We start from the raw sequence: 72,089 nt of genomic DNA on the forward strand, positions 1-72,089 counted from the left end.
TCAATACTAAATGCATATTGCCATAAGACATTCTTTAGAAATAAGGCTACATGAATTTCTTATATTTTGCATCTTTTTTCTGATTCATTTTTGTTCTGAATGGAAAAAGGAAATACAGGTATGGAAGGACTTATCTAAACACAGGTTAGATACTTGGATCTAACTCCTGTTTTCCCACCATGGAGGGAGGGGGGAGCAAAATGCAGGAAGAGAGCTCTTGTTTACTATAAAGCATGATAAAAACTAGCAGACACACAGGAAACAGAACTTTTCTTCCTTTTTCTTTTCCTTCTTTCCTTCCTTTTCTCCCTGCCTTCTTACTGCCTACCAACCTCCACACTCACTCTGTATCTCAATACTACTTATGATTATATTAGATTTTCCTTCTTCTCCAAAAAATGCAATTAAACACAGGAAGGCTGGGCTTTATTTTATATAAATATTTGTGACAATCCAACGAACATTTTCCAACTATTCACATTGACCTGAATTTACTTTTTTTAAAAATAGTTTTATACTTTTGCAGAATCCCTGTTCACTTACTAGACTCTCAAATGTCACTCTTATTTTTTTCATTCATTTTTTTCTGAAATCAAAGAATTTTGTTTTGTGTTTAGCTCCAACTTAAACAGAATCATCATCTTTTATAAGTGCAAAGACAAGATTGAGGAGGTTAGGAGACTGAAATGAGACATTTAGGGAAAGAAGTTTTATCCCTAAATCTGAAACTTCAGGCCAGTAGTAACTAATGGCATTTTGCCCAAGAAGGAAGAAAATTCAGGTCAATGTGAATAGTTAGGAAGTGTTCATTGAATTGTCACAAATATTTATATAAAATATAGTACAGTCTTCCTGTATTTAATTGCATTTTTTGGAGAAAAAGAAAAAGCTAACAGAAGTCATAAGCAGTTGTTGAAATGTTCCACAGTAGAGTGTATGCCCTGGTGGGGGAATGAAAGTTATATTATGTGCTACCTTTTCATCTGCTGCATGTCTCTGCCAGCTGCAGAGACATGTCAGATGCCATTATTCTGTAACTTTTACCCTCTTTCTCAATGGCTAACCTCTTGTTGACAGTAATCAGAACTTGATGGAGGGGCCCATGCAGGTGTTATGTGATAGTTGGCGCTAGTGTGATATAGTATGTGACAGTTTTAGTATTACATCCTGTAGGATGATACATCATCAAATAATATTTCAGATAATCCTCAGTCTTTCAGCAGAAACGTAATTGTTACTCATCTAATAAGATTTCCAGATGGCACCGTGGGTGAGGTATGAGCTAAAAATACAAGACTAGGTTAAGACAATGAGTTCAGAGCAAAATGTGAGCATAGCAAATGAGCAGGGATGGTAAGACAGTACAAAACTCTGTCAGAACCAGACGTCCTTAAAAATCGGCCACTGTGGAGGAAGAGCGAGCAAGAAGAAACTGATTTAATGTCATGGAATAACTATTGGATCAGGTGAAGTACTAGGAAATGCTAGTCCCGTAAGATTTGTTCCTAAAGGGCCAGAGTTGTAGGGAAAGTAAATATATTTTTTCCTTTGTGGATTTCAGGATGGGATATCCCATTATTAGAAATAGCCAGCCTGTAGACAACAGCTGATGATTGACATCTGCATATTACAATATACTCTTCTACTGTTTTCCACAAGTTTTGATTTGTCCAAGACTAAAACTCAATGGATTTGTTATCCAAACTCACCTGTTTGTCATAGAAATACCTAATTCCACTAACGGGCACTTTTTTTTTCCCCTCCACTAGATGATACTAAGAATTCTTTATGTGTTAACAAATTTTCTAACTCTTTCCAAAGTTTCAGTGTATTAACTAATGTGCTAGAGGGCACAGCTTTTTAAAAGATCAAGCTTCTCAGTAATTATAGTGCTTTCTAGGATGGTTAAGAATAATGACTCCTAGAAGATTCATTTTCCAAACTTACAAGCAGATATTTAATTATTTAAATTTCAAGACCTTGATATGCTGAAATTTTAATCAATGAATAAAAGTTTTTTGTATTTTGGAATGAGAAAGCTAAGGAATATCCTAAATATTTTGTAATCTCCAGAAACAAAGTTTATATAATTGCTCTCATGAAGTATTCCTAATTTTTTGATATATGCCCCCCCAAATCATTTGCTCCTTTTTAAATGGCAGAATACATATGATTTTACATGTTATACACATTACACTTACTTTTTCTTCTAGTTTGTTTATTTCTCAGTTGAATGAAAGAGGAGAACCAAACATCTCAGACTTGGACTTTTGGTAATCTTTCATAAAATCAAATAGGGATGAATATTATGTTTGGTGAAGTTTTCCATTCAAATATTTTTATTTACAGATTAAATCTACAGTATGCTGCACTGCATATTGAAATATATTGTTTTTTTCCTACTACTTAAAAATAATAATGGGTTTCAATAGATTTTCCAGTGTGAATATCTGAGTATAACATATATGTCTCCTGGAGCTTCTAAGAACCTCTTTGAGTTAGAAATTGGGGTACTTTCCTTTTAAGAAGCATATAGAAAGTCACAACTTCTTGAACAAGGTACAAAAGTGACTTGAATGGATCCACTATGTCTCAATGTGGGTACCCAATCTGAGTTAGAGGTTAGAATTCTCGCACTCTACAGAACAATGAGCAGATCATAGTCTATGAGCACCTATTACATATTTGATAAATAACCCAGAAGAAAGGAATTTAAAGACTCCAAACACAAAGTAAAAAAAAGAAATGAAAATTTTACTTATCTGGATTTGGTCAGTTCATATTGTATGCATGCATTGAAATATTACACTATACCCCATAAATATATAGAATTACTATATAGTAATCGAGTTTTATAAGAAGCTTAAGAAGACAGAAATGTTAACTTCCCTGCTTTGATTTTTACACATTGTCCATAGGGATCAAATTATCAAATTGTATCACACAAATTTTTATAATTAAAATAATATATAATAAAAAGCTAAAATATCACATTTATCAGATATTTCTACTCTTGAAGCTTCTGTGTGAATCATACTATTTTTATGTTTTTCAAAATCAGTGGTTTTAATTGATTTGATCATAAACCAATATAATTTAATAATAAATGCCAGTACAAATGTTATATTTAAGTCATTGAAAACATTGAAATCTCTCAATACACAAAAGTAAGATTGCTGGATCATATGATTGGTTTTTGTTTGTTTGTTTTTTAAGGAGTCTCAACATTATTTCATAAAACACCTGTAATCATCTACATTCCTCCCAGTGGTGTGCAAGGGCTCCCTCTTGTCCACTTCTTCATCAACACTTCTCAGCCCTGTGTTTTGGTAAAAGTCGTTCTAAAAGAGAGGAGGGGATATTGTATTGTGATCTTCATTTGCAATTCCCCAATTATTAGAGTTGTTGATAATTTTTCATATATTAAGTTGCTCATTCATTTCTATTCTTTTCGGAAATGTTTCTTCAAATTGTTCATCCATTTTTAAATTGAGTTATTTGTGTTTATATATTTTGGCTATTATGCCCTAATCAGATGTATGGTTTATAAATATTTACTCCCAATGCATGGGCTGTTTCTTCATGTCTTAAGTTGTTTCTTCCCTTTGCAAATGGAATGAAGTCTCCCTTGCCTGTAATGTGGATTTGGGTTTTGTCCTTTTTTCTGCATGTACTTTGTTTCTGTTGCCTATTCTATTAAAAGTCCTATCTAATAAATCAATGCCTACACAAACATGAAGGAGTATTCCAAGTCCTCTGCTAGTAGCGTTGCCATTTCAGGTTTTGCATTTGATTAGTTTGTCCAGGTTGAACTTATTTTGTATGTGATATGGAACACAGATTCAGTTTTAGTCTTCTGGATATATGGGTATCCAGTTTTTTAAATTTTATTTACTGAAGGGACTGTTCTTTCCTCATTGTATGTTCTTGGAACTTTGTTGAAAATCAATTGGTCATAAATAGTTGGGGATTCTAAAGGTCAATTTACCCTTATAATTATTTTCTAAAAGATTTTTCAATTTTAATTTTTCCTAGAGTAATAATATTCATAGAGGAGTTGGCTTAGTCTGGTTGAGTTAGCAATATATTTTATTCAGAATGTGAAATTGCAGAGTAGTGCACTTACCCCAAACTAAATCCCAGGCTGTTCCAAAAACTGAAAAGGAAAAAAGAAGGAGGAAAGAAGTAAAAGTGGAAGGGAGGATAAAAGGTGAAGAGAGGGAAAGAAACAGGAAAAGGAAGAAAGAAATTAATTTAGAATATCATTAGAAGTCAAATATTGAAGTCTGAATGTTTTATGAGTGGATCAAGTGAGAGCCTCTCTTTGGATATTTCAGAATTCCACGCCAGGTGTGAATAACCTCAGAACAGGGAGACTTTCTGCAAAGTACATTAGCTCCAAATAACTAATAAAAACCAGATTTTATTTAGCACAGAGTTGGTATGGGAATTGAAATTCCAAGACCCCACATTATTGTCCACTTAGGGATACTGTATTAGGTAACAGTAAAGAAGAAAGGAACAGTGGAAAGGCCCGTGGTCTTAACATGTGGCAGCAGAGCACCTCTAAGTGTGAACTGTAAATCTTTTGGGGACTGGTATCTGGGTGTCCGCTTGCTTGATCTAATCCCACATGTAGGAAGGAAAAGTGGTGGATAATAGGAAGCGGATGAATGTCAGGTCCCCATCCCCACCCTGCCCAATTGCCCACTGCTGCTCCTTCAGAGATACACAAAGGCCATCTTTATTACTTGGATCTGTGTGTTGGTATCCTCTCCCTGAAACAAAGCAAAACAGGCTTTCCATCTCCTTCCCTTCAAACTGCATTGTGGCTCCTACACATCCTGCTATATTGTAACCATGAAGCAGAGAGAAAGCAATGCAGGATTTTGACTTGGTGCACATCAGGAATGTGTTTTGGAATCAGAACCAGTCACTTTTTGGAACACCAGCACCTGCCCAAGGACACTCTTCATCTACCAAAAGCTGGTATCTATATCCGTGGTTATGTACCATGTCTTCTGACCTCTTCACTAGAATTTTTTTTCTTTGAGCTATGTAAAATCCTGAAGCACTCATTAAACTCATCCTGTTTTTCTTCTAATGTGTTTCAAGTTTTTCAAAACACAGAATTTTTTGTTATTGTAGAATTATACAGAGCTCATGAAACAGAAGAATGCTGGAGTCCAAGGTGACCTGGATTATAGACAAGGAGCCCCTGAGAAGCCAACTCAGAAATAGCTGCTCACCATGCTGTGAGGGATGAGGCAGACCCACAGGGCTGTGTTCAGGGGCTGGGTTTGTTCCATAGGGTGGAGAAGGAAACTGAAAAGGAGTCTATTTTCTCCCAACAAAGAGTCCCTGCATGGACTTTAGAGTCTCCACATTGCCAAGAAACAGGAGAGAGAAAATTAGTGTGAAGAAATGTAACTTGGAACAGTGGAGATAATTTCTAAGGAACTAGATCATATTTCAGTTCTTGGATATGAAAACAAACACAAAAACTAATAGAAATCATCTTCAGGAAAGCATCATAGTGGATGCTATTCTTTTGGTGGATGTCCCTCAATTCTGAGTGTGACTTGAATATGACAACAGAACAGAGCAAGGTGGCCACACAAGCCCTACATTGCTGTCTCCATATGCAGTCTGGCAGGGTTGTGTACCCCCAGGTGTGAGGTGGGCTATGAGTAAGACTGCAGTGTGTACTCGGGTCTTGTTTCTCAATTTACCTACAAATCTGTCCTCATGATTCTTCAGGGTAACAGTTCTCAAAAGTTTGGAACAAGAGATATTAGTGTTTCTATTGTGTAAACATTCCTAAAACTTTAAAAGTGCTTAGAATAAAACATTCTATCTCCATTACAGGTGTTTTTTGGGGGGGAGAGTATTGGGGATTGAACTCAGAGGCCCTTGACCACTGAGCAACATGTTCAGCTCTATTTTTTTTTTTTAAGAGACAGGGTCTCATGCAATTTCCCTTCTCTCTCTCTTTCCCTCCCAAGGAAGGAGACCCTCATTGTTATACAAAATTACATATAAGAGAAAGTGAGGGGAAAGGGGAAAAAAACAAGAGAGAGAAATGAATTACAGTAGATGGGGTAGAGAGAGAAGATGGGAGGACAGGGGAGGGGGGATAGTAGAGGATAGGATAGGAAAGGCAGCAGAATACAACAGACACTAGTATGGCAGTATGTAAAAAAGTGGATGTGGAACCGATGTGAATCTGCAATATGTATACGGGGTAAAAATGGGAGATCATAATCTGCTTGAATCAAATGTATAAAATATGATATGTCAAGAGCTTTGTAATGTTTTGAACAACTAATAATAAAAAAATGATAAAAGCAAAAAAAAGAGAGAGAGAGACAGGGTCTCACTGATTTTTTTTTTACTGCCTCAATTTTGCTGAGGCTGGCTTTGAACTTGTGATTCTCCTGCCTTCAGCTTCCTGAGTTGCTGGGATTACTGCTGTTGGCCATCATATCTGGCCATTACAGGTATTTTAAACCTATCATTATTATAGTCTCAGGACTATAAAGAGCTTCAAGCTACAAACCACACAATTTAATAAATCAAGAGCTTTGTAGGTTATATTCAATCTAGTGGCACATTTTACACAGCATTCAGTTGTGAGCATTAGGGTGGCAGAACTCTGGGTATGCTCATGGAAATAAATTGTTTTTGTAAACATTATTCAACAGATTGAGTTTTTCAACATTTCAAAACCATGAATATTTCAAAATGTCACATTAAAAAAATTAAATATGGTCGGAGATGTAACCAAGCAGCAGAGCATTCAAATAGCATGTGTGAGTCCCTGGGTTCAATCTCCAGCAATACACAAATGAAATGTAAATAGTTTCTATTTTGTGGTGCTGGGTTCCAACCCTGGGCGTCCCATAGGATGAGGAAACACTTTACCACTGAACTTCATCCCAGCCCCACGACTCAGAATCTTTGAAAAATATTATTCTGGATAAGAGAAGAGAAAATAGTTTTTCAGAAGCACACAGACTACTTTTTATAAAAACTTGTAAGAAAATAATCATTAAACTCCAACAGCTTGTATGCAACAGATACACAAGAGCATCTCCGAAATCCAAGTGAGCACTGCCTTACAGATCCATTATACTGTGTGAGATTAACAGAGAGATGGACCTTTCCTCAGTTTCTTCATGGAAGAGAAAGGAAGAAAGACAAGTCACTTGAACAAATAGGGTGCATCTCAGGATCCCAGGTCACATGGCAAAGCAAGACCCAGGCAACCTGTGGAAAGAAAGCTGTCCGCAATAAACTCAAAGTCCAGAGTGATTCAAAATCAGTTGTCATTCACAATTCAGAATAATACATAAAGACGTGCATAGAAATAAGATGGGCAAAAAGAAAGTAAGCTGCCAAAATAATATTTGATTCATAAGCCTTTGCTTTCTTTCTGGTTAAAAAATAATCTAATAGCTTGAGAATTGGTTCCAATTTTATTTTATTTTATTTTTTTATTGTTGGTTGTTCAAAACGTTACATAGTTCTTGATATATCATATTTCACACTTTGATTCAAGTGGGTTATGAACTCTCATTTTTACCCCATATACAGATTGCAGAATCACATCAGTTACACATCCATTGATTTACATATTGCCATACCAGTGTCTGTTGTGTTCTGCTGCCTTTCCTATCCTCTACTATACTTTCAGGGATCATTTCTATAGTATGGTTCCAATTTTAGTGGCAATTGGTCTGACTCAAGAGGAGACTTTCTTCCTTGCATTTGGAGGATCGACTGAATTGTTTCCAGGAAAAACTGCAAATCTGATCAGGATTAACACGTCTACCAAAAAGACTGCATGGGTTTCCCCATCAGGATAAGGAAAGGAAAATTTAGAATAGAAATTTTGAGCCACATAATATCATTAGCTCTTGAATATGAACACAGAATACTTAAGTTACAAAAGAACTTCAGTGTTTCCTTACCTGTATTTATAGCTTTACATGATGTTTCCAAGAACCTGACTGGACAATAGAACCTGAAGCAACTAACCAGAATTTCATATATTGTCCGAGTTGTGCCAGAAACTAGTTTCCGATTGTCTTAGGACTCGATTTGACACGCTCAGTTCTCATATTTCTAATGCTGTTCCAGTCATTTCTTAAATTAGTTAATACTTTGAAAAGTGCTAGAACATTGGCTTATATCTCATGAGCTTTAAATAAGCTTAAAAGAAATCACAAGTGTGGACCTAGTCCAATGGAACTGATGAGATTTCAAGAAGTGATACCTGGGGCTTTCGAGTGCAGAAGGGAGATCAAGAGACGAAACAACATCATCTGCAAGCCAACGAGCATCCTCAGGAAACATCAGACCTGCTGACTCTTTAGTTTTGGATTTAGAGCTCCCAATTTGACAGGAGATAGATTTCTGTTGTTTAAAGAACTCACTATGTAGGTTTTTTTTTTTTTTTTTATCGTGCCCCTAGCAGATGAATGCAATCATCTTTATATTTCTTAAACATTACATTTCGGGGTGCTCTATTTAAAGCCATTTCTTTTCAATGTCTGCGTTTTCTCCATAGTTTCTTGCATCCACTCTCAAACATTAAGCCTTTGTCTCTGTGTGGGTTACTTACAAATTCATACCTTCATTCCAACATTTTTCTTTGTCCTAACCATCCAGCAGCCTCTAGACAGCTTCATCTACTGGTCTTGCAAGTCCTCTAAATCAAAAATGTCTTAACACTTAGGGCTTCATCACAACTCCTCCATCCTTTCTCCAAATTACCACCCCTCCTTCCTGATGTTCAGAGCTTATACAGTGCACAAGCCAGAAACCTGTATGGTACTCCTGTCACTACATCTTCACCATGGCCCTGTGACTGACAACCAAGTATCAAGGATTTCTTAAAGGTGACCCAAACATCTCCTACACATTGAGTGAGACCAATTGCCACTAGAATTGGAACTTTGACCTCTCACAGTTCACACCACTAACTCTGTGAGCACCTCAGCCACCATCACCTCACCTCTGGAACAGAGGAACTGATTCCTCTCCTTCCTCTTTCCACCCTGACTTCCTCCTAATACCAATGGGGAATATAAATCTGATCAATCCCATTTTCAAAATCTTTGAATCCTTTCTAAGATCTCTGGACTTAAATGCCTTGTATGCTCCATATTATACAATTCTTGACTTGCCAGACATTTTCTTATTAACTATATCCAATCCATTCTGAATTCCTTTCCATTCATGTTAGTTTCAAAAGGATTCTTTTGAGATTGAAAGAAATAAAATGTAGACATTTAAGGAGTTTATTTAGATAATATTTTTAGCACTTTGGGTGATACAAATTTCAAATATAATAAAGTTTACAAAAATGTGAATATTCAGAACAACCTAACACCTACAGATACAAACAGTGACTCGAAATAATGATAGAACTATGTACTAATTTGTGTTTTATGACTGAATGCAACGGAAATCAACTCTCGCTAATATTTTAGGGTAAGAGACTCTGCAGTAACTCATGGGATTAGAACAAAAGCTTAGCAAAAGCAGAAAGCTATGGGAGAAAACAAGATGACAGTAGAAAACCAGCAATGATAATGAATGAATTTTGCCTTGGAAATTCAGCCTTTTATGAGACTGTAAATAAATGATGCCAGACTTTGTGTCTTTTCATTTCAAATTTTGGTGTCTGAGAATGAGAACCTTAACTGTAATAGCTAGAACCAAATGTCTGTGTCTGGATCTAATCACTAAGCCCATCTGGCTAGTAGGCACAGCACAGTCAGAGCATGGGTGTGGACTTACCCATTAGGGCCAGTCATTTCCAGAGGGCTCACCTCCTCCTAGGGATGCAAGGCATGAGTCTGCCACGTCTGTCAGTGTGTGCTATCCATTTTTGTTTGAAACAAACACTGTACCGTCTAAGTCATATATATTTGGGGGTTGGAAGAAAAATGAACTTTTTAGAGGATGTTTTAGCAACAATTGATGTTGGGAGTGGTATCGTATTAAAAGAGTTTAATTAATTATTCTAATTACCTACCGTGAAAGGAGAAAAGAGTGAAAGCTTTCTTTTGCAGCACCAAAGGTTTCTTTCTTCACTTATGCAAGATGGTTTATAAGATGCCCTGAATGGATCAGAAGAGTTCAGTGTTTCTATATTTGGAATCGTAGTGAACACTTAAGTTTTGATACATATTCTAGAGGGGTGTTTGAACAGGGTCTGTAGATTGTTTTGTCTTCCTAGATATGGATTTTGGCCCAAGGCAAGCCCACCTGCTAGGGCGGTTTTCATCTGCAGGCCTTAGAAAATGCAGGCCTGCTGAGCAACACTAGGATCCCCACTTGCCTGCTCTCCAGCCCACACTCGGCCGGCCCCTTTACCTGGGAGCTGCCTGGGAGCTTTTTATGATGGAAAGCACTCTGAGAATACGAAACAGCTGGTCATGTCTAATGTCTTAAAGATGCACACATGCTCACTTTTTAGCTATGCCCTCTTGATAATCTGAGCAGATGCTTGGGCCGTCCACATGAGTCATCTGAGAAGTAGGTACCTCAGTAAGACTCAAAATATCATAGGAAATCCACATCTTTCTCATAAACCAAACTAAATATGTGAGCTTGGTTATAGAAAAGGAAGCCATCTACCTCACAGGAAATGCTTTGCAAGGTCTTAGCTGCATGGGCCTGATGTCCTTCTTACTAAAACGTGTCACTTTTTGCTGAAATAGGAAAAATTTATTTTGATGATGCTCATAGACTGTCCTCAATTCTAATCAGTTCTCAGTGTGATAATATAATCCATTACTTTGCCAAATCACCAAGGTCTTTCCATCATTTGGGAAACATCATTATCATAAAAATCATTTAAATTATGATCATTTAAATTGTAGTAGAAGCAATGTGATTCAAAGGTTCAAATATAAGGAGAAAGCATACTGCGGCACACATTAAGACAAGAGTGTTCACTGCTCAGCACCAATCACACTAGTCTTCATGTCTTTACAGAGGTGACGCAAACCATCGCTTCCTGCGCTTGCTTCTCACCTTTTCTCACAGGGGCATGTCAGCTGGACTTCAGATCCTCTCTCTCGTTTTGACACTGCCTTTCTTCCACTCACAACATCAGCACTGGGGAGGGGGAAAAAATCAAAGTCCATGAATAAAGCAATGATAACAAGATTAAAAAATGTGTTACTGCTTATGGCTTCTAGGGTTACAGGGATACTTACCAACTATTTTAAAAGAAAACATATCAGAAGCCAAAGCAAGAATATAGACTGATTTTTCCCTTAATAGCTATGTCCTCATAAATAAAGCATCTGAATAGTACTGGATTTAAAAGAAATAATCATATAGCATCTGAATTAAAGAATGGATAATTTATGTCTAGAGGTGGCTGTAAGCAGTGTAAAAATCAGCAGGGTTTTAAGCAACATAAAAGCACTCTGTCATAAAACTGGGTCCTGAGACATCCATCCCAGAGTGGCTGAAGTGATGCCCCGTGACAGGGACTGTGGCTTCTAACATCCATTCCCAAGTTCATTTCATGGTTAGAGCCCATGCTTAGAGCTTGAGTCCCTGACTTACACGGTAGCCAGCAGAACACTGGTGAGAACCCTCCCTCCCAAGACAACAGAAGCCATGTTTATACATGTGGGCTAGGCTCCTCATGCCACTCACAGTGACCACTCAGGTCAATGAGCTGGGACAGCTTCTCACACAGAAGGTGCCAAGAGCTCCTGAGCAGAACCTGCCCTGCTGTCCACTTCACAATCATTCTCCATGTGATGTTCACTGAGACTTTCTGATATTGCGCTCACTGCACAGAATCAAACAAATTTAAAATGTAGAAACAATGAATGAGCGAATAGGGCATGGTGGGTTTCTGACTTTGCCCAGCAGCTTCGGCTGTGGAGCCTGGTTGGCAGACAGCACCTCCTCGTGTTCTAAAGCATCAGCTCTTAAATGCTGAGCAAAGATCTTTGTCTCTGGTTACAAGAGGGAGGCATAAGCAAAGCCCCCCCTGTCTGGAGAGGCACACACAGCCGGCTCGTGCTAAGGGGCGTTCCAGATCAATATCCAGGGAATGGGACCAGGGGAAGGGGCCACCTCATCGGGAAGGAGACAAAAGCATATCAGAAGGAAGCTGTTGAACAGAAGAATGTGACATTCAGAGAAGCAATCTGAAAGCCTGCTTGGGAATTTCTCTCAGTTGCTGTCTCACCCCTAAACTGCACGTGTGCAAGGCAAGACCCCACAGACCACAGCACACAGGGGATTAACCTCAGTAGTCGCCCTCCATGTCAAAGCCAGCCAAGGGGAAGTGCCTGGGTGAATACTGCAGTCTTCAACTGAAGCCCTAGGAGGGTCAGGACCTAGAGGTAAAATGCCATCTAAAGCAGGAACAAAGCATAAGCAGATTAGACCTAACACATCCTAAAATCCTCCTTATACTGTTTCAAAAAAATTTTAATTCATAGTAGAAGGTCACCATACACTTGAAAAAACAAGCCAAGGTGACAACAGTTAGAAAGATCAGTGAAAAACAATTTACATCATGAGACTTCAAAGTGCAGTGTTGGAATCATTAGCTTCAAAGAGAAAATCTGTTGTTATCAGCCCGGATGGGGCAGATTACATGATGTGGACACATAATTCTAAAGCCAAATCTGGACAAGACCAAGAGACCCATTGGTAATCCAGCTTCTGGAAAAATATTCAAATAATAAAAAGAAAGTTCATAATCACCATTTTCCAATATACTCCATTATTTTCTGTAATTTCATATTATCCTTTTGAATTATTTTCATTCTGTGCAGAAGACTTTTATTTACATTTCTCATAGTGCAGGTCCAAAAATATAAATTTTTCAAGTAGATGAGCCTTAAAATTTTTGTTTCAGCTTGTTTTAAAAGATATTTTGCAGCTCGTTTTGAAAGATATTTTGCAGCTTGTTTTGAGAGAGATTTTGTCTGGGAATGCAATTCCAGGTTTGCCAGTGTCTGCCGGTTCCTCGTCAGCCCACTTGCATGAGTTGGAGGTACTCACATCTTATCTTTGTTCCACTGTATAGATGATTCCTTTTTGCCCTACGGCTGCTTTTCAGCTTCTCTATTTATTGTTGGTTTTCAATAATTTGATTATGACATGTTGTTTTCTCCTTATTTCCTCTTGTTGGGTTTTTTGAGCCTATTGTATCTTTGAATTTATACATTTTTATCAAATTGGAAACTTTTTTGCCATCATTTTTCAAATATTTCTCCAATCCTCCTTGTGGAATCCAATTGTATACATAGTTCTCTGCTTAAAATCCATTCACAACTCATTTATGCTTTTTTAAATTTTAAGTTATTTTCTCTATGTCATTGTGTTTTTCTGTAGATTTCATTGTTATTTCTGAAAGTGCACTTTTCTTTCATAATAACCAATCAGATGTTAATCTCATCCAACAATCTTTCTGTTTCAGACATCGAAATTTTCACCGTTAGAAATTTAATTTTAGTCTTCATTGTATCTTCCAGTCTCTACACAAGATTTCAAATGTACAAGCTGCAATTTGAATAACTGTTTTAGTGATTTTAACATCCACATTACTTATAAATCCATTCAGTTGGTTGATTTCTCCTCTCGTTTTGTTTTCTTGCTTCTTTACATACCTGATAGTCTTTGATTCGATTCCAGACATCTTGGCGTTTATTATGTTGAAGACTAAACAGTTTTGTTTACCAGTGCCCAAAGAACTTCTGTTCAAGATGCAATTAAATCACATGGAAAAAGTGTGACCTTTTTGGTTTTTGATTTATCATTTATTAGGCGTCTTAGGCAGTGATCATTCAAGAGTTAATTTTGCACACTGAGATGAGAAGAACTTTCTGGGAAGTCTTCCCCACACCTGTGGACAGGGGTTGTGCTTGTGGCACATTGAAGAGGCACCACGCCTGGCCCCTGTGAACACTGGATCATGTTCCATTTCATCTGTTTAAACACGTCTTTCTCCACCAACATTTACTTTCCTCACATGGATACAATCGATAATTTGATGATTATTTTAAAGGTGGACCTTATGCAAATTTCTGGGTTTCTCTCTTTCCCTGCTGTGTCCTGTGAGCTCTGCCTACCTTGGACTTTTGAGATCCCAGTTTCAATTTCTTCTTCAGAGAGTCCCCTGTGCTGCACATAGATTCCCCTTCCACATCCACCACCTGAAAATTCTCTTGAGAATAATGGCTGGGTAAGTTAGCAGGACTCACATTATTCCACCCCTGTTTCCCAGGAAATGTCTGTCTTTCATTGCCTGATACTGAGTGTCTCCAAAGCAGTCATTCATATATTTTTGTCAGATTTTTAATTCTTTAATTTTTGTTGTTGTTGTTATTGTTATTGCTTTTGTTGTTTGGGACATGGATCTAGTCCTCTTTATTCCAACTTGGCAGGAAGTAGAAATCTTATACAAGAAAATTGAACAGGGGAAATCTAATAGAAAGAAATATTAACAAGTAATAATGGTAAATACCAAGAAGGAACGTGGAGGACTCTAAGGGTTTTGTTATTATAGCAGCAGACAGCAGCAAGCCTATGTGGAGCTGAAGGAGGATGAATAAGCCAAGACCATTGAACATTAGAAAGCAGGCACCCTCCCCACACTGAGTGAATTTTAAAGATTCGGCATGAACATGGTGGTCCCAGGAACTAGCAGTTGGTGGTGGATAAAGTAGTGTAGAGCGCTGGCAGAGACTGAGCCGTCACAGCCACTGAGGGGAGAGCTACTGGAATCCCTGACTCCTACCTCCTGTCACCTGCATGGTGAGCAGTGTCCTGGAGGCAGAGAGGGCAGCCCTGTCCCCTTAACCCTTGCCATGCATTGGGGCCCTCTCAGCTTAACATTAGATAAGTTGGCAAAACAGAAGTATATCTGCAGGGCCAAGAAGCACTAGCATCACAAAGCAGAGTAAAGAAGGGTCAATTTGGAGCTGAAAGAGGAGGGACTGGCACTAGGGTGACTTAATGCACTTCATGGTAGTGGCAGTGGGAGAAGGGTTACTGTGGAGTTGCTAGGCCCATGTCACGGATTCTGCCATGACATGTAGGAGAGTCTATACTTCATGATTTAATTTACATAAACATCAAAAAGAGGAAAAGCTAGTCTAGAGTATAATGTAAACCATGGCTACCCACAAGAGAAGCCCTATGAGGAGGACTTGCAGAGTATGCCTTTCTTTAATACTTTTTTCCTACTTCTTGGTCTGTTGGTGTGATTTTAATGAAGAAAGTACACAGCAATTATTATATAATACTCAAAAGGCACATCAAAAGAGAACAATATAGTGTTCAAACCTGCACACTTATGATCAAGCTTTGTTTTGTGTAAGTTCTGGAATGATTAATGCTTTTGTATCAGTCAGCACCCAGGGTCAACAGAGGCCCAGAGGCACAGAGCACTACTGATAGGGTTCCAGTCTCTGGGTTATGGGATTACTGAATCTATGCTTCACAACGTACACATGACATGCACATGTACAGCTTAGTTGAATTGTGTGAAAAGTAAAGAAAACCAAAAACTGAAAAGATTTGCAGTTGTATGTGAAATAATGTCTTCTCTTTAATTTTTATTTCTTACAAAGAAATATTAGAGCTGTTTATACCCATATTTTCCATTTTCCAATCCCCCAATATACTATACAAACAATTGAGTTTTGGCCTATATAAAAACAAAATTTTGAAAAAAAAAATATTAGAAAGTAAAGTTGTCGATATCAACATATATGTGATTTGTTTAGTATTGTTTACATTTTTAAATTCTATTATTAAAATACTAGTTAACTTTTATGTAGTTTAAAATTAAAGTTTGTGAAGACTCATTTAATTCTACATTTGTTGTCTCACTAAACCCTCTGTCACTTTGATTGTGCGTGGAAGACATACCCACTCCATGAGGACCAGAAGTGAGGTAACACTAATAACTGCTGACTAACCTGTCCACCAAAGGAAGAAACACCAGTGAACTTGTGGAGCCAGGCTAGTGTAAGGACAATATCTTTGAAAACATTGCTAAAACTATGCATTTGAAGTAAAATTACATAGAGTTCACTATGAAGGATTTTAACCAAATACTAATGTTCCATGTTTGTTAAGGATAATTATGAAAAAACACAAAGTTTAGATACATAGGGTAAATGTTAATTACTTTGATTAAATGGCCAGACTTCCAACTACATTATACTGCCAATAACAACAACAAGAACAACAACAACAACCAAAAAAAAAAAAAAACCTAGGAAACTAGTTTCTACTTTCAATACTTCTATACCCAAATAGCCTTCTAATAGAATGGGCATGGTTCTTTAATATATCACTACTTAGAAAATTGTTTATTCATAAAAACGAATGTGGTTCTAGGTTAAAAGTAATGACTTGATCTATCATGTTTTTGTGGGTCAATCAATTGGATTCAAAATTTAGTCAGTGAGAAAACTCTTTGTGAGAAATTTACATTTTATTGTCCAGAAATACTTCAGCTGGAATTTCTCTTTCTCCATCTATGTTCCAAATTTTTGGACTTAATTCTGATTGTGAAATATAAGCAACTTTTCATGCACTGCAAAGCAGAAACTTGGCAAATACTCAATAAATTTGATTAATGAAAACCTCAAACTGGTCATTCAATTATAAAATGAACCTAGTCTTGAATCATAGCTTTTAATGATTTTATTGTCCACGTGGGTCAAAGCCATCTTCTACCACACACAGTATGTATCTTCTGACTTCAGCCCTATGAAAAGAGGAACCTGTTATTTTCTGGGTATAACAAAGGCTAGGAACAAATCAGTTGGTAATATTTGTCAATACTTGTATAAATGAACCTCATGCAATTAGGTAGAAGGCAATTTTAATAGTAATTTATAAAATGTGTATCATGTGTCATAAGTAAAAGTAACCATTAGAAATACATACGTGGATAATACACACTGAGAAGGTGCTCCCAGATCAGTGAGTTTTAAGATGCGTTTAAATATGGTTGTGGATAGACCCAGCTCCACCTAACTGTACACAATTGGGAAAATAAACTTATCACATTAGATCTGTATTTTCAGTGTCACGTAATAATTTAAATATATCAGATTTCTAACACACTATTTTGCATGGATTAGATAAATTATGAAACATTTCCACTTCACTTTCTGTTCATAAGTGGCTTCAAAGGCTCCATGAGCTTGTGTTATCATTGAGTTTCAAGTTGAATAGTTCTGGCAAGAACAGAACAGTGCCTGTGTACATTTGTCATATAACAAATGTGTTCTGCAAATCAAAATAAGAAATGCATGATATAAAATTAATAGGACAACATGTTTCCATATCTCTTTAAAATCTTCCCATGTATTTATTCAGTAAAGTTTATTTAGTGCTACAATGTGCCAGGTGCAGTACTTACTCATCACTGATGAATACAGACAAGAATTCTTCCTGTCACAAGAGAAAAATAATGAGCAAAGTAACAAAGAAAATTACATTTAAGTTCATAAATTGGTAAATACAATGTGGAAAATGAATCAGGACAGGGGTTGGGATGACCAGGCTGTGGGGTCAATTTTCAGCAGTACCTTGAGCGGCTTGTGAAGACTGGCCTAGATGGTGTATTAAAAAAGACCTAATAATGGAGGTAAAGCTGTGAGCTACCAATGACCCAGGAAGGAAGAATAACCTGAAAAGCAGGTGGATACAAAGGCCCTGAGGTGGGAGCTCCTGTCATTTCAGAAGGTATGTGGAGCTCAGTGTACCTAGGCTAGACAGTGGACCTAGTCTAGTGTCTGACTCTGTAGACAAATGAGAACTGAAGCCACAGCAGCCAAGGAGAGGCGGTGGCAAAAGTTCTCTAGGTTTTACCCTTGAGGAGAGAAACCACAGAAAATTGCAGGCCAGGTGTGGGCCCTCACCACTGGGCCATCCGACTGTATGTCCGTAGTTCTTCATTCCCCTAATTTCCAAGACAAGTGTTTCACTCTTCCTTTTGTACTCTTACAGCTTTCTTGGCCCTCCCTCGAGATCCCCTGACCATCTTCATTCTCAGTTGACAACTTGGTTCCCCAGAAAAGCCACAGTCAGCCAGAAATTTGCAAGGTTCCCACAGTGGCTGTCTTTTCTCCACCTGGTGCAGGCCCCGCCTCCCCCTCCTTTCTAGATCACCTGTGCTCCCTCTTACCTGGCCTCTCCATGGCAACTGGTGCAGGAAGGGGGTTTTCAGAGGCAAATGGCAAGTGTGGATGAGCTGAGCGATCTGAGAGCCTCGGGCTCCTCCGTAACTTACACAGTGAGCTTCATGCTGATTACCTGAAGGAAATTAGGTGTTCTGAGGAAGCTCTGAGGGTTGGAAGGGAGAATTGGGGTTTCTCTCCTTACTCCTTCAAGTGTAGGCCAAGACCACCATCCAGAAAGCCGAGCGCTTCAGCAGTGGCTGCACCACCTGTGCACCTGAGCTCTTCCTCTGGTTTACAGGACTCCTTCTCTTCAGCTCTGTTTCTTCCACAGACTGAAAAGCACTTATCTGCCCCGTGGAGCGGCCTGCTCAGGAACAGAGGGCGCTTGCTCCACATGCGGCACCTGTGGCAGCTGAAACACCGCCCAGAAGCCCAGGATCGGATGGAGGAGGCACAAGACCCTGAGGAAGCCCAGCCGGCCTTCAGGAGCTCCTTGCTGTCCCTACTTCTGAGGGGCTGGAGGTGCCAGGGACGCTCAGAAACTGCTTAGGAACCTCTTCAGTAGATGAGCTGACAACAGGCATGATAGGTATGAATTTATAAGACATAATTTTAATATTTACATAACAATAGTTTATAATATTATTCAAGTATATATTATATACATTATGTATGCAATATATATATAATATTATTCAAGTATATATGTGTGTGAATAGATAGATAGATAGATAGATAGATAATATATATATAATCCCCAAAATGGAAATATTCATGGAGTCTTCTCTTATTTTAAGGGCTATTGAAAATGGCCTCTGGGAAAAGTAGGTGAGGCAGAAACACTGAAAAATCAAGCTGACATTTTCTTTTTCTTTTTTTCTTGGTTGCACTTTATATTTTTATTAGTTTTTTTTTTAAATTTGTTTTAATTAGTTACACGTGACAGTACAATGACCTTGACATATCATACTTTTGAATCAGATAAATGAGAACTTCAGTGTAGAAGTTTGAACTAGGGACATGATCTAAAACTCAGAAGATTGTGCTCCCCTGTCCACTGTCCTCTGAGAGCACAGGTATGACATAGGAACACTGGTCTAGGAGAGTTAGCAAAATGCTTTGAGAGACCCCTGCTCCAGGGATACACTGTTATTCAGTCTGAAAATCAAGTGGAGAAATGCCCTGGTCTCACAGTGTAGATTAGAGGGGAAAACCCTCCTTTTCTCAAATGTGGTGGAAATCATAGATGATGGATCTCATTTAATATCAGAGCAAACAAAAGTTCCAGGTGTTGCCATATAACTATGAGCAAAGTGAAAAATAATCAAAACGATGATCCATACAGAGCACTGTATAATTAAGAAAGCAACAATATAAGCAACATGGCAGCTTGACCCCACCACTGGCAGGACATTCTTGTGTTCAGTGACAGCGCACATATTCTGTGTCTGGCAAGATAAAACTTCTGCCTGTCCTGAAGAACTGTACACTTTCTTTTTGGTGGAATAACCTATCCAGTATTGAAAATCAAATGCTTCTTTAGTGACCAGTTCAATTTTTTAACAGCTAAAGGTGACCCTGAAATGATCCAACATTTAACTCCACAGACAACATGACTTGCATGTTGTACTTTTGGATAAAATAAAGTCCTTCCTTTGCATTTAAAACAAACAACTAAAAAACAATCCTCCTGGAATGCAGTCTACTTTATAAATCATCTTCCTGCAGCTCCAGTTTGTTTAGTGTTGATAAACCCAGAGATGACTGACAGGTGCATCTGTTAATTATCCTTATAAGATGTCTTCTTATAGCTCCAGTTTGCATGGTGATAATATGCCCAGAGGTGACTGAAGGCATGTCTCCTAATTATTCTGATAGAACATGTTTTAAGAATCTTACAAACTGGATTTATGCTTGGTACTTCTCCTATTCCTAGGAAATATCTATTCCTACCCTTTCAAGTGCTAAATTGAAAATAATCCACTTTAACAGTGTTACTGAAAACCAGCTTTGCTTTTCTAGAGACATATTGCTTTTTACTTAAGAAATGGTGTTAATGGACAAAGTAGAACATATAGATGGCTTTGTATAGGACTGAATAATGGATGTGTACGTATGTGTATGTGATTCATACATCTGTATCTATGTATTTAATTTTGTACATTAAATGTGACAAACTTTTGGGTAGGAAAACCTTTTTGTTGTTTGTTAGATTAAAATCATAAGAAATACCATCATAAAAAAGAAAGTAACAATATATGTTAAATGATAATTACCTAAGGACTTAAAAGTCATGATATGAGAAAACCTAGAGAAGCAGAACTAGAGGCTCTAGGCTGAATGTAACCTACTGAGGCCTGAAATACTGGAGAGCAGTGATAGTATATAGATTTGCCTTACAACTGAATTGATGGCATTCTTCAGAATCACTGGGAGGTGTACTAAAAACTAGAATGCTGGGTCCCATTTGGGGCAGTCTGAGGAATCATCTGCAGTTTGAATAGGTTCCCAGGTGCTGCTGATTGACATGGTGTGTGGATCACATTTAGAAAACCACTTACACAGGGGCGAGAGAAAATGACAGGAAATGCTGCTGGAGAAGGGGGAAATGTAAACACTTAGCAACCGATATAAGAATAGACAAGGTTGACACAAGTGAAATTAGAGGGAGAAAGTTATTTAAGGCTTCCATGCAAATGAAGATGCATCCCTTATAAAAAGGCAAGGCTTTAATCTGAACTTTAAAAAACACACTTACAGAGTTCATTCAAATTGACTTTGATCCATTGCCAGACTAAAAAAGAAAACTGCACCACAAATATAACTAGTTAGGCTGGTTGGATATGATTTAAAAACCAAAGTGTGGACACGTGCTTAGTGTTTTGCCATCACTCTTCAGGCACTGTAGGCAGGAGCACTAAGCCTATGAAATGGCAGAAAAACCAAGCCAGACCCAGATGGAGCTGGAAGATGATATAAAATGATATGGTCTACCCAGAACTTTGAGAAACTATTGAGAAACTATTAATGGATCAGGCTCTCCATGTTCTTCCAGGTTCACCATGCAGAGACAGACATGGGCTGACATTCCCAAATATTATCAAACTTGGCAAGAAGGAAAAGGAATATTTCTCATCAATAAAATATGGTCCAAGAACAGTTACATAAAAACAATTGAATAATTGATGGACCCTGATGTCATGAATTCTATTAAATATGGAGTCAATTTAAATATAAAAACAGTACTAAATATTACTAGGAACTCTAATTACAGAATCAAATAACAATGACACAGACCTTGAAAATGCAGATTATTCTATAAATGACAGAATTGGAATGTAAAGAGAATGTAATGTGTAAAGGTATTAATTAAGACTTCTTTTCCATAGCAGAGTCTAATATTGAGAAGTGATTATAAATGACAAAATAATGACCCTAACTTTCAATGCCTTTAAGAAATTATTTTTCAATACCAAAACATCACATCTTGTTTGAAAAATATTATTCAGTACTTTATTCTTTCAGTTTTCAAGCAAAATTTATTTAATACTTTAAGATAACACAAATCATTATTTTAAAAGCCATAAGTTGTATGAAAATAATTTGAACATACTTTTATCTACCTTCTTGTCTGCTCTCCACATCCATTCATCTGTGCATATTTATATGAACATCTGAATATTCCTGGAATGAGTTGCACCTTACCTTAGTTTGTATGTTTGTGAAGGAGAGAAGGAGTGAGGGTTGTATGTCCCCCTTTATCTTCTTATACTCTTCACAGTATATGAATTCTTTACATTGTTTCTATTGGATATGCACAAAATATTACTTTTCATTGGAAATGTAAATAAAATTAACAAGCAATTCCTTGTGGGAAAAACCTAATTGAACTTTTTTTGATAAACTACTTAAGCGTATTATCTTTCTGAGAACAAATATCAATGTAAATTATTTAATTATGCAAACCATTAGAAATATCTCTGGAGTGGGTCATATCTGCAATTAAGCCAGGCAGAACTCAACAGTGTAATCATACAAAGTTAAGGGCTTAAATGTGGAATGTGGTAGGGCCTGTGTGTGGGTTATGATGTGGTATGTACTTTTGTGTGTGTGTGTGTGTGTGTGTGGTGTGAATTTGTATTGGCTATGTCAATGAAGCTCTTAAGAAAGCTAAAAAGAATTTTTAAAAATAATCTTTGCTGTCTAAATGATGTTGTCTGGAGAACCTAAATAAAGTCTGATGTGTTTAATTACTTTTTAGATAAAGGGATTCCCACTGTTAGCTATAATCTTATAATACACAAAGTGTACATAAAAATGATTAAACATCTGAGCTTCTCTGTTTCTGGATATTGTAATAAAGAGTCTCTTATACTTAATTTTTTCCTGCCCCTATAATTGGGGCCTGTCTGTGTCCCATGGGTTCCCTGATCTTCAGTGGGAGCTTCTGGGTCACAGAATGATCAGAAAAAAGGACAGCTCAGGAACATAATCTCTGCTCAGCTCCTAAGAAGACATCTGAGTATTCTCACACATATTCCAGGCCTAATTCACTCATTCATACTTCAACTTAGATAATTACATAATTTTAAAAATTTAATGAATGTCCTAACAGTGCATGAAAACATATGAGCAACAGAACAACAAATATAGGAGAAAATAAATACATAGTAATTGAATAGTTTCAAATATTTCAATATAAATCATTACATTCATAATATATGATTATGTATATAACTATATACATATGCATTTCTTTTAATTAGTGATTCCAATCAATATTTATTTGTTGTAATTTTCCTAACAGATATTAAATCGATAAATTCTGTCATTTTAACTCATCTCAATAATTCCATTATATCATTTAGACATAAGCATCAATTATGAAAATGAATTAACAGACACATGGTTCTATGCTAACTACCTTTTGAATACTGGAACATTATGTGATCTCACGTTATAGAATACTTTGCAAAGAGGATAAGATTCCCGGTTGGGGTTGGGAAGGGGTGGGCACTTAGATTTAAAGAATATACTTATTATTGGAAGTCATCTAAATGTCATATTTTTTCTCATAAAGAAATTTATACCAGGTCAAGAACATGAAAATGTAAATCCATCATGAATGATAAGCATAGAAAAACTCTGATTTTAAAACCTGTAAGAGTTTCATATAACTTCAGCAATAAACAAAATTTTGTGAGTTTCCATAAATCTTCTCCGAGAAAATTTAATAGATATACAATTATTGCTTTTTCTAACTAGATAAACATTTATTAGTGAAGCCCAAATATTGTTCCCTCAATTTTACTGTGAATCATATGCATTTTTCTACTTTAAGCATGTATTAAGAAACAGTAGTGGTAGGTCATTCAACAATTTGATTTTGGGAAAATACTAATAAAAGGAGAAATACAAATAACATAAATTGGAGTTAGGTGCAAACTGTGATATATTTTATAGGAATGTGTAGGCCATAACTAAGTTTGTTGTGTAGAAATCACATAGCTAGGATTATACCACACGGAGACTCTAGAGTTTGCTAAGACTGTCCAACAATTATACCAATCTGGATAGATGTTTAAGTCAGCTTTATCATTGCCATGACCAAAAGACCTGACAAGAACAATCTGAAGAGATCAAGTTTCTTTGGCGCTCTCAGTTTTAAAGGTCTTAGTCCATAGATGGCCAATTCCATCCCTTGGGGTCTGAGATGAGGCAGAACATCATGGCGGAAGAGTGTAACTGATGAGTCACATACATGGTAACAGGAAGCAGAGAGAGAGAGAAAGTTCCCCTCAGGGACAAAAAATAATCCTAAGAGTATGCACCCAGGGACCAACCCAGCTCCTCCAGCTACATCCTACCTGCCTAGAGGCACCACTCAGTTAATCCATATCAGGGGATTAATACACTGATTAGGTCAAGGTTCTCATAACCCAATCATTTTTCCTCTAAGTTTTCCTCTAAGTTGTCTCACACAGGAGCTTTGGTGAGATAACATATATCTAAATTATGACAGTAACTAAAATAATAGAACATGAATATTGGGGTTCCAGAGACTGGAAGTCCAATATTAGGGTGTCAATAGAGATGATTTCTTCTGAGAGAAAGTTTATTCCATGCCTCTCTCCCAGCTCCTGGTGATCTGATGGCAGTCTTTGCTGTTCCTTAATTATAGACTAATCACCCTTGACTTTTCTGTTATCTTCACATTGTGTCCTTCCTATCTGTAAGTCTGTGTTTGAATTTCCACTTTTCATAAAAACAATAGTCATATCAGGTTAGGGGACAGTCCTACTTTTGTACGTCCACGTTTTTCCCATTTATGTCCCCAATAGGTACCAAAGGTTGGTACTTGAGCATAGAGATTTTGATGGGACACAATTCAACCTATAACAAGAATCCTCTGTTAATTGTAAGAGCTCTGAATTCTAAAATGCAACCAGAGATATGATTCCTGGAAGCCAGATATTAATCCTGGTTCATATGTCAGTCACAGAACAGCTACATTTATTTCTAGAGTAAGGGTTGGGGAAGAATGTTAGTGATGTGCGTAGGCATTTGCAGGAGACAAAACCTGAACACAAGGAGAATTCCAGTTCCTTTGATCTGCTATAGTACTAATCCTATTCTGGCTGGAAAAACCCAATGACCCTGGACCCAAATTTTTCAAGTGTAAAGAGGGTGCCAGGGACCCAGGTCTAGTAGATAGGTGATCTAACACTTATAACAATATAAGAATAGGGGCAGAACACAACCTAGATACACAGCAGATTAAGTGAGCACTCCAATAGATCCTATCATTTGAGGCTTTGACTTCTGGTTCCAATCATTTTAGGAGTTTGAACTGATGAAACCTGGTCACATGGAGTCCATGTTAGTCCTCTATGGAGAGAAATGGTCCATCCATGGCCTTTAACGTTTAGAGTATTTGTCTATTTGAAAAGCAGTTTCCTGGCATTTTAAGCTGTGTTCAATCAAATTTTGTAACATGGGATGACCTTAAAATAAAATTGGATGAGCTTAGGAGTAATTAGTGCTCAGGTGGTACAACAAGACTTAAGGCTAGTCCTTTCCCACACAGGTTAAGTAATGAAAGAGAAAGAAAGAGAGAAAGAGAGAAAGAGAAAGAAAGAAAGAAAGAAAGAAAGAAAGAAAGAAAGAAAGAAAGAAAGAAAGAAAGAAAGAAAGAAAGAAAGAAAGAAAGAAAGAAAGAAAGAAAGAAAGAAAGAAAGAAAGAAAGAAAGAAAGAAAGAAAGAAAGAAAGAAAGAAAGAAAGAAATATTTAGTTATCTGGTCTTTGAGAGCAACTTTATCAACCTGAGCTCGAATTCAGAGCCAAAATGAAGAGGAAAAACAGAACCTCTAGTTCACCAAAAGAGCAGTCTGCAACCCATGTCGGTAGTGGCATTAACAGATGGCAGTCACATTCTCTTGAGAGGTGGGATGTTGACATATTCTGCACTAGGCAGAGTCTGAGCAGTTATTGGTACTGGGATAAAGGACCCAAGAAGATGAGACCTGATCTTTTACTGCTCCCTGGAAACAATGGTGGCACTTACTGACTTGCCTGAATTTAGAAGATATGGGCTAGGATGTCAAGAGATGTGTTTTTATATATCTGATCAAGTAAGTTGTGCTATGCTTTACATATATACAAAAATACATGAAGTCTCACAGAAATGGCTTTCCATTGGCTAAAATCAAATTTTCTGGCCCAGGGCATGAAACACCCCACAGATTTAACTAAGTGTGCCTATAAATAAGCATGCCGCAAAGCCGTGCTCCTTCACACAAACTATAACGATTGTTTAAAAGAGAACAAGAGTCTAACTGTCATTACCATTTGCCATTCTCTGACAGATATATGAGCAGATTCATGCAGACATCTAGGCAGACTTGTTATTAATTCTTAATCAGAACTAAGTGGCAGTCACTCACTGGTGGATATTGGCAGTCAGCATGAGGAGTTTATCCTTATTTGCTACCATAACTTCTGACCAGAAATCGTATTCTCTGCCCATGACATTTAGAATTGAGAAAATTTAATCTCACTGTGTAGCATTTCCACCTGCCTTATTAGTCCTAAGCAGTAAGAAGGACATAGAAGTGATATGGCTTCAGGACTCTTAGCCCTAGTGTTTAGGCAAGCAGAGTTTCACATCCAACTTGGTCTTCAACAGGGCAGTCAGGAAAGGAAAGATGTCAAGATGGACCACCCTCCTGCAACTGTCCTTACACTACTGCTGCTGGAGTGAAGTGTGGTCAAACCACTCTGTACCATGCTTCTTTCGCATATGTTGAAACTTTTTTCCCGTGACAATAGTAATGACCATAATTTTAATTTGCCCCAAAGACTTAGAAAATGTTGGCCTAGATCCTCACAGTATTTCTCCCAAGAAGGTTTGCGCTCCATTTCAGCTCAAGGTCAGTGAAGCAAGGGTAGAAGGAGGTGATGGCAGTGGATGGTGTCTCCATTCAGAATATCAGGCAGTGATGGATCATGGTGATTACATAATGTGATAGGGAAATTAGATTTCTTGTGGAAGCGCCTGAGCTATTTAGCAAAGGTCGATTTGCCACCAAGTCTGTGGATTATAGAACTGGTATGATTCATGGCTACTGCCACTGACTACAGGAGGAAGGTGGGAGGAAATCTGATCCCCTGACTGAAGAGAGGCCATAGGCGGCCAGTTTGGGGACAAGGATGGGTAGCAAGTGGGTATGGGAAGAACTGGGATAAATACTCCAGCTGCTCACGGGTATTGCTCACAAGTACCCACACCTGGGTGAGACAAGAGGAGATGGAGCTGGTTCAGCAAAGTGCCCTTCTAGTCCTCTCCTTACTCTTCCAGTCACTGAACTTCCTGTGGCACCCAAGATCAGACAACACTGTTTAGTTCTACCTCTCCAGAATGAAGCCTTATGGGGGAACCAAATAACAACTAAGGAGAATAGAAGGACATCCCCCTTCCCTCAAGAGCACTGGTGGTATTTATTAGGGAACACGACTGACCCATTGAAGGATGGACTTTGAGTGTTCTTACTTCTAGATTTGTTCCTAGTATGGGCAGAAAGGCTGAAAAGAACCATCTCTCTGGGATCTCTGAGGGCCCAGTTCCTTATTAGTTATTCCTCAACATTTCAAGAACACAAGAAGGGATAGCAGACCTCTCAAGTTAGTCTTTTTTGATAACTTGGGGATAGAAACACTTTATAGAAGATTCAAGCTTTCCACTGGTTGCATACACCTATAGCTCCAGTACTAGAATTTTACAGTGGAGATCTGCAGAACATAGCAACGTATGGGGTGAACAAAAGGATATGCTCTCCAAGTGTGATAGTTAGAGAAGATAATTTAATTAATTGGTTATTACCCTGCAACAGGAACTTAGTAATATAGAAAACCAACCTTAATCATTTTAACCAAAGTAATAATAATCACCAAAACTACAGTAGTTAGGAGAGTGGCACTTCCAGGGAATTCAACGAAACCTATAAAGCAGATTATTTACACCAACAACAAAAAAATCGACATAGATTATTGGTCACTGTGACTGATCAAGCTTGATGCTCTTTATGTGGAATAATATTGTCATCTACAGGAGGAAGGTGGGAGGAAAGTTGGATGCGAACTTTTCATTCTATTACTCTGTACTAAATTGCACAAATGCCATACCCTAGATGAGCAGGTGTGGAAATAACCCTACAGCTAAGTCTCAGAGACAGGACGTTCATTAATGGGGGGCTTGCACACTAAAGGAGACAACTTGCATGATGGTGATTGTTTTAGGACAACAGGACACCGTGGTGGCCTCAACAGCTCACCATCTTACAGGGAATTTTCAGAAAGTGTATGGTTTATTCTCAAACCCAAAGACCCTTCATTGACCCTCATCCTTCCAGGAGAACACCTTCATTTCTCTGTCTTACAGGTTTCCATGAGTCTGCAACCAAGGGAATAAGCACCAATACTTCTCACAAATCTGTCATACCTATTAGATCTTGTACTTGCCCCTTACGGTTGGTACCAGAAATTGTGTGTTAGGTGTGATGGACATTTGCAACTACTAAATGTGCAAATCATATACAGAAACCTCGATGGGTGGGTCACAAGTTGTTCCTAGGGGTAATCTTACAAAGGGATACTTAAAATACATTTTGGGACCAAGGTAGAGAATCCTAAGAAAAAGAGTTATTTAACTTAGAATTTCCACTCGAGTGTCACCGAGGATCATGCAATAAATCTGGAAACCTAGGACAACCATATGGCAAATGACAAGGACTGAAGAAAAAGAAATTAAGTGAAATATCATGTCTCCAACAGAGGAGCCTTGGGTGCTGCTGTTACTGAGGGGAATTGGCATGTGCTAAGTGAAAGGGAGTGATCTAAAGCACGTCACAGACAACTCTCGAGAAACTTTAGGTTTGGAAAAAACGTATGTTAGGAAGTGGCTGAAGTTACAGATTAGTCCTCGGAAATGTGTTCCTGGTTTTGTTTTGTTTTTTTTTTTCTTTTTTTCTATTTGGGGAACATGAATGCTTACAAGATAAAAATATTTGCCTGTTAGTTTCTTATAGGATAGTTTTCTTAGAATTCTTATTTGATAAATGTTGTCACTATTCTGAGACATTTCTACGTATTTCAGGAAAACAAAATTTTCTGTGGTTTCAGGAGAAGTTTTATAAGCTGCACTTTTTTCTATGGGAAGCTATTACATAAGCGGAAGAGCTTGGTACCCTGTAATTCACCTAGAAATCCAATCCTCAAAATTTCAATTTTAGGTGACACTCGGGGAGTGAAAGTCTGAGTGTCTTTTCTGCTACCTCACTCTAGTGACCATGCCTCATTGGTGTTTGATGGGCTGTACTTGGTGGCCAGGACTCCATGTTACAAGTAATGTAAACACGACGTTCAGAAGACAAAAGGGTCATTTAGTCTCTCCAGTTTTCAATCTGTTTCTGGAGCCTGAGGATTCTCCCAAATGCCCTGGAGCCTGGTCAAGTGTCGGCAGGCAGCCAATCTCAGACTTATTTTCTTCTATAGTCCTTCCACTAACAATGACCAAACACACACATGTGCTTTCACACGCATCTTGAATTCCATGAATCTTGAAGTCCCACGTTGGGTCACTTTACTACATCAGATCCTCTGAGGTGGACATCCCGCCAGGAATGAACTTTGTAATGTGAGTTTAAATCCAGGGATGTCATAACAACTTGAGTTTCAAAATCCATCTTTTTTTTTTTACTGTGGCTATATATACATAAGTACATTCACATTGTTGTGCAGTTCTTACTACCATCCATTTCCAGAAATTTCTCATCTTCCCCTCTAATATTCTGCTGCCACTGAATTTCAGTTGCTCTCCATCCCTCCCTCCCAGCCTCTTGCGGTGACCACTCTACTTTCCATCCATGAGTATGAGTCCTCTGGATACCTCATACAATATTTGAACATTGGGGCCTGTCCCATTGCATGTTGCTTAATGTCTTCAACCATGTTGGCACATGTGTTAGTATTTTCTTCCCTTTTTATGTCTAAATCATATTTTTTGTTTTGTGTGCCACATTTCATTGATTCAGCTACTGGTGTACACTTGGGTTGTTTTGCCTTTTGGCTATTGTGCATAATGCCACAGTGAACATGGTGTGCCCATATCTGTCTGGGCCTCTGCTTTCACTTACTTGGGGCAAGACGGAGCAATTCCACTTTCTTAGAGGTCAAACGTGCAGTTCTGGACTATATAATAATTCCATGGTAATATTTTTGTGAAACTGCAGTGCCATTTTCCATAACAGTTACACTATTTCACATCCCTACTCATAGTTTATGGATAAAACATTTTTATGGACACCTATTACTAACACACACACATGCACACATGCATGCACGCACACACTCACACACAGATATTCACACATTCACATCAACAATTCTATCTTTAGTTTATCGTTGTTAGGAAAGGACATGTGGGAATTTTTCTTGCATGAGGAAAGAATGGGCAAGAGCTTCTCTTCAACAAGGCAGCCTGTTTGTTTTTCCCCTGTTGGACACTGTGAGTCATGTATTTATGTTTTCTTCTGGCTTCAGTATCCAAGAAACATGGAGCCAAGTCCTCAGCCTACACCTAACTCTTTATGTGTAATTTCCCCCGGTTTCGTCTTACTTACATAATTTCATTTATTTCTTACCTAAATGTCCTCACTTTATTTTAATCACAAACCACATGAATTTGTGTAAGTAGCTAGAACAAAGCAAGGAGACACAGAAATAAGCCTATAATATTTAAATTGCTTCATGTTTAATTTCTATTAAAATATTTTGGAATTTGAGAAAAAATATCTGTATTATTTTTTTTTTTTTACTAAGTAGGGTTAGAATTGTAATAGACATGGAATTGCTTTGAATAATTATCTTCTTTTGAAGAAGGCCAATATATAAACAAGTTGAAAGTGGGAAGAAAAATTCAAAGACAAGAGTTTAAAAAATTACTGCTTGTCCTATTGCTAAGGGGTATGTGTATTATTTTAATTCTACATCATTGAATAAATTATTGACATGGATAAAAAGAGAATCATGTTTCTTTTTCAATGCAGAAGTTTGATGTTTTCTGTTTTCAATGAAACTTAAGCGAACAGGAAGGGGGAAATTGTTTAAAGGCGTTTCATTTTTTAAGTGCTAAATTAAGCCTTTTAAGGTGGACTTCCATGTGAATTTTCAAGAAGTTTTTTTGTGTGTGTGTGTGTGAGCACCTGGGAACTATTGAATGTAATTAGAATAGCTGAGCTTCAGCCCAGTTCCATGTGCTGGTGTGAGTACACACACCACCCATCACTACTAAGGGAAGAAGATGCCAGCACCTCAATTCATACAAGGTTCTGGAAGGATCTATGGGGGTGTGCGTAGGACTTTGTGAGCTCTTAGATTTAGGGCTGTTAAGTTGAAAAGCTTCTGCACAACAAAGGAAACAATCAACATAGTGAAAAGACAACCTGAAGAAAGAGAGGATATCTTTGCCATCTATTCATCTGACAGAAGGTTAACATCCAGAAATTACAAAGAACTCAAAAAGCTCATCAAAAGCAAAAGCAATCCAACAAAAAATAGTCAAATGATCTGAACAGACACTTCAGGAAAGAAGCAATGCAAACATCCAAAAACTGTATGAAAAATACTTGAAAAAAGTTCAATATCTCTAGCCATCAGGAAATTATGAATCAAGAATAGAGTAACATTCTATCTAACCCCAGTTAGAATGGCAATCATCAAAAAGCAAACAAAAAATAAAAGTAGAAATGGTTGAGGATGTAGAAAAAAAAAAAAAAAGCACACCATCGTTGATGATGGAAATTAGTACAACCACCACGGAAAATAGAGCTTCCCAGAAAACTGAAAATGGAAGTGCCACCTCGTCCATTGTCCCATTCGAGGATACCTATCTGAAGGAAATGAAGTCAGCACACAAAAGACACCTGGACACCCTTGTCCCTGCAGCACTATTCACAATAGCCAAGGGATGGAGTCAGCCCTGGAGCCCATCAACAGATAAATGGATAAAAAAAATATGGCACATATGCACAAGGGAGCTTCACTCAACCAAAAAGGAGAATGATTTCCTGCTATTTGCAGGAAAATAGGTGAGACTGGAAGACATCAGGTGAAGAGAAATAAGCCAGAAACCAAAAGATAAGTGAAAGATAAGTAAGCAAGCCCGAAATAAACAGAAGTGCGGCATATTTTCTCTTGTATGTAGAAAGGAAGAAGGAGGAGGAGGGGGAAGAGGGTGGGGGAGGAGGAGATGAAAGAAGATAAAGGACTATAAAAGATAGGGAAGGGGACTAGAGGAGGGAGGGGAAGGGAGAAATGGGAGGAGGACCATGATCAATGCATAATATATGCATAAATGGAAATTTCATGAAGAATTCTGTTAATTCAAACAATTAATATGTTTTAAGAATTATAATAAAATTTAAAAATTTTTAAATTTTAAAAGAAATTTATTTTATAATATTAAGAAAGATAATGTATACATTAATATATAGTACAAGTAAAATGTTAACTTATAATAAATCAAGGCATACAAAATTATCTAGTATTGATGATTTTATGTGAATATTAATTATAAAATATAATATTTTATATAAATTAATTTTTAATTTAACAAATGCCTCTATGTCCAGTAATTGTCTGCACCTTGTTAATTGTATTCTTACCATAATTTCCTAGACTTTTTCTTAGAAGTGTTTCTACAATATCACTTTTCCATCATTTTATTGCCAACTTTTCCAAGTCTTTCTGCTTTAAATATTTCCCTTCTGAAAATATTTCTTTGAAATTTGTTGTATTTACTGTCTGAATGCATGCACTCTAAAATTAAACCATTTCATTCATATGTAGGCAACATACATACACATATACATATAAGTATGTGTTCATATATCTATACACGACCTTCTTCTTTAGTATTTGTAACTGACACAAAATCATGCATAACTATGTAATTCCGTGTAATGTTTCAATATGTGTACATGCTATGTACAGTGAAAAATGGGTTAAGCATATCTCTCACAAGCATTTATCATCTCAAGTCCTTTCCCCTAGCTCTTTGAGATGGCGAGTGCATTACTACTACCTACAGTCACCCTGCTGCAACAACAGCACACTAGGGCTCCCTGGCCCTAACTGCAGCTCAGTGCTCAGGGATCCAACTTTCCTGTCCTCCCTCCCCCATGTTCGCCCCAGCCTCAGTTACCAGCAGTCCACTCTCAAATTCTATGAGATCAACTTTTTTTAGATTATGAGTGAGATCCTGTAGTACTTGTTTTCTTTGCCTGTTTTATTTAACAGCATGATTACCAGTTCCGTTTACAATGCTACAAGTGAAAAGAGTCATCCTTTATTATGACTGAAGAATATTCCACCATGTGTACAGGTACCACATTTTCTTTATCCACTCATCATATGATGATTGCCGAGGTTGTGTCTTGGCTATTGTGAATAGCACTGCAATGAAAATGGAAGTGCAAGTGTTTCTCCAACAAATGTTTCTTTCAGTTTATGTCCATCCCTACAGGTGAAGCGAGTTTCTTGTAAGCAGCATGAAGTTGGGTCTTGGGTCGGTTCAGTTACTCCCTGTCTTTCAAATGGAGAGTTGTCCCATTTACAAGGTAATCATCCACAGGTAAGTTCTCACTGCTGTCACTGTTATTTTGTTACTTGTTCTAGGGTGTTGTTGTTATTCTTTCTTTCTCCCTCTCTTATAGTCTTCTTTTGCAGTTAATTAATTTTATCTAATAGTACATTTTGATCCCTTGCTTGTTATTTTTGTTGTATTTATCTTAGATTTTGTTTTGGCATTACCACAAAGCTTATTTTTAAAAATTGCTTGATTATAAATCACCTGATTATTTCAAGCTATTTTGAAATGATAGATGACAGTTTTCTAATTGATGATTGCTTATCATCATTATTTTCTCTTCACAAATATACACACATGGTTGTAATTTTATTACTAGAGATAAACAAATACGTTCTCCACTTATCAAAGGCATTAGTACATGTTTTACTTTCACTAACTTTGCATAAAATATAAAGAACATATTTAATTATATTTCCTTGATTTTAAGTATTTTACTATTATTCTGTTTATTATTTATACTTATGTCAAAAGTGATACATTATTGTTCATATTGTTACATTCATTAGATTTACAACCATATTTTTATTTTTTTTACACTTCTTTCATTTGTAGCTCTAAAATTTAACCTCAGATTATTTTCCTCCTACCTAAAGAAAAAAACTTTTTTTTTCTCCTAACAGTATTGCTTTAGTAGCCATAAATGCTCTCAGGTTTCAGTGGTCTGAATTCCATCCTAATTAAAGATACTTGGTTGGTTATAAGATTATGAAACAGAAGTTAATTACTTTTAGCCATTTGTCTCAGTCTTCTGACTTCTGTTGTGAAATTACCTTGAAGGTTTCCTCTGGTTCTCTAAGGTCATCTTCATTTCTTTTGATTGCTTTAAAGACTTCCTTTGTCTTTCTCCCTCTCTTTCATCTCTCTCCTTGAAGCTTTACTTTCCATTTTTCCACACAAGATCCTCTCTTCTTTCCTTTCCTTCTTCCTTCTTTCTTTCTTCTTTCCTATTTTTTCATTTGAAATCAAGTTGAGGGTTGATAGGGTTTTATGAATCTTTGAATTCCACTATTTCCTTTGTCTTTTTTAAAATCCTGGGCCGTTGATTCTTCAAATCTTACAGCTACTCACCTCCTGTCTTTGCATCTTCTGTGTCTGAAGGTAATTTTCCATTACCCATCTCCACCACATCAATCTCTGACCCTCTCCTCTCTAATTTGAACCTTTAAATTTTCCACTGTTACATCTTCTTGATTGTTTTGTAGCTGTTTTCCATGGTATTAGAAGCTAATGTGTTGTTTGCCTATACACCCCTGCCTAAAGTATATTTTGGCTGTCATAATTCAATTTTTAGATTTTAAATTAGTTGTCACTTTTTATGTGTCTGCTATTTCACTACTCTTTTGATATCATATTAGGCTTATGGAAGACATGTAGAAATAGTCTCCATATCCTATACCCAAATTCCCTGTATGTTAAAAGCTTGTGCCTTTATAGAACATTTGCCAAAAGAAAATTAATCTCAATATCATACTACGACCATTAGGTAAAGCAAAGCACTTGTTCATATTTCATTAGTTTTTCCCACTCATGTTCTTGGGTCATCTGCATCCAATTCTAGAGGCTACATTGCATTTATTTTTGTATACCCTGAGTCTCCTCACATCTGTGACAGCCACTCAGCCAAGACTTGTCTTTCATACCTGAACACTTTGAGCAACTGCTAATTAGCTCTTTTGCAAAATGCTCTTGGTGTGGGTCCATCTGTTCCTCCTGAAGCGACTGAAACTAAGCCTTATAGAGCAGGGAGCCGCGAGGGCGCCTCAGTTTCCCATTCATGATGACCTTTGTCCACTCTGCTTTCGTTTGAGGTGCTCTTTTCTCCATAGGAAGAGAGACCTGGGAGTCTAACACAGGGACACAGCAATGACTGCTGAGAGGTGACAGAGTCCCCAGGCTGTGTCCCGCAAGGCACAGAGGGATGGGGAGGTAAGACGCTGGGTGAGGTCAGCAGGAACCCCAGGGAGGACCTCTCTCCCTTTCCCTAACTCCCTTTCTGTACTTTCCCCAAGATATTCAGAAGAGTGTGCTATGGCCTTATGTCCCCAGGGCTTGGGGAGACCTGATTGTACTAAAAAGTTATCTTTTCTTTCCTTTAGAGAAGCTGGATGGGAGCAGAAAGGGAAACACGGGGCAGGGGTTGGGGGCGAGGAAAATGTGGCTGCACACTACCAGGCCGGAGCCTGCATCCTTTTCCTTCACAGTGCAACACCTGTTGGGGCCACTGACAAAATGCTGATGTTGTGGGTTAACTCAGCTATTTATCAAAAGCCAAGTTCACAATGCTGATTCTGACATGATTGATGTAAGCTTTCTGGATTTCTTGGCTGAAAGTCACTGCTTTCAAATGGGAACCAGCGGCTTGCTAATCTCATGATAGGAAAGTCCCCCTTGACCATCCTTATTCACCACTTTGATAGCTTGATTCAAGTCTACCTTTCCCCTTTCAGCATCATTAACAAGGAGAAAAATGGGGAACTTCCTCCTGGCCCCTCAACGCAGTGCTCAGACAAAGCATTAGCTATCAGACTTCAGGGTATCATCTCTTTTCCCCAAATGGGCCCATAGGACCCTTCTCCTTTCTCTCATAAAAAGCTAGCCATGTCTCCCCCATCACAGCAAACAAGCTACCTGATTTGCTTGTATTTCAGCCAGGTACAGACTAACCCACCTATCACTGGCTCAGGAACAGGAGAGGTGAGAAGAATCCCAGCTCACAGATGACAGACTTTATCACTCACAGAGCAGAATGTGGCATGAGCATTAAGCTTTTGTTTGTACTCCCTGCAAGTCACAGGGAGGACACAGGTGGTGGCCACAGCACATGGAAATTTGCTTTCCAAGAGAGGACCAATGAGTTTGGGAAAACTGTCATTTCATAGCAAGCAGCAAGAGAGTCTGCTCTTGGACTCCGAGGAATAGAGCACGTCCACCTTCACTTAAGTGTGTCCCCTGCAAGCATAGTCCTGAGTAATGTCCCAGGTCAAATGTGGCCATAGACTTGTGTCCTCAGCATCCCCAGCAAGGATTTTCAGGGGTGGTTAGGGTGCACAGTGATTGTCTCACCCAAAAAAGGGTGGTACATTAATATCCACAGGAAAGAAATGCAAGTTTAAATGTGTAGCGGTGAAAAAAACAAATAGAAGTTTTTCTTTCTTTTTTCTTTTTTAAATTGAATCACATTCATTTTAAGGAAAGCATAGTGGTACACACTTATAATCCTACCATCTCAGGAGGTTAAGGATCACAAGTTCAAGGTCAGCTTCAGCAACTTCATAAGGCCCTAAGCAATTTTGCAAGACCCTGTTTCAAAATGAAAAATTTAAAAAGAGCTGGGGGAGTAGCTCAGGGGTAGAGCCCACCTGACATCAATCCCCTGTGACAAAAAAAAATAATAATAAAAAAAAAATTACAAAATCTGAATGACATTCATTTTTAACCTGAGGAGTACATTTATAAATTGTATACATATACAACATATAACTCTATTTATTATCTTCTTAAAATATAGACTAAATAAAAATAAAATCAAAAAGTGAGAGAAAATAAATATAAGAACAGTATTTACCTTTGCTTTCCATCATCAGTGGACTGTGTTCTTTGTGGTACTGTTTGCTTCAGCAATTCCTAAAGCATATAGAGAAGATTGTTCATTTTCTCATTTATTTTTGCAGTATGTGATAGCTCCCCAATATGTATTTGCTAGAGGAAGAACTGTGAGGAGGAACATCTTACCTGGATGCTGCTAATCAATGAAGTCTGCACTTAGGCACCATCCAGCTCCAACAGGAACCCTCAGACTCAGCAGGTGCTCACGGGGAAGCAGACAACTTGATGCAGAGCTAGTTCATAGATCTCACAGCAATGACCGGGATTCGAAATCTGCTTTTGCACCAAGAATGGTAGAGTTTTCCTCACTTGTTTCTCATCTGCAAATCTGTACCCTTGGTTCAAATCTTTCACCTGAATCTATTATTGCCTCAAAGCAAGCTTACGTGTACTTGCAGACCAAAATAGATAAAGGAGTCTAATTTCAATCAATCCTCCATTTTAACACTTCACAATAACTTTACATCATTTCCCTTCCCACATTGCAAGAAAATTCAACCAGAGAAACACAAATAGCCAATTGAGTGTACAATTCTGAAACATTGAATAAAAATTAATTAGCAAGTTAAGAAAACCCTGAATATATAATAAATCATTAGAGTCTTCTAAATATAGTAACTCAGAAGTTGACTTAGACTCTGGAATTTTCATTTTGCACATAGCTGAGCTTGGACCAAAATTTGTCTTGTATGATTCACATTTTGGAATCTATCATTTATGAAAAAATTAGTAGGCTAAATTATTTTTCAACTAAGAGTCAGAATTTCAGAAACATAATAATACTTTAATCAATCCAATATGGATTTCATCTAATTCATCCTCTGAAGCTTTTTCTAATAAGGCATGAATTCTTGAATGGCTCTGGTCCTTAAATGATAAACACAGATTTGAGGTTTGCTGCAGAGAAAAGATCAGTATAACACAAAGAGGTGAAAGGGAGAGAAAGGTCAGTGGTTCGATGGTTTAAGCTGAAATAATAGTTGGAGAAGTAAGTAAAATTAGTCAGAAACAAGATTGGATCATAAGTGGCTTCTCTGAAAACATTCTGTGTCTGAGAGGTTAGAATCTACAGAAAACCCCCCATGAGGAGGTGCCCCACGCTGCAGGTGGAGGCACTCGAAAATTAAACTGGTCCAGTATTCAGGGGGATAATGGAAGGGAGCAGAACTGAATTGTTGCGGGGAGAGAGGAAGTGACCTGACAGGGCCTTTCCATCTCCGCTCAGAGGATTCTATTATCTGGACTGTCTATATGAAATTCCCATTTAAAAAAAAAAAAATTGTGTGGCCTCAAATTACCTACATATTTTCAGTGGAAGAAAAAATTTTAAACATGTGTGCATAAACAGCAACCAATACAGATGTTGGACAGGAAAAGGTCTAAAAGGTAGGAAAACAGGTTATTGAGGAGCGACATCGGACCATATAAGAAAAGTAGAATTCTACAAATCGATTTCAAAATGACGTTTGATGGCTGAGTCGGGTTCTTCAGCTAGCTATGTGAGTTTGCTTTTAAAATCCAACAGGAGACCAGGAAATGAAGTTCTCCTCCAGTCCGTGCAGTGCTAGGCCTGTGATTCGATTTGAGGTCTGATACTGGAAAACAAAGCCATTGCTGTTACCACGCAAATAGTGAAGCGACCATTTTTTTTTTTTTTAATTCTGTGAAGCTCAATTTTGTAGAATTAAAAATAGAATTCCAGGGAAATGGATGGCATTAGAGCAGATTATGCTAAGTGAAGCTAGCCAATCCCTAAAAAACAAATGCCAAATGTCTTCTTTGATATAAGGAGAGTAACTAAGAACAGAGTAGGGTCGAAGAGCATGAGAAGAAGATTAACATTAAATAGGGATGAGAGATGGGAGGGAAAGGGAGAGAGAAGGGAAATTGCATGGAAATGGAAGGAGACCCTCAGAGTTATACAAAAGTACATACAAGAGGAAGTGAGGGGAAAGGGAAAAATAATACAAGGGGGACAAATGAATGTCAGTAGAGGGGGCAGAGAGAGAAGAGGCGAGGGGAGGGGAGGGGAGGGGGGATAGTAGAGGATAGGAAAGGCAGCAGAACACAACAGACACTAGTATGGCAATATGTAAATCAATGGATGTGTAACTGATGTGATTCTGCAATCTGTATTTGGGGTAAAAATGGGAGCTCATAACCCACTTGAATCAAAGTGTGAAATATGATATATCAAGAATTATGTGATGTTTTGAACAACCAACAATAAAAAATTAAAAAAAAAAAAAAAGATCTAACAATAAAAAAAAAAATAGAATTCGACATAGCATTCTAGTTTTCTTTTCTAAGCAAAATTGCCAGGAATTTGTCTTCTTAAGAATGGAATTTCCCAGGGCAGAAGATGCTCTGCCCTGTGGTGTTAGAAGTTCTGTGATATCTACACAGCTGCTCCCACTGCCGCGGGTGGTCACCTTTCCCCACTGCACACCACTGTGGGTCCTCACCCTCCTCCAGGTCCTGCCTAGGGCCTCCTCACTCATCCCTCCCTCACTCTCACACTACTGGATCCCCCTCTGTTGCCCCTCTCTCACCTTGAGGATTTATTTCTTTAAGGTTCTCATGCCCTTAAAATAAAGTTTTATTTAAGTAAAATCTGTCTCAACCTGTTTCTCTTTAGTTGCAGTCTAATCCCATGTCTTTTACTTTAGTCTATATTCACACAGACGACTGCAAAATTCCTCCCTGTATAATCTGTCTCCAATGTCAATGATTGCCATAAAAATGTCCTTGTTAAATCTGCAAAAGGCCACTTAAGAAACAATCCCAACAAGCACTTTAATTGTTCACAACTTGGCTGAACCTGGATTCATAGGTGTCTGGTCCATGTTGGGTTCATGTTAGGGCTTGTAGTGTAAGAATTTTCAGGTTCAGATTGAAAGATCTGGAAGCAGATCTCGACATCATTTCAGTAGCTACAGGAGGGTTGATATTCAAAGCACAGCGCATAACGCCTTGGGATGGTATAATAAACAGGTATGAATTTACCTTTTGATTTGGAGGAGCCATCCTCAAGGAAATGACTTTGAGTTGAAGGACAGGGTCTGGAGCTTAGTGTCAGCAGCACTTTTAGCTGTGAGTAAAATGTTCATAGTGAGATTGTGAAGCAGTGTCTTTGAAGGCACTGTGGAAAATTTAAAAAGAAAAAAATATATATACAAAATTACTCAGAATAAATCCCCAGATAAATAAAGAGGCAGACAGGCCATGATTGGATCCTGCAGTAAAACATTATTATTCTCTCTAGTTGAGAAACAATAGTAGCTTGGCATAAATGCTTGTAAGTTGAAAATGGAAAGAAATAGATGGACTTGAAAAATATTTGTGAAATAAAATTAATGGGTTAACTATGAAAGATAAGAAAGAAACAGGGCAGCAGCAAATTTTCTATTTCTGACATTGACTGCTGTACTCAATGAGATGTAGTTTACACTAGGAGTAACTGGCAGAAGTCAGTAGACGGGTCTTGGAGTCTCTTGAGGGTGAGGACTAGAGACCACCAAATGGAGGGCAGATACCCATTGGATGCCATGGTCTCATTTGCTATTAGAAGCACAAACCTGGCTATTAAATTCTGCAGTTAATTCACAAGTATCTAATTTTGTGGGAATAATATTCAGGTCTAAAAAATGAGAGTATAGCACAGGCTTTGTGAATACATCATTGAGTGCTGAGGTGGACCAATACGTTCAAAAGAGCCTCAGAAGTTGGTAAATACTGAGCACCCAAATAGGAACACAAGTCAAATGAGTAGGATATCCAGAAGTACAATTCACACTTCAAATGTTCTAAATGATATTACGCAGCTTTGAAAAGAGGAAACTGATCATTTGAAGGTAAGTGACCAGAAGTTAAATCTATAAATTTTAGTTACAATAGTATTAAAAAGAAATAAAATCTCTTAAAATACCATCCACTATTCTTATGTCTTGCTGCAATAAGTAAAATCTGTTCATCCCTGTGTTCAAAGGCAATACGCCAGGAGAGACTGATGGAATCGGGGGGCTATGGTGAAAGTGGATGGTGAGGGGAAAGCAGGCAATGTTGTGGGTCCTCATCTCCTTGGCCTTATACTCTAGCTTGGAACTAAACAAAATTTAATGAACAGGTGCACATTCGGACGGTCAAGGTGAAGCGCATTAGTGTGGGTGAGCATCTGAGCAGAGGCAAGGAGAGCAAGCTGAATGAGTGGAGGAAGACCGGGGAGACGGTGTGAAACAGAGGGAGGTTTTCAAGAAGCCTAGGGTCAAGGGCTGGAGGCCTGCAGGGCTCTCCAGGGAGAAGAAGGCACAGGCCCTGCTCTGGCTGCTCCTGACCCAGCCGCTCTCTCTCCACAGTTTTGCTTTTTAAAGGTGTCCTCTGAGAGAAAACTAAAAATAGAGGTAAGAAATGTAGTTTATTTTTCTTCCAACAAATAGACCCTAGGATTCACGAGAAATAATATGTCATGACGAAGAACCCTTAAATACCCACTGAAATCCTTTCACACATATTGATAAAACCAAAACCATTGGCCCTGTATTATTTGGGAAATTAATTCCAAATTTATTGTGTGTGTGTGTGTGTGTGTGTGTGTGTGTGTGTGTGTGTGTATATATATATATATATTAATATAATACAAATCTACTTTAGATGATGTATTTTTTATAATTGATTTGACTTGTAAAATATCAGTGGAAGTCAAACTTCAGTATCAAGAGTTTACTTTAAGAGCAGTAAAAAAAAAAAAAAAATGAACACCCTGAGTTCACTGAGGATATTAAACATGGAGCACAGCCCTTGGTTCCTCATGAAGCTACAATTTTTTCAGTTAGTTTTTGTCAAAGTAGAAATTCTCATGAATGCTTCAATTAAAATTGTATTGATATTCAAAATACCTTCAGCTCCTTCAAATAAAGCTAATATTGATTATGTTATTGTAATTCACATTGAAGGTAGAAGTAAAGGCAATATATGTCCATGTCTGTGCTGATACATTTTCATACATTTAATAAAAAATGGTCTCATTAACAAGGTATGAAGGACTTAATTTACTTTTAAAATACCTGAAGTTAAAACAACCAACTAGATCATGAAATTGCAAAGATTTTGCCATCCCTGGAAGCTTTGAAAAAGGACTGTGAGCTCCAGGAACAAGTAGGAGATTATTCCCACCTGAGCCCACGGCTCAGCAAGGATGGAGATAGTGTGCTTCTCCCTTCTGAGTGGAGATTTTGAAATGAACACTCAGATTTAGTGGATGAATAGAAAGCAAGGTCATCTGTTCACCTTATTCTGTCTTACAGGAGAGGTCTGAAGCTATAAGATGTTAATAAAATAGCTCTACGCTATTTCACTCTTTATTTTGAAATAAATTTCTTTGAAAATTATTTCTCTTGAAAAATGACAATGCTTACATTCTCCTTTTCTTTGGAAAAATGTAATACTCCATTATGGTATGAATCTATTTGATTGGATATTAATGTAGCTTGGATATTTTTGAAATAATATTTAAAGTACTTCAATGAAATCAATACTGCCTTATTATCTGTATATTTAGTTATCATTTGAGCTTTAAGAAGAAAGACTGTATTATGTAAAACACATTTTTTCTTTGATGATCTTAATACTTTAAATGTGTTGGTAATTAATGACACAAAATTTAAAGTTTAATTTCTATTTCTAATAAGGATGGAACATGGAGTATTATAAACGTCTTTAAGCATGTGTCCTCTCTGTGAAAACAATATTAAGGAGAAAAGAATTGAGGATGGGTTCTCTGTACACACTGAGGGACACAAGAATCTTCTAACCCCTGAAGTTAGTCCTTTATTGCAGACGGAGCCCTGTATACAGGGGTCAGGACTTTGTGACTCTGTGGTTCCCTTCAACTCCCTTCTTTTCTTACTGTAGGAGTCTCAAACTTAATAATGCTAATTCAGTTTTGCATGAAGAAATGAATTAGAGCAAAAGAAATTGCATATATACATTAAGTTAGACACCTGTAGATAGATACTGTAAAAATTTGCATTTTTGCTTTTGTTATATTGTATATAAAACTTGCTGAACAAATAAACATGTGAGTGAACTTGTTGCAGTTCTATAGTTGAGACTGCTCAATAGAGTCAAGTGGACTCCTCTTTCTGTACTCGTAATTTATTCTAGAACATCTAGCTCACACCTTCATCAAACAGGTAAGACAACTAAGCCAGGAGAGATTAACTGACACATCATAAGCCTCATGATGAGTGTTCTAGACACAACTAAAATTAAACTCCTGTATGAGCCACTAAAGTCACTCTCAAAACATGTGTCATCAATATTCATTAAGATCATATGTGATATATCAATATTTCCAATACTATAATTACATTTGTCAGTTAGGAACTGCATATTTGAACATATTTAAATACATTTTAAACTGTGTGTGCTCATGTTTTTGGATTCCATCTTGTGGATATATGCCTTGATAAAAAAAAATATGAGGACTTTATCAACAGCAATAGCAATATTTTAGGTACAAATTTTCTTGTGAACCTGTTCAATAATCATTATATTAAATAATAAGTGAATGTCCTTGATATGTTACCTGTTTCTTTATCTGTAGCAGAAACCCAAGCCCTCATTGAAGTAAATTATTTAGGTATATGGGTGTCCCCCATTGTTTCCCTACAACTCGATATTTATTTCATTAAAAATTTTCTCCTATTTTTTCTTGAGTAAAAAAAAAAAAAAAAAAAAAACTGCCTGGTTTCTAAAATTGTATGGCTTTAGTAAAAGAGAAAGAAGGCTTTGTGTGGAACTTCTGTCTAGAATACATTACTATGAGTAGGACAATATTCCATTCTATAAGCATGAACTTTCAGATGGAATCTTTGGCAGAATTCCTAATTCTTTAGAATGCACACAAATTCTTGGTGTGTGCATGAATTAGGTTTTATGTGTAAAACAAACTGCACTGATGTAAGTGCCATGTCACTTAGCTTGGTCTGACCTTTTTGGCACCTGCTGTAGATTTCTGCATTATCTTACCTACATGTCACCATCAGCCCCCTGTGAAGGTGTTTCTAAGGGAAACTGTGGCCCTAGACCAGGGAACTCCAGAGAGCTTAGTTACCACACAGCATCGGTTACAGAGGCATTTCCGCTACTTAATTTCTTAGGAGATTTTGTTTCAAAATTGAACAACTGGAATAGCCTTGGAAAGAAGAAACCTGCCTACCTTCTAATTCTGACATCACTAACTAGTCAGAGTAATTTTTTCACTTGTTTACTTATCAAAAGGTATTGAATTTTTTTTTTGTTCCTGTATTATCTTGACACATTTTATTACACAACCCTTTAGGGTACTTGAAGTATGTTTCATGGTTTTAAAAACTGTATCTTTTTTTAAAAAGAAACTATTCACAACAAAAAATCTGATGAAGTAAAAATAAATTAGATAAATGTAAAAATCACATATGCCTAAGGAAGCAGGTATGTTCCTTATATTCCAAGTTTCTTTGAGAGCCCTTTTCAAGCTGTTTAAAATAAAAATTTCTGTTAATTCTATGGAAATTGTTCTTTTTTCCCACTCAACCTGTGAGTAGTTAAAATTATTAGCATATTTTAAGCCAACCATCGTTTTCACTGCTCTATGGAATTCATAATTTAAAATTTAACATTTTGCTGCATAATTTTCTTCTTACTTTAAAATTTTAAAATATGCATGCTGAGTGCAAGTGGGAAAAATACTCCCTCCCGCAAGATTTTAGGGAAGATGGCATCAGTTGAAGATTTTGGTTAGGAAAAAATTTGTATTAAATAGACTTTACACAGGATTTTATCTTAAGCTACCAATTTAGACACAGCTTCAATATAAACCGTAATTCTTCTCAGGCTTCTTTAAAATTCAGCCCAGGTGAAAAGGAAAGAAAAAGGACATTTTGGCAAACTTGCCCCATGACTCAATTTGTAATGAACATTTTGCAGAATTCTGTTTGTGAATCACAAAAACATATGTGATCTAGCAGAAGAAGATAGATCATAAAAGCTTATACATCCTGTCTATTTTAAGAGGATCCAGAAGCAAGAATGAACCTTCACTTTGCTGATCTTTTAAAATAATTTTCTAGTTTTCTTTGTTCTCTTGTCACAATAGAGCACAATTCAACTGTTCCAATGGTCACAGCTTCAATTTTGAAAGTTCTGGACAAGTAGAGACTCCTCCCTATTCAAGGTGTGGCTCTGAGCAGACAAGTTTCCAAGAGAAACTTGATAGGAAGACACCAACATCAGCCACAGGCAGAGGACAGAGCCATCTGGTGCTGGGAAATGCCCATAAGAAAGTGTCACCTGTCCTGGAGACCCAGTGATCAGGGAGTGATTGCTCTGCAGAACAGCAGTTAATGAAGACATTTTATTTCAGAAATAGAAAAAGGAGATGTGCTATGGTTTGGGGAAGTGTCCTCCAGAGGTCTAAGGGCTAAATAGACCACAGTGCTGTTGGAAGGCAGTGGCCCATGAGAAGGAAGTTAAGTCCTCCTGCATGCCTCTGAGGAGGACATTAGGACTCCTTCTTCCTCTTCCTCTCCTGTGTGTTTCTTATTACCATGAGGTGAGAGCTTGCTCCACTGTGTTCCACCATGATGGAATGCTCTACCACATGACCAAAAGCAGACCTGTACACCACAATAAATCCCTCATGTACTTGTTAAAGTAACAGAAAGCTAACACACACAAGAAGAGTCTATTTTATGTAATAAGATATTTACAATGTAGGAGAAAAATCTCCAAATGTGAGTTATTTCCAAATACCTACTGGTCTCTTTCTTACTGGTAGAGATATAGATGTAAAAATTTTTTGGAATGTTTTCTGGCCTTAGATTAGTGAAAAACAAAGGAACGACTTCACATTAATTAGCTTTTTATATTTGCATTTGATCTGAAAGAACGAAAATTTTGCTTGGTAACATAATAATGGAAAAGCTGAAAATCCCATGTATTTCGAAGATGTAGAACAAAGTTGTTACATAAACAAAAGATAAATCATAGAGTTGAGGCTTCAAATTATATAGTTGATATGACTCAGTTAACATATTTAATCATCCTTAAGATACATAGAAGATATATATAGTTTAAATATATTTTTTTAAAAATTTTTGAGCAAAAGTATATTAAAAATCAATACCTAATTAAATTATTTAGTGTAATAGTTCATAAAGCCTACAAATTTTAAATAATATATTATGTATTATAATGATTAAATAATACATCATTTCATTGACTTTTCCTTTCATGTCATTGTGAGTTATAAGCACTAAAACTGAATTTATCTCAGGCAACTGTCAAACCCTCAACAAAATAATCATGGATATCATGTAAATGAAAGACTAGCAAATAAATGCCTTGACATTATTGCACTTACATACAGTAATCACAGTCAGGCAAAGACAGCTGTCACAGACATAGGTGCTATCTTAGGTGAACATGGAAGAGAAACACAGTTTCAATGACAGGGTAAGGTTTGCAGTTTTGCTTCATTCATGTGTTCAGTCAAATTTGAAAGAGGAATCAAAATGATCACTTTGCCTTTATTTTATTAATAATGTTTATTTAAAACAATTAACTGAGTAGATAAAGTTTATCTAAATTTTTTACTACACATATTTACATAGCATGAAGAGATGCAAGCAGACTTACAACAAATCATATCTGTGTCATAGCAATACCATGATGATTGTTTTCTAACGGGAGAATATGCATTTTATTGATAATGCTGTTTTTAATAAAGGCTTTCTATTTTTTTCCCTAAACTTAAACTATCTGTATTACTATTTCTAGGAAAAGAAGCATGTATAAACGAATTGATCATTACCATTAAAATTTACATCATCAGGTAGACTTTGAAACAAATTATGTCCTAAGCCTGTTTGCTTGGTAAATGATAAGTCAAACTATTTTTACAAATGACTGAGTCCTGTGTTGTGGAAAGACCGTGAGCTTGGGCACCTGACTGTCTGCGGGGACACAGTCACTTGGTTTTCCACTTGTGTGGTCTTTAGTCGAATGCACACTCCATAGCAAAGGATTAGCTTTGGGGCTAAGTAAATGTTGGCAGGGTCGACCTCAAGGTTCTGAGATTTGACCTGACGCCAACTGGACACAGTGATAAGGAAATCGTTAAAAATGTTGAGTTCCTTCCTTCCTTTCTTCTTTCTTTCTTTCTGGTATTTAGGTACAAGATATTTTTTTCCCCTCAAAAGATGTCATCCACATTAAGATGCTTATGTGATCCCAAATGTTAAGCGACTTGATAAAACCTAAAGAATTCAGGTATCGATTCACAGGCACACATAGGCTGCTTTCAAACCAGTGCAGATTTATTTCAAGTATTGGCAATTTGTAATAAAAACATAGAATTGTGTGCCAAAAATATAACAATTTTACTTTTTTTTTCTTTAAACTGATGACAAAATATAAAGAAAACCGGTTTTGTCCACCCTTTATAAAATACTCATATTTTATCATGTTAATTAACAATTTCATAAGTGTTATTGCTGCTGCTTTTAAAAGACTATAAAATGATCTTTTAAGTGACAAACAATGTGATCTTCACCTTTATTTTAAATTAACAAATATTTCAGTAGCATGACTCTGGAGTCCATGGATAGCACATAAATGAAAGTATAATAGTACTTGTCTTGTTGGTCATCAGCGCTGAGCCTCCAGGGCTGAGCTAGGAGATTCAGTGACACTTTCATCCCTTTGTAACTATTACAAATGATTTATTATGGAGTTTTTTTATTTCATCATATCTTCTTTATATAAACATTATCAATAATATGTCTCTGCTAGCATGTGATTACAATGGCTTTTATATTTCTTTATGTGTTTCAATATTTATTTATTTATTGGTACCAGGGGTTTAACCAAGGGGTGCTTAACACTACAACATATCCTCAGCTCTTTTTACTTTTTATTTTGAGATGGGTCTGGCTACATTGCTGGGGCCTCACTAAGCTGCTGAGGCTGGTTGGAACTTGCAATCCTCCTGCCTCAGCCTCCCAAGCCACTGTGATTACAGATATGCATAGCTGTGCTCAGCTTCTTTGTTTTTGTATTTGAAGTGTGAAGAAATGCTTTGGGAAGATTTTGAACTGAAGACATATGAGGTTGCAGCTCTGTAATATAAAAGGAAAAAAAGAGAAAGCCGCTCTGAGCTGTGTCTACTTTAGCCTTTTGTCACCTGTGGCTTCTCTTGGTATTCACTGGGCACAGTACAGAGCACTATCCTGGCCACTGTGCAGCCCCCACGCTACCAGCTCCCAATTGACTCCACCATTTAGTTGTTGTCCCCGCTTCTCTCTACCATGGAGTCATCACTGTGACATCAGTTATTAAATTTCCTGAAGGGAGACCAGGAAAAGCCTAAACCTAGATTCTTTTAACTCCATTTAATATGAGAGAACAAAATAAAAGAGGAACAATTGAAGCCCTTCTCCTCATACCAAATCAATATATGTTTGCATTTCAAAATTATCTCAGAATTTCTAACTAGCTATTCCTACAAGTTTCCTAAGTAAACTTTTTGCCACAAAGGACTTCTTTTAAGTCTATTTCCTGGTGTCAGTAACTCCACTAAAATTGCAACAATATCTTAGATTTCTTCACTATTAGTGCATTTCTTATGCCCAATATTACCTATTTTATATTTATTAGATTCTACTTTCTGAACTTTCTCAAATTTCCATAAAGTGGGGATTGTTTCTTTTCTATCTATATTCAAAGTACTTGAAGCAGTAGTGGGATAACACTGACTCACCCATAATTAATGTTGAAAAATAAATTAAAATTAATAACATACAATTGTTGATTTAAATGTAGCTGATTGCTTGATATGATATCATATTACATATAAAATAGCTCATTTTTTCTATTTTTTAATGTAAGATAGAAAACAAATAATGCTATAAGAGTGTGTCATGTCTTACTAGTACAACTCTAATGCAGTATATACTCTGAATAACTGGTCTATATAGTTGCTGTGACTATTACTGGTGTATTTCATGAATATTCTTCCACTAGTTGAAAAAGATCTGTTAATATTAAACATATATCAGTAAAATGTGTTCTAGGCATTCAGACATGCTCCATGTCCCTCACCCCCTTGACCTTCTGTTCTGTTGTTTGGTGACATTTTTTTCTAGGGCTATACAGAATAAAGCATCATCCCAGCAAGCACACATCTGTTTGAAGGACATCCAGGGAGGGATAGCCAATTTTGCTGCAGCCAGATTCCTGTTCCATTCCAGGGGTTCGAGGAGGGAGATGAACATTTGTACCAGTGTGAAAGTGCTGCCCCTGGAATTATTCAGCAAGGTGTCTTCCTGAGCCGCCATTCTCAGCGGTCCAACAGACAATGGCCTAAGGATGCATTGTTTCTATTTGTTGATTCCTCCTCTTCAAAACTATGAAATGTTTTAGTAGAATTAAAGTAGCTGTATTTACCAGCATGGCTTTAATACAATATGTTTTATTATGAAGTCAGCATATAGCTACAAACCACCGGGGTAGTTCAATTCTAATATAAGAGAAAATAATTCTCCAGTTGCAAATGAGGAGTAAAGTAGTCAAGAAACACTGTAGGCATGAAGATACCTGGTAATTTATTGTTACTAGTAAAAGGCTGATGATGGCCATCAAAATCAACCTTCAGCTAGTTGGAAAACCTTCTGTGAAAATACAAGAATAGAAGTGAACAGAGATAAACCAGAGAGAGGGTAGACAGAGGCTTCAGGGAGATTAAAAGCCTGAAATGTTTTAACGTAGGTGAACACTAACTTTAATACATGTGAATGGTCTCTATTGGACTCAAAATGTCACAGTAGATGACCATGCACTGGAAAGCACCATGGTTCTGTCATTCTTTTTGAAGAGACAAACATCCTTCTTCTCATCAGTTGTCTTTCAATCCATGGGATTCAAGGGAAGCTACAACTGGGTTGCTATTCATAAAGAAACCAAAATATGGCTTTGAGTGCCCCTGCATGAAGGACAGAGTGATGTGCAATATATTTTAGAGACATACTAAAGAACATGTAGCTCAAAGTTCAGTTCTGGCATCTAGCAATATGCCTCATATGGTGTATGATAAATAAAAAAATCTTCATTATGTCAATTTCAATTTTTTTCTACAGTTTTTTGTGACAAGATTTCTTTACTCAAAATAAATTTTGTCAGTTTTTTTTTAGCTGCTGTTAGAAATAATGGAACTAGTTACCAGTAGTAAATACAATGCCAATTTCATAATAAGAGGACAATCCCTGCCCCCAAGTACATCATTACATTATTATATCTTCTCCCAGCCACAGGAACTTGATTTGTTTTTTAATTGCCAACTACTGTTTGGTTCTTTTTGATATTTAGACAGATGACACCTGGTTTCCAAACAACTTCATCCTGATGAACCCAGACTGGTATATCAATGCATCTGGCTAATTAGAGTATAATTGTTGATTTGGCTTTACAACATCCAGTCGCAACATCTAAAGGGAAGTGTGTGTGTGTGTGTGTGTGTGTGTGTGTGTGTGTGAGAGAGAGAGAGATAATTATGACAGCACTTTTTTGGAAAGAGTTCTGACAAGCCACTTGAGCCATAGTTTCCTTTCCTCTGACTAAGCCTCTTGACAGAATGGTGCAATCCAAGAAAGCAATAGTGCTTAGCCATGTCATGCCACTGCAAAGAATAAATCAGAAGTGATCACTAGTTGTGTTCAATTTCTGAGAAGTTCATTTTCTTCAAAGTGTTACAAACTGACAGGCAGAACCACTTGCCTTCTATCTGTCCGACAGATCCCATTGAGACCAGGGAAAAGGCAACTAGAAAGTTAAATGGATGGTTTAGGTTGGCTCCGGGGCTGTTCTCCTGCTATTAAACATGTATTTCCAGGAGCTTCTGTTTGCAGAATGCTTTGACACTCCCACACATGTGCAAGAAGCCTGGGTTGTATCTTCCATGAATGATATTCACAGCCTTGAGGAAGGATCCTGTGCTTTGGAATGTCTGCATGAGAGTCACAGAGAATAGAAGAGGCCTGGACCGTCTCTCTCCCCAGCACAGAATGACTACTGTCTTGCTCTCCAGGGAGTATTTCTGCTGTGTGGGAAGGGAGTTGGATTTATGGTAACAGGGTCAGCATAACACAAATATTTGGTGACCAAGACAGATCTGGAATTGAGGCAGAGAATGGGTTCTTAAGTTAGAAACCACACCAGAAGGAACTTTTTTATTGAACCCTTTCACATTATAATGTTCGAGCCATTTAAATATCACTTGAAATATGTAACTATTACATGAAATACCCTCTCTTAGTTCTTTTTTTTGTTGTTGTTGTTGTTTTCATATTTGGCATTAATGTATGACTTTCTACCATGCATGTCATGGAAAGCCAGCGTTAAACTTGGAAAACAATGGAGAGGATGGGCTTGCAGAAATAGAAGACTCTACAGTGCTTTTAGAATGGACAGTGAAAAATGGATTACAGACAGGAAGCAATGGTAGGAAACCAAAGGAAATGAGCAGGACGTTGAAAGCCCGAGAACCAAATGTCAGCTCTGTCCAGTGGTCAGTGCAATGGATGCTGCATTTCCTGGGAGAGAGGGATCTTGGCCAAGCCATCCCTGCTGTCCCTGAGGAGCTTCTAAGGGCTTTGTCCACTTTTAGAAAGGACTGTTCGCTTCATATAGCACCACCTAGAAAGTGCTTCTGAAAGCAAATTGAGCAACAAAAGAAAGAGTTGAGATTTCATGGATTTGCACTTAGATGCACTCTGCTTCTCCCCTCAACAGGGCAGCAGATAAAACTGAGCCAGTGAAGCACGTGAGGGACAGGGAGTGGCAGTGCCCTGCATCCACTGCTCTGCCTAAAGCCCTCGCCTTGCTCTGAGGTTCCAGTTTATGAAGAGCTGGATTCAGGACGCAAATCTTGTGTCTGAGAGGGTGTAGCAATTCAGTAACCATAGCAAATGATTGGATTTCATGGAGAGCTTATTAAAATCCAATCCTAAACAAGTCTTTCATCTTCAAGTATAAAAAAATAATAATTTTAATTGAGGCAAAGATCTTTAGCATCCATTTGACCAAATATATATAAAAAATTGCAACTATGTATACCTACATACATAACATCAAATATGTTACAATATAATACACATTCCTATATGTGTGTTCCATATGTATTTTTAATATATACACTAAGCCACCACCATAGGCGTAAGGAGTGTTTGTCTTCTGATTTATTTTTCCATATTAAAAAATTATAATGAAAACAGATACAATTCTGAAATTTACATGTCATAATATTTGAGGATAGAGTGTACTTGATAATTTTTTTTGTTTTCCTTTATTGCTATTTAATTTTTACACACAAAATAGTTCTTATCTATCCACTAGATTTTAAACAACTTGAGAGCATCTGTCATTTTTTTTTAGTTGTAGGTAGAAACAATACTTTATTTTATTTGTTTTTATTTTCATGTGATGCCAGGGATTGAACCTAGTGCCTCACACATGCTAGGCAAGCGCTCTACTACTGAGCCACAACCCCAGCTGCAAGAACATCTGACATTTTCTGTAGATTTCAATGCCGTAGCACTATTTTTTTTGAATAGTTATTTTTTAGTTGTAGTTAGACACAATACCTTATTTCATTAATTTATTTTTATGTGGTGCTTAGGATCGAACATGTGAGGCGAGAGCTTCACCACTGAGCCACAACTCCAGCCTGAAGTAGCACTATTTTTAAAGGTTGTATATATTATATTTTTGCTGTAGAGGCAAAGAAGAGATGTATTTTCTTATAAATTATCTATTTCTTAGAAGTACTTTTGGTTTGTTCTTAATAAATTAATTCAAAATTAGATAAAATTGTATTAACACATAATTAACATTAATAATTTTTAATTTTGAAGTATGTAAAAGAAACACTATCTAGACACTGTGATTTTAATTTTTTATTTAAAAAATAGCTGATGTTTCATCAAAGTCTTTATGATTACTGGTAATTTATTTTAAGCAGTTCCTTATTTTTGTATGAACTCTCACCAGAGACCAAATGTTATAAAACAATGGTGTTGGTCATCTTTTCATAGCTGTGAACAAAATATTGGACAAGAAAACTTAGAAAGGAAACATTTATTCGGAGTGCATGGTTTCACACACTAATGTGAAAACCATGGCTCTAGGCCTGAGGTCAGGCAACACATCATGGTGGAAGGGTGTGGTGGGGAAAAGCAATCCATCTCTTGGCAGCTGATTGTTCAGGGTTGCAGAGGGAGTGCTTGGGGGAACCAGTGAAAATATATAATTCCAAGATCATGACACCAGTTACCTTCTTCCTCCAACCACACCAACATGCCTACAGTTACCAAAAAGTAGTCCATTCAAATAATTGATCCATGAATGGATCAATCTATTCATGAGGTTATAGGAATTGCCATCTAATCATTCACCCTGTGTATATTTCTGCACTGACTGATGAAGATTTAGGGAGACATTAAAGATTCCTGCCATAACAACAATCAAATAGTAATCAAATTTTCCAAAACCACAATACATAACACTCAACTATCTTTGACTATTTTAGGTACAAAAAATTTATGGCCAGAACTGTAGACTTTGAGGACAACATATATTTTAAAAGTAGGAGACATGGATGAATATTGTTGCACACAATGATTCTCTTTGGTTGATGCAAACAAAACTTCAGTAAAAAAGATATTAATGTGACAACTCTCTTTCAAACGGTGTATCCCCTTGCAAACCACATTACGCTAACTAGTTTGTTAGTATTTCTTCTTTACTATAGTCACTCTTCAACCTTTTCATCATTTTCTGGTGCTCTTAACTGAACTCATGCAAGTTCTCCTCTACTCAGTGCTGATTCAGTCACTGTGAGCATGTTTCCTGTGAAACTAACAATGCAACCAACCTTAATGGATGTGGTGCAGGCCATGAGTTACATCCTCGGACAGTATCATTAAAATAGCACTTATTTCTTCCTAAATGCACACTTTAGAATTGCACATCGACATTTGGACCCCACACTAGTGCTGTTTGCCTAACTTCACTGCTTGCATTCCCAGTGACAGGCACATCCATCAGCTCTACCCCTCGTCTGCTGTCCTGAAGTTCAGTGATGTCAAGCCAAAATAGTGGTGACAGATTTATTATTTAAACAAAGTTTTCTTATATTTATTTTAATGCAATCAAAAGAAAAATAACCAAACTGTAGTTTTTTGTTAAGCAGTATATTTCTTTTAAAATATTGTTTTATTTAATGTTGATTAACTTGTTCTATTCCATTATTTTGTTGGTTGGAAATTTTATTATAGTAGTGAAATGGCATTACTTTTCATGTTAATATCAAGTATTTTGAAGACAGTGCTTTCCTTAAGAAGTCCAAAAATATTAATTTTTTGCAAGTTTAAGAAGAATAATAAAATAATCTGAGCTGAAAATAGATACATATAAATAGCTAATGGCTTATTGTTTATTTTATAGGAGAAAAAATTTTGATAGTAATTTTCTGAAAAGTTTATCTTAAAAATGTTGTCAAAGCATTTAAAATTATATCATAAATAAAAACAAAACCACAAACTCTCTACACATGGAATCAGCAACTTCCTATATTGTATTTCCAAGTCTGAAACCTTAAGTATCTATATTACATTCCAATTTAGATCTGCAGGAACCTTGGTCTTGAGTTACATAGACAACAGCAGGAGAAAACTGCACACAGTATGCTCAGTGTATCCCACCAACAGAATACATGTGTAATGAGAAGGCCTGATGTCCAACCAACAGCTGACCCACCACTTGAACTGGCTAATTAGAGATCTATCACAAATTTACTATAATTAAATGAGCTGTCGAATTAAATGAAAAATAGATTATGTTTTAAGCCTCAAGTTTACATGCTATATTACAGAGAGATTAAACAGCAACTTTGCATTTAACATTGAAAAATGATGGTAATAACAATCATTTAAACCACAGGAAATTGCTGCTTTTATAGGTGGAAATCATTGAATATTGTCAATTTCCTATGGCTTAAGCTGTAAAATAGAGACAGTTTAGTGTTTAAATCAATAAGCCCAGATGTCAGCCTAATTGAAATCTTGGTTTCCTTGTTTACTGGCTGAAAGATCTTAAGCAAATTACTGAAACTTTCTGTTCCTCAGTTTCCTGGAATATCAAATGTGGATGATAATATCACCTATCTCATTTGACTGCTAGGAGAATGAAAAGACTTTTAGTCAATTTGAAAAAAAGAAGTCAAAGGATACCATTATTATTTTTGTACTAAATAAGTGATACTGCGTGGATATGTTAATTGCCCTGCTCAGGAACTGTTAGAACGTCACAATGAACTTTATAAAATCCCTCAAATCCCTTGACTAATTAAGTTCAATAGACTTTTCCATATCTGTGTAGCTGTTTTAATCCCTGCATTCCTGAAATCCTTGGAATGCATACATTCTTCCAATATTGTCTTTATTAATCACTAGCCAAACACTTAAAAAACAATGAATTACTTGACCTAAGTACATTATTCCTGATTAAATAAACAATTTTAATACTGCCTTTTATTTTTAACTGATTTCAAATTACTGGTCTCACTTTATATTTATCTTTTCACACTTTTTGTGTGATGGATTGGTCATGTCACCTGGATGCGTTTTAGTTTCCCAAATGGTAAAATAACGAAAATAATATCTGAAAGCAGCAGACAAAGGTGACATAGCATTGGCGTAATCTCTGGAAATGAAACATCAACAAGCAACAAAGGGGAAAACTGCATAATCCATATTGTGGAGAAGAGCTTTCACACACACCCCAAAATGTCCCACATGTAAGGAACTCGTGACTGTTAGTTAGAGGAGACACTCTACCGTACCAGAACTGCCTTTTCCATGTTTTCTAAACACAGGGCATAATACAGACATGGGCCTATAATCCTCGCCCGAGGCCCTTAGTTGAACAATTTATTCCTTATCCTCTACAAGCAGTAAGGTATCTAAAAATAATCTCATGGAGCCTCTAGATTTGTTTCAAAAAGTCTTGGGATGTGGAGGTTTACTTTTGAAGCTTCTCAACTGGGAAACGCTTTCCCTCCCTCCAGAGAATTAAACAGCTCGTAATGTCATACTTTGATCTAAGCTGCTCGAAACACTCAGAAGTAATATCAAGATGGCAATTTCCTTCTGTTTTCATCTGCAGGTGTGAGACTCAATAGCAAAACACAGAAAACCCCAAACATCAAATTGTTGCGGAAAATATTCTCCACGGTGCATTTTAGCAATTATCTCATTTTACCCGTGAAATCTGTTTGAAGGATAGCGAAGGGTAAGTCAGGAGTGAAGAATTCAGTTGGAATATTTTATGTATATTGGATAAAGTAGCTAGCAATTAAAAGATGTGATTTTGTTTTGTATTTTTAATAGCTACGTATAAATTATTTCTAATTACCAAGTATGTAATGGGACCATATTTTCCAAAATCCATTTCAAGCTCAGCCAGCCCCAAAGGAAATAGCTGAGTGATCCCAAGACACGTATTTCTTCTGTGTAATTTTATCACTGTGATGCAGATGTCACTCTGAGGTTTTTGATACAAAAGCAATATCCTTAGAAAACCTTCCCTGCTCAAGGTGGTAGAAATAAAGGTAATTTAGTCCCAGAACCCAAAACTTGCAAAACTACATTTAATGATTTCCACTTGTTCCAGTCTCTCCCTCTTTCTCCTCAGCTACTCAAAGCATCCCTTTAGACCAGGTTCTACCTGCTCACCAATGGCAGTTCATTCCCCTAGAGAATTGGTAGCATCCTGATACACTAGTTTCCAAAGTATGTTTCTGTGTGTTCAACTTATGAAGATAAAAAGGAGACACAAAGATAAATTTAGATTTTAAGTAGGTGCAATGCAGTTTTTAACTTAAAAAAAAAAAAAGTTAAGCACCTACCCATGAAAAACCAAAGCTTCTTCGATTTGCACAGCCATGTCCTGCCTATGTGACATTTGCTTGATAAAATTTGGTTGAGCATCTCAAGTCCTATGAAACACCATCCGCTTATCTTGACACTATATGTATTTTTAAATGAAGAAAAGAAAGAAGTAAAGGAGGGATTTGATGAAAGTTGCTATATTAATGTTCTATTACTGAGTCACAAGCTGTCACATACTTTGTTCAAAACAAAACAAATCTATTATCTCATCTTCTTGAGCTAAAATAAGGGCAGAGGCAAGATTGGCTCTGTGTCTCACCAGATGGAGATGCTAAAATGAAGATGTCGGCTGAAGCTGGGGTGTCTAGGAGCGACCTCCTGCAAAGTTGGTTGGCATAGTGTAGTTCCTACAGTGGAGCATGGAGGTCCCTGGGGTTCTCTGTCATTGCCATCTGGTGGAAGCCACACTCAGGTCCAAGCCACATGACCACTTTACAGCAAGAAAGTGTACTTACTCAGAGACAGCAGGGCAATCTCTCTAAAGCCAGACACAATGGGATTTCATATAATGCAATATCATCATTATAGTGGCTACCTCTCACTTTGTTCACAGTAGTTGAATCAGACCAGCGAATACCCCATTATTTCACAGCCCGTAACTGCAGGGCAGAAGGTTAGGAAGGTAGGCAGAGCAGGGAGTGAAATTTGTGGGACCATATTAGAATATGGCTTAGCAAACTCATCCTTCTTCTGAGCATTTTCAGTTGGAGGGGTAAATTCTGTAGACACCTAGAGAGGGATGCATGTTTCAATAGTCAAGCACAGGGACCAGTCACCATGCCTGATGGACAGAGAATACAGAAAGTCAGAGAGATAAAGAGGCCAAGTCACAGGTTCATCCCCAACATGGTGAGGTTGCAATAGATTTTAAATTCCAAAACCCTTAGCTTTCTCACTGATAGATTATAATAACTAATTTGCAGATTTATGTAAGGAATTAAATATTTCATGCTACACTCCCAGTAGAGAACCTTTTAGTGTGTAATCTCTATAATCAGTCAAATGCTCTTGCATGATAACCCTATCATTTCAATAATAAAATAAATCTGGAGGGAAAAACTCACATCCACATGCTGAATATTTACACATGTCCACCATTATAATATTTATTTTTTTTCTACAGTATGATTTATGCCACAAAATCAGGTGCTATTGTTTGTTTCTGAAGGTCATGGGTCAGCTCCTAAGAACAAAGGCCTACAAAGTTTCACAGGATAAAGTTCTTAACCTTACTATGAAGTTGCTTCCGGTGACCATTACAATTGGAATGTGTGCAGGGAATAATGTCCATCCTAGGATAAGGGTCGCTGGCACTCAGGAAGTGAACTTGAGAGTGATTGAGATGATGAGTTTTACAGTTTCGGGCCAAAATGTAGATGTAGGCAATTTCACATACATCCACAAGGTGCAAGCAGTCAGAACTGAATATAGATTGTAAATCTCAATGGAGAAAGTGGACCTAATTGTTATCATTTGTCACCAACAGTGTTCCCATCCATTTCTTCACCTGCTATAAATAAAAAGCTACTCTAGAAGTTGCTGAAGGGAGTCTTAGTTTACCATCAATACTGTTTCACAGGAAAGGAAAATGAAATGTCTTCAAATCCTATGAAGAAGAAATATGGTAAGAAAGAGTTACGCCACTCAAAGACCAAGGGGCACGGTTTTTCTGGTGTCTAATACAGTCAATCTCATCTGCGATCCACTTCAGAATTACCAGTGGAAAAGGTTCAGTGTGCTCTCACAGAATCCAAGGCATTAAAAATACTCTTCTCTGTAGGAGAGATTACGTTTAGTGCATGAATCAATATCTGAGAAAAGCTAGAAACATGATTGAGGGTAATTCTTTAAAATTACAAATTGAGAGATGTCTTTATAACAGGGTCTTAAAAAGCCCTCAGTGGTTTCTAAGTAGACAAAGTGATCATCCCTTTCTGGTTCTCTTCATTCTATGACAAAAGCCCCAAACCACCTGCTATCACCTACTCAGCACATGGGGCTTCTCCCCAGAGCATCCATCAGAATGTGACTTGGTAGACCCTGTAATTCCTTAATTTTCCCTGCCTTCCACTCATTCTCTTGCTAGATGAGGACTAAACCTCTGTTCTCTAGAGAACTAGTAGATCACATGTGCCCAAGCTCTGGGCTATCCAGGTGCCCTCTACAATCTGCAATGTAAGGTCTGGGTGACCAAGTGGAAGAACAGGCATAGCCATGTAAAATGATGGGTATGTGGTTCTCTAAGTCCTTCATGGTGTCTGACCACGCCTAGGGCAGGAGCAGGACCTACACTTCTCTGAAAAGCTTCTGCTGTTGTCTAATGATGTTATAAAACTACAACTATTGTATTTACTTACATTATATTTGACTTAAAACTATGAGTATTATATTTTTCTTATAATTTTTGTGAGCTTTAGACTGGGAATATCTTTTCCTCTGCATTATATTGGGAAAAAACAAACAAATCCAAAGGCTGGCCTAGAACTGGCCCACGTGCTTTGGCTAGATCAGCAGGAATTATCTCCTTGCAAAAGCACCCTTCTGGCTCCACCGCCAGGAATCACTTTTGCCATCTTTACAAATCTGTCACTGTCCACCCACTTTCCATAGTTATGCATGTTATTCCTACATGTGAAATGCACTCTTATGCCTACCACCAGTTTAGGTTGAGCATAGAGGAGCAGTTCTTATCTACCCGGAGATCACCCACGTGACTAGTCATCTTGTGGCTCTACCTGGGGCTGGCCATCGGAGGGACTACACGGGGAGGGCTTCTCTCTGCTCCACCTGGTCTCTCTCTACAGATTGGATGCTCTTCCTGCTTCCTCACTGCATTCAAAGAGCACCAAGCAGAGGCTATGGGTTTCTTGAAACCCGGGTTCTGAGTTCACACAGCACCATACACATCATAGTTTCTTGGTCAAAGCAAAAAACAAGACCAGACCTAAGGAAGGGCTGTGAATATGTCCTTTGTGTCTTGGTGGAGAAGAACAACAAGGTCACCGAAAGAGTCAGGAGTACAGAGGCATTTTTATCTGCCATTTTCTTCAACTCTTATCATTTATTTATTTTTTCTTTAAAAAGTAAGCACACACAGGTGCAATGGAGAAACACTTCTCTCGATGTTGAATGGTTTCCTCTGCAAAGGAATCTGAATGGATCCATTTGCACATCCCCGGCCTTCTCTCCAATGGGAATGTGGCTTGAAATATGAGAGTGAGGCTGGCACTCCTGTCATTTAATATGAAAAGGCTATAAAACAAGTCACACGTGTAACTCACTTATGTCCCTATCAATCATTGCCTTAAGTGGAACAAGCACCTAAGCTCTGTGGTATTTGCTTTGGTTTTGGCCATATTCTGGTTGAATGATATGCTATTTATCCTAGGAATGGTATTTTCATGTGAGTCGTTTATTATTGCCTCTTCAATTTAGTTACTTAACTGCTTAGTTTGTTTGTTTTTTGCAGGCTGGGGACCAAACCCAGGGCTTCCCACATACTAGGCATGTGCTCTGCCATGGCGACCCACCTCAGCAGTTAAATTTTATATTTTAAATGTTATTATGTTGCATTATTTTTCTAAATCACAAGGATTGGATGAGTGGTTCACAAATGGATTATTGCTGCATAAAAGTAATGATAAGAATCATAGCCTAAGTGCCTTAACACCACAAAACATCATAAATGCAAACAGAATAAAGTGTAAGGCAAAATGAAACATGGATCTGTATGTGTGTTGACAAATGATATGTAAATGGAGTGTTTTCTCATAAGCAGCCAACAAATAATATACAAAACAATGATGAGCATGAAGAAAAATTACTTTATTGAATTCATGATCCACCTGCACCTATTTTCCTATATGTCACCATATTGCATACTGATCCCACTGAAACATTAACAGCTTTATTAAAATGCACTGTACTTTGTGCTAAGCTAATTATTTTCATGTTCTCTCATAAAGAGTTCTATAACTGATTTATAGAAAAGAGTTGTTTACTTATTATTTATTTATTACTAAATGTGGAGGAAACAGAATTGTTCAGACTTCATTCAAATCAATCCTTCTCCCAACAAGAACAACTAAAAGATACTGCATTATCTAGAGGCTTCTAGAGTCAGCCCTGGAGTGAACACAAATATGATTCTCAGGGAGAAATCAGAGGAACTATTGACAGAGTAGCTCTGTTAAATGATATTGTTGGAAGTGGCATGGTATCAAGGCAGCACAAGACCAGGATTCACTAGCACAAGAGAAGGACTTGCTGTTTGTGGGGAGACACGGGTTTGTTCCAAGGGTAACTGAAAAAAAATTCACACCACAATGTGGAGATTACCTTCCACCCTTAGTTATGTGAGCATCAAAGGAGGAGAATTTTGATAGTTTTTCTGGGCCTCAAAATGCATGTTGTAGGGGAGCAGGATTTATTTTGATAGTGGTTATTTATGAACTGTGATGTTAGCTAGAAAGAGGTTTAACCATATATGGAAAGGGCATCAATTATATGAAAGGACAATATTTAAAATATTTAAGAAGGGATTTAGCCTGGGATGGTATGGATAGCACATTTTCCGGACAAAAGAAGACCATAAACCACCCAGGTGAAGGTACTAGCTGAATTTCACTGGTAACAATGTGGAAAAACATGAAAGGACTCAGGGTTTTCTGGTGGGGAGGGTTCAACACTCTGTCTGCTCCTCCAGCAGAACTTGAGCAAGAGGGCCTTCAGCAGCCCCTTGACTGTTTGAATTTCCATAGGCGCCAAGGCAAGGACATGTTACCTGGGGTCTGTAAGGTGATCCTTCAACCCCAGGACAGAGATATTCCTAGCATTTCAGAAATCTGTTAGTGAGCCCCTTTGCACTACGATTTTCTTCATTTCCCATGTCCCTTTCCTTCTATTCTTTAAATCAGCCATTCTCAAATTTGTCACAGCCAACCTACCTAGAGTCGTGCACTTTAGATTGCTCCTCTGACCCTTAAAGAGTGTATTCACTCTGGATTTTGCCAGGAAATTCTACTCAAAACCCCTAAGAAATATTTGTTTATTGATTGATTGATTGATTGATTGATGTAGGAGGCAATGAAGAATGTATTCTTTCCTCCAATCACCTGAATGCAAAACATTGTTCAACAAATCAACTCAATGCCATTCTTTCTTGATGTTGTTGTTGTTGTTGTTATTATTATCACACTTTAATTATACAAATTAGCATTTTTTGCTATCTACATACATGTTCTAATAAACTTTGATTATATCCTCTCTCCCTTCTACCTTCATCTGCCTTTCTTTCCCCCCATCCTGACCATCTTTCCAGTCTCTCATAATCTCTCTTCTACTTTCAGGTCATTGTCAATTGTCTTTAGTTTCCACATACGAGCCACATATGAGTGAGAACATGTAATATTTCTCTTTCTTTATTTATTATTTTTTTTGTACTGGGAATTGAATGGAGGACTTTAACACTGAGCCACATCCTTCCCAGTCCTTTTATTTTTTTATTTTTTTGAGACAGACTTCCTAAGTTTCTGAGGCTGCTCTTGAACTTATGATCCTTCTGCCTCAACCTCTAAATATGACAGGACAATGGCCAGCTCAATATGTGTGCTTGTATGTCTGGCTTATTTCACTGAATATAACTAGTTTATCCACTTTCCTAAAAAAAAAATGGAAGGATTTTATTTTCTATGACTGAATAATATTCCATTGGGTAATATATCTTATTTTCTTTGTTCATTTCTCTTTTGATGGGCACTTAGGCTGATTCCATACCTTGGATATTATGACAGTACAGAATAAACAAGGGTGTACAGTTGTAGCTGCATGTCTATCAAATACATACCCAGAGTAGTACAACTGGATCACATATTAGCTCTATCTTTCATTTTTTGGAGAACTTCTGTAATGTTTACCATGTGGCTGTACTGATTTACAGTCCCACTAATAAGTATATAAGGATTTCTTTTTCTCAGCAACTTCAATGTCGCCAGCACTTTTTTTTTAACAATTGTCATTCTAACTGGGGTAAGATGAAATATCAATGTAATTTTGATTGCCTTGATGGATAAAAATATCAACATATGGAAATCATATTTGTGGAATGAAGAATTAAAAGATCTAATTCTTACAGTAGATGCAGACAAGCATCTGACAAAGTTCAGCATAATTTTATGGAAAAGCTCTCAGTGAATTAGGCATACAAGGAATTCATGGAAACACAATATAGGAAACATATGGAAAGCCACCATTGAGCATCATATTAAGACAAAAGTAGAAGAGATATCCAACTTAGCAGTGTATGAATCTCAACATGGCAACATCAAAAATATGCAAAAAGCAAAGGTAACGTGTTACCTCTTAAAGTTCATCAATACATAGTAGGGACTCCAAATATACTTATGTATGAAATGCCAGAAAAAGTATTTAAAATAACTATTTTTAAAAAACTTGGTGAAGTCTAAGATAATAAAAATAAATAATTTAGTTAATTGAGGAAAACAACATATGAATGAGAGAATCAGTGTGGACATAGAGATTGTGAAAAGGTACCAATCAGAAATATCAGAAATGAAAAGCTCAATAAAGCAGATAAAAACCTTAGGTGAAAGTCACAATGAGAAACTAGAATAAGAATATCAGAGTTTGAAGACATCTGCAACATTCCATCAGGTGTCTGAAGGAATAACAGTGCTAAAATACTACCTAAAGCAATACACAGATTTGATGCAAACACTATCAAAATTCCAATGGCAAACAACCCCAAACTTGTTGTAGAATAAAAAATGACAGCAAATAGTAGCAGAAACATCAAATAAATAAAAGACAGAGTTGGAGGAATCACACTACCTGACTTCAAAATCTACCACAAAGCTATAGTAATCAAAAGAGCACGGTGATATCATAAAAAACATATATATATATGTATATATGTATATATATATATATATATATATATATATATATATATATATATCATAATAGAAAATCTAGAAATAAACCACAATTTAAAATCAATTTATCTTTGACAAAGATACCAAGAATCCATAATACCAAGAGACAGTGCCTTTAATAAATGGTGTTGGAAAAACTGGCTATACACATGCAGAATGACATTGGACTCATATTCTTACAACAGAAGAAAGGAAAATCAACCAAAGTGGTCTGAGTACTTAAACATAAGATCTGGGAATTGGACTGCATAAAGCAACATACTTCCTTCACAACAGTGAAAGCAATCAATAGAATGAAAAGACAACCTAGAAACAACAACAAAAAAATGCTTTCAAAACATCCAGCTAATAAGGGGATAATATCCAAAATATAAAAAACCCAAAGGATTCAGGCACAGTGGCACATGCCTGTAATTCCGGAGGCTGAGGCAGTAGGATTTCAAGTTCAAAGCCACCTTCTGCAAAATCAAGGCACTAAGCAACTCAGTGAGACCCTGTCTCTAAATAAAATACAAAATGGTACTGGGTTTGTCGCTCAGTGGTCGAGTGTCCCTGAATTCAATTCTTGGTACCAAAAAAAGAAAAGAAAAAAAGGACAAAACCTCAAATGACTCAATAACAAGAAAACAAATAATATGCTTTAAAACAGGTAAAGAACTATTTTTTTCAAATACCCCCCCCAAAGAAACCCCACATATAAATGATCAACAAAGATATGTAACAATGTTCCCACAGCAGATCTTCAGAGACATTAAAGCCCCAGTGAGATGTCACAGCATACCTACTAGAATGACTATTTTAAGAAAAGATAGCAAGTTGATGTTGAGGATGTGGGAAGGAGGCAACCCTGTGCATTGCCGGATGGAATGTAAAGTAATATAGGCCTTGTGGGAAAGAGTGTGGAAATACACCAAAGTTAAATACAGAGAGATTTGATCCAGCAATCCCAATACTGATGTGAATCCAAAGAAAGATCAGTATTCTGAAGAGGTCCTGCCTTTCCAAGCTCTCAGCAGCATCCCTCACTGCAGCCCATATATGGGATCAATCTAGGTACCACCAGGGATAGACGGGTAAAGAAAATTCAGTACATATACACAACAGGACATTACTCACTTTAAAAAGAATGAAATCCTGTCATTGGCAATAATGTAGATGAATCTGGAGAACATTATGCTAAGTGAAATAGGCCAGGCACAGAAAGAAAACTGCTCTGTGTTCTCCCTTATATGTGGACTCTAAAAAATTCTAACTTACAGAAGCAGAAAATAGAATGGTGACTGTCAGGCTGGTGGAAGAGAGAATGAGGAGTTGGTCCAAGACTAGAACATTTTACTTAGGCAGGAGGAATAATTTCAGGCATCTATTGGATAGCATGATATCTGTGCTTACTAACAGTGTAGTGTGTTCTTGAAAATTGAGGAGAGAGTAAATTGTAAATGTTCTCACCACAAAAATGATCACTATGTGAGGTGATGGTTGTATTGATGGGTTTGATAATAGTAATCTTTTCAAAATGTTTCTATATGTGTGTGCATATATTTCATTGTTCATCAAAACTATATATACATATGTATATATACACACACACACATATATATGTATAGTTTTTTTCTAATTTAATCTTAGTTGTAGGTGGACACAATATCTTTATCTATCTATCTATTTATTCTTATGTGGTTTTAGGGATTGAACCCAGTGCTGAGCTACAACCTCAGTCTCTATATATAGTTTTTATCTTAGACTCATGCTTCAATAAAGCAAAAGCAAAAAAAAAAAAAAAAACTTTTTGAAAAGGGAATAAAATTAGTCAATAAGCATATTTTATGATTCAACTTCACTAAGAAACAACTTAAATGTTTTAGTAGAAAATAAAATAATGAGACACTTAAGAAAACATCTAGTTGGAGATTTTCAACAGGAACAAAGAAGCAGTAGATTACTGCCGGGTCCTGACAGAGTGACGGGCTGCAATCCCGTTGGCTGACGGAGGAGGCGATAGAGGACTGCTGTAGCCAGGGCATCTCTCAAGGTTGATCTCAGACTTCATCCCAGCTTCAGAACAGGAAGGATTTGCTTAAGCAGACCCAAGAGTGCTGGGAAAGAAGGGGAGGTGACCACCAGAAATAAAAACACAGCGACAAAAACAAGCTTGGGTATTCTGCAGCAGGAAGCCTGCAGCGTGGAGGCAGAGGATGGCCTTCCTGTGGTGGGCTAGCCTTCAAGCAGAGAAGGAAGGATCTGAGCGCGTAATTGTGCGGTTATTAGCAGCCAGGGATCCAAGCTGATGAGGAACTGTGTGGCTACAGGAAATGGGCAAAGTGCTCTTGTGGCTGAAGTTTCCCGGGTCAATCATCATTTCTGCTACCCAGAGTTGTGATTGCTTATGAATGATTATAATCAATGGGTTGATTTGCTTGGATATGTTTACATTATTGGACTTTTTATTGTGAAATTATGAATAGATTATTATATATATATATATATATATATGTATTCTATTTTTCTGGTAGCCTTTGAAAAGTTGGGGTTCACATGAACTGCATAATTGACAGGCATAGATTTAGATGGTCACTGAAACACTCATGTAAAGTGTAGGGACATGCTTTTTAGAAAAAGGGATGAGAAAACAACCCTGGAGTGTGGTCATAGGTCTTTCATTTCTCAATTTTATTATCAATGAGCTTAGCCATGAAGAAAATTATTTGTTTAAATATGTGAAATGGAAAAAAAAGTTCATCATATAATCTTTCACCTTTTTTTCCTGACTTTGTATTTTAGAACAAGAATTATTCTTTAATTGTGGAATTTATACATTTCTTGGAGATTTCAATTAAAAAAATCTTCTCTGAAAGCACTGAATATGTAAAGAAAATTAAATTAGGTTTCAACTGCCCCGGGTTACACCTGGTAATATCTGAGAAACTGTTCACTTTTGTAACTGGGGAAAGAGATACTCTTGCACCTGTGGTCAGTGGCCAGGGAAGGAGCTAATCAGTCCTTCCAGGTGCCTAAGACACCCCTATCATGGGAGTTAGAGGATTATCCAGCCTTGGATGTCAGAACTGCCCAGGCTGAGACTTGGCCTCATAGACCAAAGGGGGAGTTTCACATTAGCAGATAAATAAGTGTACACATTTCCTGGGTAAATGGAACTACCAAGAAATTATCAAGCACAGTAAATCAAGTCATCAAAAAGTATCCAATACAAAATCAATATGCAGAGTTTACAGGAATGAGTAAGATATTTCAGCAAGAACTGTGACATTTTTGCACACTAAAAACATTTTAAACGAGATCTAAAAGCACACTCCAAATGTTAATGTATTCTGATGACTACTCCTCTAAGCAGTGAGCCTTTGTGTTCTGTTTCAATAATAAAAGGTCACAGGCAGCAAGGTCAGAGATCACCAAGGCAGGGTCACTGAGAGGATTTATGACAGTTAAAAGCTGAGTTCAAGGATCTAATTTTCACTTTTGATTGAATAATGTTAATTCTCATATATTTTTAAAGCAGTTTGTCATAATTAAATTTAACTCTGAATATAAAAATCACTCACTTATAAATATGCAAAAAGGTAGAAGGTGACTTGGAATATATCACATTTGTTGTCATCTATGAAACTGATTTCCTTCTTAAGGAATCTGAGCTTATTAGTATCCACAGGTGCCAATTACAGAGAATTTCCAAATTGGTGGCCTTCAGGGGATGTAAAGTTAATTAATCTTTAGTTCACTCAAAATAATGAATATCTTTCTACATATATAATTGCAAGGACAGAACACTGGTTATTTGGTTTGTGCAGTAATAGTACTCGCTTCACATAATGCAAAAAGGTCTCTGTGGAAATAGAAAATCAAAGAATTATCAAAAATGTCCCTGTGGATTCTGAGGAAACATTTTCCACCATAAAGTACAATATTCTGCGGCTAATTTAGTTTGTATGTATGAACACATTCACAGTTTGTTTTTTTAATAACTGGAGATAAGTGCTTAAGATGATTACTACAATAGATAATTGTCATTAAACAAATAATTAATGTCAAAGACTGTGAAATGTATATCTCACATACATAGTTTATATGTGACTTGTTTTATTTTTTAAGGAGTTTACAATCCTATTGACCCTTTTACATATTTATACAGATGACTTGTCCCATGGGCTGGTGCACAGCTATAAAGGATATCCAAGTGTGTTCTCACCTTGAGTAATCCCCTTGTAGAATTAATAAAATATAAGAAGAAGAAAAATAATAGGTCATCATAGAGTAAATGATAAGCAAACACGATTTCATTTTACTACTTCAACTCCTCTCTTTTGTATCCTTTCCTTGAGGGCACAGACTGTATTCTAATGTTTTATAAGAATTGTAAAAGCAGTGTTCAGTACCTTTCAGTAACTAAGAACTGGTAAACTTACTTTAGAATTTAACTTTTAGAATTATCTTTGTGGATTTTCATATTGTTATAATTTGGGTATCACCAGAGTTTGGAGAAAGTGCTTGTAGTTATAACTTCCCTGAGTTTTATAACTCATCAAGGACTCAAATATACAAAGCATAAAGCCATGAATTGAATATAATTTCTCCTTACAGGTCTCAGGCTCTTTCCAGGACAAATTGTGTACATCTTATTTTTCAAAAATATTTTTAATTGTCAATGGACATAATACCTTTAGTGTATTTATTTAATTTTATGTGGTGCTAGGCTTACGTCTACCACATGCATCATTATTAAAGGCAGCTGTCTGTGTGTAATCTATAGGAACTTGGAGCACACCAGAAAGAAACGTGTAGTCAGGAACCACTTCTGTGATGACACTTTTCTGACTCAACCTGTCTGACAGGATAATTCAATTTATGTCCCCTTATCTCCCCAATATGAACTAACGACTTAACTTATGATTTCCTCAAAGTTATGTATTTATTAAATTCATGCAGGGATGTTGAGACCTTGATATGTGCCACATGTTTTGCTGAATGTGAATGCAAAAGCACTGTTTTAACACACACACACAAAAAAATTCAGATCTCTAGTAGTGATGGAGTAGGCACAACAAACATAGATGTTATGGAAATATAAGTGCTATGATAGATATATTTTTCTAGTTTTGATGATAAAAGATAAAGTATAAACAAATAACTAAGATAAACAGAAGGCAGTCCTTAGCAAAGGTCTGTGTTTAATCTTGGATGAGAGCTGCGTGCAGGAGGGAAGGGCATGCCAGGCAGAAGGGGCGGCTGGAAGAGAGCCCCCACCATCAACCAGCAGGCACACTGTAGGGAAGGATGTGGACCCACAAAACTCACCAAGACATGAACATATGTGTGTGTGTGGGGGGGGATAAACATCATGAATACTGAGAGGTGGAGCTGTGCAGAAGTCACTCGGCAGGTAATTTATATGTGTCTTAAGGGACACTTTTATGAAATATGTTTTAATCTGTAAAATGACTTCCTGGTATTGCTTTTAAGCATTGTGAGTGCCAGCAATATGGAGGACAGTGGAAAGGAAGGATAACATTTAGAAGAGTCTCTTTGTAATTTAAACAAGAATTGATGAAGTACTGACATCTTATGACAGTCCGAGTAAGAGAGGAGCTATTATACCTAATAAATATGCAACTGGTATGAAGAACACAATGGCTATAAAGAAAAACTAAAACCAAACTGTGAGTTAAATATTAAAGTATGCAATCAATGACATACTTTAAACAAATATGTGCAACAAATAATAAAAGATTTACTGTTATTTTCTGACATAAATTTCTGAGTCTTTCTCCCCAGGGAACATAGGAGTAAGGGCAATGGTTGTCCTTTCTCACTCTTGATTTCTTCTGCATCTTTTCTGGGTGGTGAGCACAAACCTGTGCTGGGCTCTGGCCACTTTTATGTGAGCCACTGGATCTCAGTCTTTATTGATCATCTCATCAGTTCATTGTTAAGTATATTAGTAAAAGTATCATATTCCTCATCCAGACTTGGAAAAATGCCTTCTGGAAGCTACTTTTTTGCATTACAGCTCTGACCTGGAGGATGCTGAGTCAAATCCACATCTGGTGGAAAGAGAGGACCAAGTGTGGAGGAAAATCACCAGAGTTCAGAGGGAAGCTACTTACACATCAGACTGGAGAGTCCTGAACAATAATCTTCACAATGGGTTCCAAGCAATCCTCTAATTCAAAGCTCTCATGTATAGAGAAAGAAGTTGACGTCCTGAGAATTTTAATGAAGTATGGCCTGTCAACACATTAACAGTAAGCCTAGAAATGGGACTGATGTTTTGTGACCTGAACTATGATACTATTCCCTTCATTGATCTTTCAAGATTCACTAAGTAGAATTTTTGGAAAGTCATCTAACACTAATTGAGATTAGACTCAGAAAAAGGCTTTTACAATGTACCAAAGAAATAAAGAAGATTTACCTTCTGCATTGCACAAAGTTGAAGTCCTCATTATTAGACCATTAATTCTCTACCGGTACATATTTTTTCAGACAGCTTTTACAAGTGGCAGTGAGGTAGCTGTCATTGGGTTTTATCTAAGTGACATGATGGATGCTCAAAGGTATTAGTACAAAATTTCTAATATCTATGGACAGAGATTCAATGAAAAGAAGTCAGTATTTCACCATACTTGTTGAAAGGCATTATGGGGCTGACCCACTATAGCATAGAGATCCTTCTAGAAAGTAATTTTGGAGTGTGTGCAAAGTTACCTAAAGTAATTTCAAAAATTAAATATTAATTAAGTTCTAAAGCAGCAACAAATATATGTGAGGAGCTGTGGAAAGAAGTTATAGTGGAGCTTCTGGATCGGCAAGAGCATTCTAAGATCAAACAATGTGTTGTGACTGAAATATAAATCTAGGCCTTATCATTTATAAGGGTTAGCTTTTATAAAATGCAAACGAGCAAGGCTGGTTTGAATCTTACATCTCTTCTTCCCAGGGTCAATGACTTTGTACTGTTATAAAGTAAAACAGAAGGGAAAAATCAACAACACAAGATTCTGATGGGGCAGGCACAGGGATGATTGTTGAGATTCAGGTATGTTTGCTGAGTTGTGTTTACATATCTTGGCTTCCTGGTTCTCTGAATTCTTGCATTACTTTGCAGTATTTATACTCCTTAAAATTCAATGAAAGCTCTATGAAGGCTTCTTTTACATATTTGTCCCAGAACTCATACTGCTACACATTTTTCCAAATGAGCAGTTGCAGTGTAAATGAGTGTGGTCTCTTAAAGCATAATGCACAGATTGTCGCTCTCATCTGCGCTGAAACAACTTCTAGCAATGCTGCTTTCTCAGTTTTGCTCAGTGTTGCAGGTTAGGAAAGTTTCAAAGCGCTTCACCACTTAGTCATTTAGCCAAGCAATGATTCAGTCTAGAGCTGTCAATTAGAATGGTGACACATCCCAAATTCCATTGGCTAAAAAAATAACACAATAATAATGAGAAAGAAAAAAAAAAAGGTTAGCTCCCACTAAGGCCCTGTTCCTTGGTGCAAGGCCACTGAAGGCTCTATCCACTAACTGAAGTCTCTCAGGACATTGGGAAAATCAAGTATTTGTTAGTAGAAATGGCAGGAAAACATTTTCACTGGCAATTAAGCACTGCAGTTCAATGTGGTATCAGCAGCCCATTGGCCTGAATTGGTCTTGTGTCTGCTCTCTTTCTGAAAAGGTAGCTGAGTCCCAAAATGTGCCAGAAGGCCGAGTGTTAGAAATATCTAGCAACAACGTCAAGGGTTGCACCATACTGTCTGTTGCTGGATTCATTTCATGTAGGCATTACTCAAGAAATGTATGAATGAATAAGCATGAACATTGATGCAAAACCAAAACTAGTATAATTAGTAAGTTATATGCATTCATTACCTAATACACACTATTCTGTCTTAAATGTCTCTTGTTGTTAACTCATTTAATTTTCTCAATAGCCCTATTATTTTGATATTCTTTCTTGCACTGCTCGTTTAGATGAAGAAACTGAGCCCAAAGTGGTTACTTAGATTGTTTTGTCACATGGTGAATAAATGAGAGAATGCTGATGCTAACCCATCCCTTCTCTCCCAGGTCTT

The sequence above is a fragment of the Marmota marmota genome, unplaced genomic scaffold (assembly GCF_001458135.2).
Source record: "Marmota marmota marmota unplaced genomic scaffold, marMar, whole genome shotgun sequence".
In the NCBI taxonomy this organism is placed as follows: domain Eukaryota; kingdom Metazoa; phylum Chordata; class Mammalia; order Rodentia; family Sciuridae; genus Marmota; species Marmota marmota.